Below are 72,089 nucleotides of genomic sequence, written 5' to 3'. Positions count from 1 at the left end.
TCTCGATAAACAAGTCGACATGTTTGACTATTAATCGACACTCGTAAGCCCGATAAAGCTTGTCCACGTAATAAATAACATGGTATGAATCATGTCAAGCGACCCGAGTAAAGTTGTCCGCATGATCCAGTCATGATTAGATTAAGACGTGCCCAGGACCGAGCACGTGCGACCGCGGGGGTAATAGCTATTTATAGAGCACCCAGGATCCTGGGTAGTAGGTACTGAAAAAATGTTGATAGAACTTTGCAATGTAGGGACGATCGTAAAACAAACTACTAAACTACCAACGGAAGCAGAGACGGTACGGGCACGTAGATACCTATTTATTGGTGATGTGGTAGTAACAGTTACGTTACGTAGTTGTGGAAGGGTAAGATCCTTCTCGCCCCATTAGATATTTAGTAGGGCGTTCACAAGTTGATAGTGAAATATTTATGGGACAGAAAATGAGCTAAGAGATCTAACTAATTCAATGCAAGAAGCAGACTAATCGTAAATAAGACGTAAGATTCTGTTATGAAAAAAATACTTTTTTCTGTCTGGCAAAGGGCAGGGTCAAAAATAACAGGTAAAAACAAACGAATGTTGAGTAAGCTATAGCTTAACACGAGTTCATGAATAAGGGGGTTTAACTTTACCTTTGATGCGCCATTTTGCCTCGTAAACAGGGCTGAAATCTTATTGGATTGGGGAGCTTACAGGCACCTTTAAACTTAATCCTCGTCGTTAAAGAAGCCTTAGATTTCGCACTAGGTATGGAAAGTCCCGGAACAATATGTGATGCAGAATAGGTTACAGCGAGCAGAAAGCATGCACTCGATGCTGGGTGCAACGTCCTGCATGCACCATTAACTCAGCTCCACGCTGCGACCATCTGCCAACGTTACTCGTAAACAGATAATTGCGTAGATTTTTTCACGGCAGAATATTCATACATTCTTATAACAATAAAAAAATGTATTCGATATCTTTACCGCCATAACATAAAAATGGGTTACAGCATTTATTAAAGTAACATTTGCACTTATCATCTAACCAATCCGGTGCCCTAGGTCAGGTTGCAAAATAAGATAGTCTCGTCTGTAAGCGGACTCATACATGTAGGCAATAGAAAACAATTAAACCCTTTGTATCTGATCTGACTGTACCACCTACACATTACATTCACGATACGCCATTTAATTCTGACAATGCTGCATTAATATTCCTCTGCAGTTTAGTTTAGGTGCCAAGTGCCAATTCGACTGAATGGGTAACTTGTTGGTTGCAGTTACTTCGTCGTCTGTGTCAGGTACACTAGTTGGCAAAACGGAAACATTGTCTGAAATGAAATGTAATGAAATTATTTATTTCGCAGGAAATAAAGGTTTATTTATTTCTGTTACTGTGATACTTCGACTCGGCAAGTAGTGCGCTCGGTATTGGAAATATCCTTGTCAGAAATCCCACTGTGACAATATTTATTGAAATTCACTGAAGCTGCCTTTATAAGGTATCATTTCTCCTCATGTATTTGAATGCGTGTATACTTTAATAATTTGAACAAAGATTCAAATACGAGCCAAGAAAGCTTCCATACTAAACGTTTCCAAAATGTTATGACAAAGAAACCAAACAAACTGAGGTTACTCAATATGTAACTAAGGAGGGAGTGAGATACACAAACAGTGGATAGAGCCGGCAACATCATTATGTCAGATGAAAACATTAATTTTAATCAGGCCCTGTCCATCCTGAGCCGAGATTTTTTTATGGCGGCTTATGATAAATTTATGCGCAATCATGAACTCGGGTCCGTCAGATTATTGTAAGAGAATTCGTGTTTTAATAAGACACTAATTATTTAGGGGTTTTGTATTAAAACGACAAAAGCTTCTCGAGAAGCTGGCCTGCCTGTGACAGCGTAGTATAATTAAATTACGGCCTTATAATACCAGCATTTTAGAAATCTTCACGAACTTTTAGATAAAGGGCTTTGTTAAGATTACAACTGAGCATTATAACTATAAAGCATACTAAAACCATTTTAACAGGACATATATGAGTTGTACCAATTATGGATACCGAAAATGTGTTCACAATGAACGACGGCGGCTATGATCCTGCCTGGTGAACCTTTTATGACACAACTTTATATAGCGAGTTACCGCGCAAGCCATTCATATGAGCAACAATTTGATGAGGCATGTTGCACCTGCCAAGCTGCTGTTTCATGCAATGCGGTAAAGCAGCTGCTAGCCAAAAACCAGTCTGTTTTTTTTTTTTGAAATATAACATGTGCGCGTACTCTATTTATATCTGGCATTTAAAGCACAAAGAAGTTGCGAAAACAGGTGGTGTTAATGTTAACTTCACGACGTCTTGACGTGAACTTCTTAACTCAGTTGTCGATATGTTTCGATAGCTGACAACTCCTATTCAGTGACTTAACTCTATTTATGTTCATTACAAAGTTGAGATCGCAGTTGTGCAAAGGTGAGTTTGTTTACGAGAGTTTAGACGGCCAAGGATTTGGGATTTCGTTCACATTCTTTATTTATTTTGTAGGTACTTCTTTTTCAGCACGCTTTAATTTTGAAGTATTTATCGTGAAACTCGTTGTTCTTTAGCTGCTTTTCAATTTTAATTTGGCACAGAAGCACATGAGACTAGCATTCAAAGCGACGGTTTGTAATCGGGATAACAGGCGAAAATCTAGCGGCCTTACAAATTTATAGATCGACTAGCTGTAATTAAGTTGATATTACAGTTGGTATAGCACTACCACAGCTACGTAATATGGTCTGGTGGGACGATCACGTTGCGAAACCAGGCGCAATGCGTCCGATTGTGTCGCAGAGGATCCTACTCAACGCTGAATAGTTAAACCGGCCTTTTTCTATTATTGAAGATGTTTATTACAATTCCGTGGGATATATTTGCATGAGGAAAATAAACGGCAATTGTATGTTTACGCGACTATTTGATACCTACTGCGGTGATACAGGCATTTCTTTGAATGACGCAATTAGATTATTATTTTCAGCCAGTTCCGGTAGCAACTTTTTATGTTAATGTAGTGAATAGTGTTTTATAAGAGCTGTAATTATGCACGTTCACCTAGTTGCGTTAATGACGTAAAAAGGTGATTTAAGTAATGTTCGGTGGTAAATTTAACCACGCGTGTATTTAATTGGCTTATAAGCACTTATAAATTTGAATCCTGACCTATCTTTTCATGAAAAAGACTCAGAATTTACATAATAGCTTTACGATAGCTAAGTTGTTAATCGTATTTATTTTTAGATATTGCAGGCACGTTCATTAAAAGTTAGTCAACAATTATAAGTGGCACGGATCGTATCGCATTGTCAAAACATTGATAATTACGAGCATTGATGAAGTGTTTATTGAATACATCGTTTTAATTAAAAGTAGAAGTATTTACGATTAATTACCTTTTTTTTTTTTTTATTCAACTGGATGGCAAACGAGCAAGTGGGTCTCCTGATGATAAGAGATCACCACCGCCCATAGACACCTGCAACACCAGGGGGATTGCAGATGCGTTGCCAACCTAGAGGCCTAAGATGGGATATCTCAAGTGCCAGTAATTTCACCGGCTGTCTTACTCTCCACGCCGAAACACAACAGTGCAAGCACTGCTGTTTCACGGCAGGATTAGCGAGCAAGATGGTGGTAGCAATCCGGGCGGACCTTGCACAAGGTCCTACCACCTGTATACCTACCTACGGTATGCATGTGTGTACAATAAAACTGGTAAGAAATGGTAACACAGTTTTCCAATTTTCCAAAAAACACTGTGGAAGATGTAATGTCCCTGGCACAACAGATTCAATAAATGTTTATGAGGCACGAACTACGGTAAAGGCAAGAGCCAAACGCAGCTATTGTGTTAAAATTGAAACATCCTGCTGCTACAGTGACGGGAAGGAAACGCTGCACTTGGTGGAACTCCATCAATAATATACATATTAAATACGAGGGAAATGTTTATTATTATGAATGATTACTAATTGCACCTAAATATCGCGTATATTTTATTTTGCTACTCCGCAATCAAACGCGTATAGGTATAATTATCTTTATGCCACTTGATGCCATATATTATTATAAGAGTTCTGTTATGTTTTGCATTATCTACATCATCGGCCTTACACTACCTATTGCTAATCACAGGCTTCCTTTCAGATAGAAAGAACTTGGGCTGTAATTGCCACGCGACCCAGTGTGGATTGGACATTTCACACACTCCATTAAATTCGAAATTCCATGACGACATTATTATATCTGTCGCAAATGATAAGTTTCAAAATTATCGCGTTAAACGTAAAAAAAAATCACCAAAAACATTCTGTAAAAAACTAGCCAAGTCTCGATGGAGCTGCTTGTTTATCTCTAAAAAGTAATGAAATCTAGACAAAGTCGTGCCAAGTCTAAGGTTCCTTACTGCGATTTCTTTATTATTATAGTTAATGTTGTGTGACTTGGCCGTTGACTTTGTCTAGATTTCATTACTTTTTAGAGATAAACAAGCAGCTCCATCGAGATTTGGCTAGTTTTTTACAAATGTTTTTGGTGGGATTTCACTTCTTTTTGTAGAAACGTGGGCTTATTGATTTATTTTATTAGATTTTCTTATTTGACACAGTTTTTTTGGTTGAACTCTTGTGTTTTCTAATCAGGGTCATCATGTACTCCAGATCTTCGATTATCCTAGTTTTTATAGTTTTCCCTTTATGTGGCCATTAAATCCTAACTCTGTACCAAATTTCAGCTCTCTGAGTTTATGGGAAGTACTAGTTCTATTTTGATGATCATGAGTGAGTGAGTGTCATAAATGCAAAACTTTGCTTTCGCTTAACTTCGGAACTAAATGAGCTACAGACTTGAAATTTTGGATTTTAAGTATGCGATTATAGCTTACTGGATGACGAAAATTTCTGCGTTCTGGTCTTATCCAGAGGTTCTCAAATAGGGGCCTGAAAATGCGGCGAAATGGTTTCAGTAAAGGATGGTACGGCAGTGTTTGCTTCGCGCTCGACTTGGCGGGGGCTCTACCGTGCCCCCAGATAAAGTACCTAGATACCTCCATAAATTTCAACTGATTGAGCATTAGGGAAAACTAAGTCATTTAGTCACTTGAATTAACTGAAATGTATCCTAAAGTAGTCCCATGTGGAAAATTCTGTATCGCCGCTAATACCAAATACTATCTGATACATTACTACATCAAATTACATACGGTTAAATGACAAAGTGAGGAAGTAACAAGTAAGAGCCGCAAATCTGAACGGAAGAGTTGATTGCGCAGACTCGATAACAAAATAATTGTTTCAATAATTCTGATATCATTCAATAAACAAATTGATGGTTCCGTTGCCCCCAAAGGATGCGGTATACGTCATATAAATAGGTCTCACGCGAGTTCTATGTGACTTGTGATTATTTTATTGGATGATTGTCACATGTAAGCATGTATCGTATAAAATAAGCGAGAGTAGTGTTGCTCAATTTTATGAGTGCAGTTGTGGGGTTACTAAGGTTTCTCGCAAACTGATTACGCGTCGGAATTGTGCTGAGATCGAGTTTCCCTTGATTGAATTGTTAGACAAAATTGTTATTGGATGGGTGAATACATGGAATCGAATTTAATTAATGGATTCCATTAAATCCGTTTATTATTTTGTGACCGTCGTTGTCAAAATGGTGGATAAATGTCTTTTTTAAAATAGTTGTTCTAGTGAGTTGCAGATGGTTTTGAGAGCTAACTATATTTTAACAAACAGAAGGCTGTATAGTAATAACGGCGTTCAGAAATAGGGTAGTACGAGTATTATACACTTACGTAATATTTATTTGCATGCGAGATAAATTATTGAACTGATTAAAAGAAAAAGATTAATAGAAAGCTACAATATTTTAGATTAACATAGGCCACTTTTTTCCTGGGAAAGTGTCAATTTCTCGCGACACACAGACTAAGTTGCGGGTTACAGCTAGTTCATAATATATATAAATACGTATCCGTTGCCCCCGACGCCAATATTTACATTCGATAGTGATAATAGCACTCAATTTATAAAACTTCTCTCACTATTTATTAATTTAAAAAAATATATATACCACGCGCCACATCTGCCTAAAGCATTTTTGAGATACATTTTTTATGCGACGTCTTTACGTTACTCCCGGATTGTGTTCGAATCGCTTAACGGTATAGTGCCTATTCAATTATTGGAATTATACCTTTATAGTTTTTGTGGTACTAGTCGTGGCAAATGAACTTTTAGGCAAAGTTAGGCGGCGGAAGGTATAAGTGTTGCCATCAACTGTGACCTTCAAAGTTCAGCCCATCCCTATGTGATCGATAGGTCAATAGGACCTATTTTAAACCTGTACCAAGGCCTCTGCCGACCGGCGAGCGAGCCTTTTCACGGTGGGATACACACCTACGCAAGACTAAGCTTTCTGCTATTAATAATTAATTAAATACCACACCTAGATACCTACCTACCTAACCAGAGGTATGCGCGAAGCGTAAACGATGTGGTAGGTACTTCAACTCTCGTGGCACTATCTAAATAGTATAGTCCTATAGTCCATGATTTACTTGTTTTTGTATCGTATTTTAGTCTTCTTAATGGGTTACAGATCCCGAATATAGGACTAGAGTATAACGTGACTTGCTGCAAGTACTTCGCTTTGTGCCTTTCTAATTCAGTAGAAAAGTTTTCTTATACTTTCTTGAATGGGCTAAGTTACTTAGTTGCAGATGCTTGAAGGGCTTTGAGGGTACGACGAGTTAGTGGCATGATGGGCAATCACCGAAGGGTAGGTTTACTTAGCATGATTAGGGGTGTCCCTATTGAGCCAGGCCCTGTACTACGAAATGCGAAATTCGAACGTCGTATCTTGCAGTCTCGCTGACGCTTATGTTATTTATACGAGAGTGAGAGGGACGGTACGCTACGAACTTCCATTTTGAATTTCGTAGTAGCCCCTCAGACTTGGACTTACATACGATGCAAGGGAGGTGGGACGGAAAAGAAACACAGTGACAGCTCAGATAACCCTTTTTCAGGCCTCGCCAATTTATGCCCGGTTTACATTATTCCAGTAGCATGACACTGCGGTGCTCATTGTGACCCGCAATGTATCGCCACTGGCACGATTTTACTGGAATAATGTGAACCCGGCATTAGACACGCTACTAAATAGAAAATAAATCAAAGTTTTATATTGTTTAACTATGATAGATTAATTTAAAAACGAATTACATTTTTAACAACTCCAATTGATTTTGTACTCTCAAGGACTTTAATTCATGAGCCACAATGGTACCATTTCACAGTAAACGATGCACAGTGCCGAAGAATTGCGAAACTGAAGTAGCAGTGGGCGGGGCACATTGCTCGCAGGACTGATGGCCGATGGGGTCAAAAGGTTCTCGAATGGCGTCCGCGGACCGGGAGACGGGCTGTCGGTAGGCCTCCAACAAGATGGAGCGACGACCTGGTTAAGATAGCGGGATCGCGGTGGATGCGAAAAGCACAAGAACGGTCTGAGTGGAGAGCCTTGGGGGAGGCCTATGTCCAGCAGTGGACATCTTTCGGCTGACATGATGATGCATAGTGATATCGCATTAATTAATAAGAAAAATCGTAATGACTTTTCGTTTGAAAAGGTTCCATGGTGGCTCAAGAATTACCCCCTTATTCATAAAACTTAACAAGCCTATGTTAACTAACAAATGCTTTGTCCCTTTCTAACAAATACAAATGTCGAAGTGACAGATAAGGACAAACGAATTTTAGCGGCATTTTAACTAAAATAGGTTTGATTGTCGTTTATGAATAAGGGGGTTAGTCTTTGACCGTACCATATCTTTTATATTTAGCAAGATCGAACATTTGTGTTATGTGAGTGAGTGATATACGCACTATGCCTGGAAAAGGGATGTTTAGTAGGCTAGCCACTCTGATTTCTTCATGGACCATTTAAAAATGTTGGATTTTATTTTAGGGAAGAGTTACGAAGCGGGTTAAATCATCGTTTGATTGATCTTGAATTACTACAAATGCGTAAACCATTTGGTGGCACTGGTGGCGGTCATACGCGTAAGCGCTGCATTACACAATGTTAACAGCGTTGGGGTTTTCACGAGTACGAAAGACACGAAAATCAACAGCGTAAATTGTAGTACCACTACCCCCACCATAATCATAGTAAAAGAGAACAAAGTATGCACACTCCGACCCTTTAGGAGACTTAACTGCCTACTCCGGCGCGGACGCTTAGGGTTGTCGATGTCTATTTAAGATTAATTAATTACCTACCGGCAAATAATTTTAGTATAAAAGTTAACTTAAAATTGTCTAATATCTGTGTCTAGAGAACCAAGATTCTTTGCCGCTCTATTATTATTATACTAAATTTAAAAATATTATTTATAAATTCGCCGAAGTAGTGATGGCGATTGTGTACATACTACACATGTTTCCTACACATAATACTATAACTATATTGTCTATAGGTAGGTAGGTATCTATTATTTTTTTATGTGTCCTTGCACGAAACTATCACACTACACTTATATAAGTACTACTAATTTACAACAACACATAATACAAAAAATACATAAGTACGAGTACGCGAACGTAAAAGGTGATCATCTGCCGTAAGTTTCGATTTTGGCAAGACGAGCGAGCTAAAATAGAAACGTACGGCACCGACGGCAGCGCAGCCTTGACTAAAGAAAGAAAACTTAATCCTCCTTAAATTATCACTGTGTGCGTGCGGCGGGTGCGTGCGTACCGGCGCTAACCGGCGCGCACACATTTAAGCCGCGCGATGTACTTTTGTTCGTAGTGAACCTACTTGGTCTCTTTTACTATGCCATAATTGTCATTATTATGCTCGCGGATTTAACGTAAATACGCTAACGCAAACATATGAATGTGTTTTTTTTTTAAATGTGAATCATACAAAACAAGAATTATAGATCATACATAAGCGACTACGGCTCGATCAGAATGAGAACAATAAGATTAATTCGATTGTTTTTATTCCGCTTCTATACATAATTTGATAATTATATCAAAGTTATAGATTGACGACATAATAGGGACCAAGAGGGGATTTTTTAAAGCTAAAATTGTACTAAATAACATTTTATGAATTAAATTAGTAATAACCACAATAGTCTAAAATATTGTGTTAAATAACATTTCTGTACAACTTTAACTAATGACAATTATAATAATGATGAGGAACAATTATAGGATTTAAATTATCTAAATATTAAAGATATTGTTTGTCATTTTTATTATGATAGGTACTAATTAAAGTTTTATATGGGTATTTTGGAATTACAAATGCAAATACAATTTAATGATTGAATTAATGTTTTTAGTCTGGTTTGTTATCAATCAATGATGAAACAGATGTTTGTGCGGCTATCATCATTACACAAAACATAAAAATAATAATAAAAGTTATAATATATCTCTTCACTATTTTGAAAAAAGCTAGTACCTCAAAATTGATACTTTTCTAAGTGAACTTTATGAACATTAATTCAAAGGTCAATTTTATTGACATTGATTCAAATCAATAAGAGATTTTTAAAAAGTAGTGAACATTGCCTATTAAAACTTAAAATAATACTTAGCCTTATATCTTTCAAGTACATTAAAATTAATAAATATTGATGTATAAACATATCCTGTTTCTACCTAGCCTTCACATACTTGATATAAAGAGTATAATGCTTGCATTAAGACTTGTTTAGTTTGCACTATCTCTTGTGCCCCTTATCACCTGACATGTAATCACAACTGATAAGCACTCTCCTGATAATGCTCCATCAAAAGGAAACAGTGGCTTGAGACTATGATATTTATATATTTTACTTAGTATTATCACAATTAAAAGAATTATGATAAATATTTACTTCTCATACATTCTCTTACCATCAGGGACCCACTTGCTTGTTTGCCATCCAGTCGAATTAAAAAATAAAACATGATAATCATAGGTTAGTTACCTATTTGCTAATTGATTTCAATAGACCATTTTATGAAGGAATTTAAAGTTTTCTGATGATAAATGGTTTCCTAACGTGTGCTTGGTTTAAAAATTACAACAACAGTTAAAATAAATGTTTGAACTGAACATGTTTATAGAATGAAATAGGTAAGAGATAAGAGAATAGAGAAGAGACCAATCTTCATGAACTTTAAAAGGTGATAGTGAACATATTGAGGAAGATATATCTACTAGATGGATGTACTAACTTTATACTTCAGAAAAATTGTTCTTGCAGGATAATAATAACAAAATCCTATACAGGCAAAGTTTTGTCTCTAGGTAACCATGTTTTAACAGTCAGATTGATTTGTCATCAATGATTGATCAAAGCGCAATGTTCCCAAAAGATGGGACAAAGAAATTTTACACAAAGTGGGCAACAAGTAAGTAGTAAAGTAACAAGGTACTACACTTGTTCAGAATTAAACACCTTTTATAAACAAAAAACCACAACATAAAGTAAAAACTAGCACCAATGAACCATAATAATTGTAATACTTTTAAATTTGAGATATATTTTTTTATTTGACTACTTTGTTTTACAAAGTTAATAATTGGTACTTTTTATTCAAGTTAATTTTAACACATAATAGGTGAACCCTTGTGTTTTTGCCGACTATTGCAGTCTTTAAATAATTATTGCTCAGCTAGATTACTCACCCGTTGCAGCTCTAGCGAATGGTTGTAGCAGCGCAGAAGTTTGTCGACCAGCGGTTTGACGGCGCGCCAGGCTCGCTCCTGGGATATTCGTGACGGGTCCGCTATAGCTTCCCGGATCTCCTTGCCTGCCCCTTTATAACACTGTATCTCTTCCAGTATCACCTCCGATTCCAACAACACCCGTTGCACTTCCTCATACACTTCCTTCTCTGTTTCCGTTGGCGCCGCGTTCTCAAAATCCAAAAAGATATCGTATCGAGGCGATGAACAACAATTCGAATCGTCCCGGGCCAAAAGACTCAATAATTTACCCATTTTCGTGTATATAAATTCACTTTACCATTAAATATTACTCATCGGCGATACCATTGCCTATAAGTCCGTTAATAGTTCTAGAAGAGCACTTCTGTTGCTGAATGAAACACTTGTTCGCTGTGTTCGACTGTTACGTTTTAATATAAAATTTGATATTATTCGATTTATGTTAAAAGAACATACGCCCAGATACAAAGCGGTGACCACCGACTACGACCCAGCCCAGCTCACTCACTGCGACAATCGCTCGCTCGCTCTCATCTCAACTCAAAAAAGTGTCATGTCAAGTCAACTGTCAAGCAGACATTTGAAAGAAAGGAAGTTCTGCACGTGCAGTGTGTCGATATTAAGATAAAGAAGTAAAAACATAGTAATTGTTAGCTGCGGTTGGTCAGAAAAATAATTCGCTTTATTAAAAATCATTCAGATGTATTGTCGTCTATTCTGATGAAATTTTATAAAAACAATTTGATAAGAATTAAAATAATGCCTTCGTTTATGTCGATATATGTCACCTAAGCTGCGCATCACTAGCTCCAATGCTACCAACCTAACATTCATCTCTGAGGTGTTGCCAAGACAAAAAATGAAGAGACGTTTTTAAAACCAAACCGCGTACGATGCTTGCGTGAGCTCACGCCACGCTATCTAGAATAAAACTGGTATAATAATTATACGTTTATATTTTATACTAGCCCCCCGCTCCAGCTCCGCACGGGTACGATATTCAAAATAATCCTCCTTTGGACAGTCGGGTAAAAAGGTCTCCGTGCCGGCAGCCCGTAGTTTGCACGGGTAAAATTTTCAAAAAGTGGCCAAGTGCGAGTTGGACTCGCGGACGAAGGGTTTCGTACCGTTGTCTGTACAACATTAGATATTAACAAAAAAACGGCAAAAAACGTTTGTTGTATGAGATTAAATATTTATTTAATTTTAATTTAATTATCTATTACTTAAATATTTATTTAATTTTAATTTAATCATCTATTTTTATAGTGAATATCAACTAAATATTCTGTGAATATTTCAAGTGTCTACAATCACGTGTGTTGTATGGAGCCCCACTTAAAATATATATTTTATTCTGTTTTTAATATTTACTCTTATAGGGATACGATAATCACGGTTCATGAGATCCAGCTTGGTGACAGACGGACTTTTTTTACCTCAGAACTCCGTCATTTATGAACATTTGATTTTTTTTTTCCTTTGTCTAGGAATGCTTTAATCAGGATTTGATGATTGGATCCTAAAGAAATCGAGGAAACTCTTCAAATATTGTAGGAACGCCTATGGTAATTTCGATATTTAGGAGTGACTCGTGCATGTGCTCTTGAAAATCATCATTTGGTGAAGTGGAACTGATGATGAAGACCAAATTTGGCCAATGGAGCGACTACTCAATAACAAGTACTTCACGGGTTCATCATGCCAGCCGAAAGACGTCCACTGCTGGACATAGGCCTCCCCCAAAATAACGGGTTTGCATTTCAATAAATAAATTTCATTTTATAAATAAATTTTTTACTCGCACTCGCAGAAAATGTATGAACTTGCTCCGTATGACAAAACAAGCGCGGGTGATCTGACCTTAAAATGTGACACCAAGGCACATGTGTGATGATTGCTAGCCAACCAACGTACACTTCACCGAAAACTAACCCGTTCAAATCAGAGTTACGTTACCTAAGAGTGAAATAATAAATTAAGTACTTAAATACCTACACAGAAATAGTACATTACTGTAGAGGCCGGGAAGTAGGGGGTTGCCGGCCGAGCCGAGCGTAGCGAGGCCGGATAGGGATGCGAAGCCGGCAACCCCAGGTTCCGGCCGAGGCTTGTATAGTGCTTTTCTCAAACATTACATGAAATAAAATAAAAAAAACGACGCTAGTCTGGTCGCCCTGTTGTGTGCGCGCGTGTCGCTGCTGGCGGGCGGCGGGCGGTGTTGCAGGGCGTGGGCCGCGTGCGTGTCGCAGAGCGCGCGTTGAAACAAAAGACGGTCGCATTGCCGGCCAGCGGCCTGCAAGGTTGTATGAACATCTCTTTGCAGGCCGCTAGAGTAACCGCGCGCAGGCTGCCGAGTCACAGCGATAAAAATATATTTTTGAGAAAAATAACATTGCCTTTGCCATCACAACACAACTAGAGTAAAAGTGGTTACGTATTTGAATATCGAAAATTAAAATACCTACGGTTAAAATATCGATGTTCAAAATATCGAAAATTATAATTTCGAGTGTATAGAAAAATCGTAGGTAAATGAAAATATCGAAAGTTTATACTGTCGAATGGTAAGACTACCTACGTCCAATATATCGAAAATCTAATTATCTACAAAAGTGTCATCAAAAGATATAAATATCGAAGTACTAGGTATCGAATATCCTAGGTGTGAATTATCCCGTGACAACCCTGTCACGCTTCGCGGAGCTCCTTTTCCGCCCAGTTGAGGCGCTTTTCGCGCCTTGACGCAATATTAACCTAACCTAACCTATTGAACATTAAAGACATTTCGGTAAAATGATGAATTACCAAATATATTTGGTTCGGTTAGGTTAGAACTGTGACCACAACAACGCACGAGCCGAGCGAGCGAAGCGAGCGTGCCGCGGCAGCGGCCAGCGAGTGCTTAAAATGACTAGATTGTGTAAAATAAATGCTATTAAGAGAAAGGAGCAATCAATAAAGCAGATTTGTATGTACGATATTTTAATTTTTGACATTAAAATATGTTGACATTTATAACTTAGATATATTGGTTATCGTCATTTTTACTCATTCGATATTTCAATCAATCGACATTTCAATCTAAGACATTTTAACCATAGGTATAACAACTTTCGATGTTGTGATACAAACGATATTTTAATTTTCGATATTTTGAACATCGACATTTTAACCGTAGGTATTTTAATTTTCGATATTCAAATATGTAACCGTAAAAGTTCAATATCTCAAAAACGTCTCAACCGATTTTGATAAAACATGTCTAAGAACCATCGCTAGAAAATCCGCTTTCAAATAAAAAAAAACCTCATTAAAATCGGTCCACCCGTTTCAGAGCTACGGCGCCACAGACAGACAGACAGACACACAGACACATAGCGGTCAAACTTATAACACCCCCCTTTTGCGTCGGGGGATAAAAAAAATTAAAACATTTCTACTACTTACTTCAAACATTCAAATCTGACTTCTGTGTCTAATAGGCGGAGGGGACACTATTTACCGGCACGGATAATACCGACATGGAAAAACCGACCCGATATTTAGTGTACACGCCCATACAAACTGGTGTCAAACTGTCAAGAGTTTCTATGGGCGTGTACACAAAATATCATGTCGGTATTGTATTGTAGCCGGTAAATAGTGTCACCCTAGGCGGACACCTAGGTATTTGCAAGGTATTTCGGTAAAACAACAATTATAGGCATTACCATCTTTATTTATCATCATAAGTGTATTACATCGACACATTGCCATTAAACATACGAATTTAATTTACAAATAAGATTTCCTCTTCTACATACTTAATATTTACAGTACAGAGCTCTCACCATTTTACACATACAGCTACACAGATTCCAGTATTCAAGCAAGTCCAGTCCAACGTCCGTGAGCAAAATTGAGGTATATTACTTAATGCTACCCTCGTGTAATGTACCTACGTCACATTAATCATTGGAATAATATGCGCTTCATAAAAGTTACATTAGAAAATTAAGAAGGTTAAGTTGGTATGCGGTAGGTATGGGCAAAAAGTTGGCGCGTTTTGTTCGCGTCATGTGAAAGTGAAGTTTCACCCAGCCTTCTTAATTTTATTGAATTGCATCAATTTATAGTCGAATGCAACCTAGAGTTTATCTCTGTTAAGTAGACTAATATAAAGATATAGCATAGGCATCTCTTTATTCCAACCAATATCCCTGTGTATAAAAAGGGTGGATATTTTTGTTTTACGTTCACAATAAGAGCTTTTGTTTGGCAGAATCGCATAATATTCCAATTCCCTGAAAAAACATGAATTAAGAAAAAAGTGGACAGAGCAAGATATCATGATATATCAACTATCAGGTTCGTAAAATAATATTCTACTCACAAAATAAAATAGTCTATGAAACTTATTGATATCTTATTGACCGTATATTTTTAAAGATCAGTCTAACATTCGATAAAAATTTACAACTTTAATTTCTAACGTGTAATATATTTATTAAGGCTATGGCCTGTTTTCTAGGCCTCGTTAATTATTTCTGCATAAACTCATGTTGTTGATTAGGGTTCATAAACTATACGTCCGATGAAGTGAGATATACCTAGATTTACTTGTTAATGACTCGGGCACCGTGATTAGCTGATATAGCCCGTTTAAGCCAAACTACTGTATCTCAAGATACGTGAGTTTGGCAGCATTATACCTTATGCCATTATCGAGCAGAATCATTATTACTTTGACATCAACTCACTTTTTAATGAGATAAGGCGAAGGTGTGCGCCTACGCAAACTAAAGCTTCCTTTTATTATGAGATAGGATGTATTTCGCGGTTTTTTCTGATGCATGATAATATCGCATGTATCGGATTGATTGAATCAGTAACGTAATTGATTCAAACTATTAAAACATGATATTATTAGACATAAGATAAATATAGAGCGTGCATAAAAGATAAATTCCTAAAACACATTACGACAAAAGTGACAGGAAGATTATTTTGAAATATGCAATGTAATAGGATAAGTCACAATCCTTTTTAGTTACTTTTTTGAAAATAGTGTAAGATTCTACAGTCAGTCGGATTTTTAATTCTACTAATTTTTATTTAATCTGTCACCGACCACACTATTTGCAACGATTCCGAAACTTTTTTCGAGGGCGTTCAGTCAGCCACTGTTTTAATGAACTACTTAGGTACATGACCTGTACTTAGGCCAGAATTGAAATAGTTTTTGAAATGTAAGTAAATATACTTTTGAAATTCACTTTTTCTTACGTATGACTTTTTTAAATGATTTTTAGTGTGAAATTATAATAAATTTATGAAATAATTTCAAAAGTTAGCAGAGCTATTATAGGGTAAACCATACAGTAATTGGCCATGTTACAGTAATTGCCCACTTGAATTAAATCAAAAATTTACAAAGAAAAGTGGTGATAAATCATAACAAATATCGTGCTAATTATAATAATCTATATAGTCGCATTTATCATTAAATTATTTGTATTATTGTTGTTTCATATAAAAAAATCAAGTGGGCAATTGCTGTTACGTGGCCAATTACTGTATGGTTTACCCTACATAGAACGTAAGATAGAAAAAATAATGTTTAATTTGTAAGTACCTAGATACAGATTTTAAGTCGGTAGGGATACCTACGAGTCAACGAAACTTAACCTCTTGCGTGAATGCTAGTGTATTGCAAATAAATACATGACTTAATTAATTTAGAAAATTCCCCAGTGACATTTTATAAAAAAACTTAATTGTTGACTATTCACGCAAAAGTTAAGCTTCATCTCAGTAATTAATTAGGCTTACAAACATGATAATTATAGTTACATATGCCGCTCATATACACAACAATATATAGAATACAAATAACATCTATAATATCTACAGATATCTAAATTATAGTCTTAACTTATTTGGTGTAAAGATCCGTCTTAGCTCTAGTAAAAATTGTTGCTTCATTGTTTATTCAAAAATCACACGCCATCAGTAGGACTCTAATAGAATTATCAATTTATCACACTTGCGAGAAGTTTGAATTGAAATTAACGAGCAGTTAATTTGGCAGATATAACAATATACTTTAGGTAGTAGATCAATTCCTAACAAAAATCAATCTTATTGAATTTGATAACTCATTCCTGTCAGTTCTTCTCAGTGAACGCACTCGAGTGGTCACTTTCTGCGTCCCGTGACAGGCAAATCGAAAGAGGACAGCTTATTGATGTATAAAAATGACTACTTAATTCTTATTTATTTCTTTATAACCGACTATTGTTAAATTTGTTCTAACCTGCCGGCAACTGTTGAAATTTGAATTGCAGCCTGAGATGAATTAAAACTTCCAGTATAGAAGTTCCAAGATGCAAGTGGTTTTTTTTCAAGGAATACTTTGATTTATACATTCATGCCGTATTAATGTGTATGAAATGGTACAAAGGATACCCAAATTATTTGTGCTGCGATTGTGTAGAATCCGAGCACATCTACTCTACCTATAACCACTGTCGATTCTTCAGACGCAAGTGTAGCTCGTCCATGAATGACAGCAATTTTTTGATGTCTTTTTATATAATAATATGAGGGCTGCCTAACTATCTAGAAAAGTAATCTTTAAGTAGAAATAGTTTATTAACGGTTAGCTGGACGTTTATTTGAAATAAGTAGTTTTTCTTGAAAAAACAAAGAATGCACCTACTGAAATGGTTTTATCATTAATTTTTAACAACAATCCCTGTAGCAGAGGCTTCCAAAGTACACGTCGCAGCGACCTTGTAGTCGTTAAGGAGCCCCTGCCCTAATATCTACTACAAAAAGTGAAAAATCCGAATCACACCGCTCTGTGCTTGTCTTACTACTTATTCTATCAATATACAAATCCTTGGTGTTTCGTGATGTAAACCTATCTACAATATTACAATTCTTACCACACGTTCAAGCTCATCTTATACTCGCAAGATTAAATCAAAATCATATACCGGGTGGGCCCTGTAACAGCAGCAAAAAATTAAAACATAGGTTATGCTACTCAAATAACTACTTTAGTTCTGCAACTTGCAAAAATTAATAAATCAGACGAACTTACCCTAAGTGATGTCTGATGATAATTTTGTGAACGTTTCATCCGAAGATAATTTTATCATTATGTTTATTTTAAACCAATTAAATAGTATTTTCAATGCACGGCATCCAATAGCCTACATAACTTCGCCCGTCACGTAACAAAATGACGGATTTCGCAATACATTTTACTTTAAATTAATTTTATTAAACTTTAAATTAATAATAAAAAACATAATACAAGTTTTTTTTCAAAAGTTATAGAACTAAATTAGCTCAAGATGAAGAGTGGAAGCTGTGGTTTAATTTTTTGCTCTTGTTACAGGCCCCTCCTTGTAAATGGCCATCGTTTTTGAATAAGATATTAAATTACGAACGGGTTACCTTTTTTGTTAAACTGAGTTACGGAACCCCAAAAATGCAGCTTCTGGAGAAAATGCACTATAAAATGCTATATAGGTAAATATTGTATATGTTTTATGCTGCATGTACGTATATGTATCCATTGATTGTTTTTTTTACCATTTAACATGTTTCAGCCAGTTAATAATGTAAACTTTTAGAAATGCAATTTAAACGCAGATTATTCTTCACGTTCTCAAACACTAAAAATCATTGGGAAAAAATCCTCGACAGAATCCTCGACAGAAGCGGCGTAACGATTTTAATGCTGCAGGTAGAGTTCGGCATTTTACAGAAAAAGCAAAAACTCGTAATGAAAAAGTCGAATCTAATAATTTCACTGAAATTAGCCATTCTGGATCACGGCGGCGCAATACAAAATGCAAAAAAAAAACAAAAAAAGCAAAAAAAACCTTCTGGCCCTATGATATATAATATATATCTATACCCATTTATGTCGAGTAGGTACTTCCCAGCAGATGCAGCATGAAATTCTGAATGCAAATTTCGTTCACACTTCTATTTTTGGCTACGTTATGAAGATTGAATGATGTTCTATCGGAAATACTTCATCGCGGACACAAGTAGGAACTTCTCGATGAAGAGATCAGAGTCTAGTGCGGCGATGTGCGCAGCGCGACCGACGAGGGCGCTGGCGGTGTGCGGCAATGCGTGCTGGACGTCATAGCGCACGACGGACACGGATGACGCACGCGCTGCTAGTGGAGACACCATGTTGTGCACCTGGAAAGATACCAGAAGAAGGTATAGACAGATCATTTGCGTGCTGGTCCGCGTAACGCCATCTATAGTATTATTTTAGTACTTCTCGCTCAAGGTTCTATATTATTATCTCATAGTGTAAAAGGTTCCGTTTGACGACCTGTGACGCCTAGGATTCAAAATGAGGATTGTAAAAAGTCATCTTCGAATAAACCCATGAACAAGCCAAGATCGTTGCCTGAGTTACTCCATCTTTTCCCTTTATCCAATAAATATAAAAGACCAAGATCCAACAAAGAGTGAAGAGTTTTTGAACATGAATTGAGTGATATAGTGGTGGTTTTGAACATGGTGTAAGTACAGCTCAGTATAATAAATAAATAAATAATGCAAGTGAGTGTGAATTTCAATTCTTTACCATTTCCCGATAGGCCTGTCCATGTAACGACGTGTCCTTGGCTGCAGCTTTGCACAGCTCGAGTCGAGCCGAGTGGAGCGGCACGTATCGGTCCTGGCCTGACCCGCAGAGCAGGATGTGCTTGAACTGGTGAAGCTGACTGCGCTCGCTCAGCCGATACAGGAAAGAACGTCTGGGGTCTGATGCGTCCCGCAGTGAGAGCTGCAGAAGCGAGCCGGATTTCTTCCACTTTTGCATGAACCACATTCCTGGAATAATTTATATGCAAAGATATTTAAGCTTTCTTAATCCTTATACTAATATTAAAAATCCGAAAGTAGCATTGTTATCCCTTCACGCTTAAATTACTGAACCGGTTAAGACGACATTTGGTATGGAGATAGTTTGAGACCCTGGGAAGGACATAGAATAATTTTTGCCGCAATAAATTGCACAGTTACCCCAGGATAGCGTTAAACGAATTCTTCGCAGAAAGAATCGCGGCAACAGTTTGTTGATAAAATAGGCGCCGAGAGACTAACACTCAAAATATTTGACTAAGTATAAATATTAATACGTCCAGTGACCGGTCTAATCCAATCGACATTTAAAAAAACTTTTTTCGTCTTCATGACAACTCGTGTCCTTAATTTAAACAGCACTATGAAATTAACAAAGTATAACTCACCAGCATTGACTAATCCACTGGAATTATAAAGGGTCCCAAGATGAGGTCCACTTAGGGAAAGGAATGTATGGAGTTTCCCTAGAAAAGGTTTCATTTGAGGTCTAGCCAGCGCCGATCTGATGATGATAGTTCCAAGCGAGTGACCTACAAAGCTTATTCGCGCTGGATCGTTTGAATTCTGAATGTGGGCCAGAATTTCTTGGACAAGCCTGAAAATAGCAAAATGCAAATTGGTTAAATTTTAGAGGCATTTTCATTTCAATATTTAAATTGTGTTGAAGACATAAATTTGTATACCTGTCTGTCATGGTATCGAAGTCGGAGAATGTGTCGCCTTGATTTCGTTCTGACATGAGGAAATCTAGTCTAGCTCCGGGTAACCCTAGTTCTAGATACGTTTTCACCAAGCGTAGATCTGCCGCGTTGCCGTCTAAGCCGTGTACGCAGATAATGAGATGGAGTCCTAGAAAATACGAAAAAGTTACCGTAGAATCAATTTTTTCAATTAAATGTATGCACATTCTCTTGAAAATTATCCCGGCCGCCTAAAAGTTTTTGACGTTAGCGTTTGGAAAGAGCGGTCGTGTAAAACTGACAAAAAAATTAGCGACACTTTTTTTTCTTCGTTCAAATCAATAGTACTCGTGATTCTGAGTAAGGGGAATCCAGAATTACCTAATTCTGAAAAAAAAAGTTACTTATGTTGCGTCATTTAAAGTAAAAATGCCCCTTTTACCTTCAGGGTTAAACATTCTGTATTCGTCGCTGATGTGGAAATATGGCAAAGAGTTCTCCACTGGAGGGAAGTCCGAGTAAATAGCACCTGGATACTTCACGCTCTGTCGGAACTCTTCTCTACACTTCACGAACAGTCGCTCAGACTCGGCTAGTCCGAAAATACTGACAAGATTGCTCTCGCGTTGCTCTGTGAAAATTAAAATTAGCAATGATAAAAAAGCAAAAAGTTCTAGTTACTATGGTGTGCATACATCCAAAAAAATATTTATTGACAAATTGAAATGCCATCTTCGTGTCTCATATCATAAGTAGTAAATAAAATAGTCTAATAGTAAATCATTAAGGCAGTGCATATTATGTGTCATAAAAATATAGTTACCTATACCTTCCGCCGTCTAATTTTGCCTAAAAGTTCATTGCCACGACTGGTACCACAAAAACTATAAAGGTATAATTCCAATAATTTAATAGGCACTATACCGTTAAGCGATTCGAACACAATCCGGGAGTAACGTAAAGACGTCGCATAAAAAATGTATCTCAAAAATGCGTCAAAACTGTGCATTAAATAATGAACTTTTAGGCCGATTTATATGGCGCGTGGTATAGCAAGTATTCAAACGGTTTGGGAAGCGGTAAAAAAGAGAGTGTTTTTTTGGTGATGGGAAAATATCAGAAGATGTTGGCAGGGCTGCTTAAAAGCTAAAAAAATGGGTAATGTTGAGCAGAAGTTAGTGCAAATTTAGTTAGAATACAATTTAGTAATTACCATTTTCGTTTCTAGTAGCTAACTCTCCGGTACTCTGGCTCTTGTTTAGTGTTCCGCTCATAAGTCCGGAGTTCGAGTTGACTGACTGGTGGGGCCTCAATTTTCTTCTCTCCCTAATACCTGATGCGAAGCCGAAATGGTTAGAAATTGGCAGAAGCATATTAAGCACACACTTTTACAGAAATATTGATATTATATTCGTACCTTCGCAAACATGGTATAACGGATTGTCCAGTTCTAGAGTCGATGGCTGTACTGATTGCTTGCGAGGTGTTTTAGAAGGTGTTGAGGCCTTACTGCTTTGTCTACTCAGCTTTGGTGATTTCGACGGTGGGTCCTGTAAAAATATTTAGGTATCTCATTGAAGGGTACACACGCTTTTTCGTGATTATGAACGAGCCGCACTTCAAAATTATTGCACACACGCGGGAATACAGTAATTGAAAAATAAGTTTAATAATTAATTACAAAGTAGCACAGCGTCCTTTACATTTTTCTTACCTTAAATTCATCTGGAGGCGGTGGAGCGTCTCTAAACTGTTGCGGCGGAGGTAGATGCTCATACTCATTTTCAGCAGCGAAATGCGCTAAATCGATTTCAGACCTAGCTTTGTTGTGATACTTTTGCACAGCAGCTGCCGGACCAGAAGGCTTGTGACTTTTACAATGACGATCTACTGTTAAACTTCTTATTTCTGCTGCTATTAATTTTTCCGTATAATCTATTCGATCTTTTAACACTTTTTTGACCACAGGTTTTGATTTCAAAGCGTCTTGTGGCGATTTTGGGGAAATCTCTTTACGTAATAATGGATGTAAATTATCACTTACTGTTTGTGATTTCTTAACTGTTCCCTCATTGGTTATTTTAGGGGTAGAGTTATAAGATTTTCCTTGAATAGCGCTAAACGAATTATGCCTTTGATTAATTTTAGAGACATTACCAGAAAATTGTTGAAAGCAGCTAGCCGTACACGTGTCTGAATTGCAACCAGCGTCTATTCCATTATTATGCATGAGTTTATTGTATTCACACTGACTATCAGTGCAAATAGAGTCGCTACAAATTGTACATTCTTCACATACTTCTTTATCACAGCATTCTATTTTCTCGTTTGGATTACTTTGAGCGACTTTAACGGCTAATTTTAGTAAACGCTCTCTAAGCTGATCGCCATTAAGAACTGTTCTTTTGAAATCATTAATCTTGTCACCTTCCACTTTTTCTTTTTTACTTTCAGCTTCATCGTTTGAAAGTTTAGAGCCAGTGGAACTCACAGGAGGAGGGAAATTTTGATTTAATTGACAACTGGCATTATCTGGGGTCGATGGACCAGAACTACGCCCACTAGATACCCAACCACTCTGTTCACTTAAGCTTGAAGTTGAATTACTTCTACTCCTTTTTTCTTCTTTGTTAGAAAAGTTTTCAGGTGGTAATATTTTGAAATCTTTGTCAGCTATATCAAGTGGTGGTGATTCAAATGCTGGAGGTGGAGCTAAATTGGGTAACGATTCAGATCCAAACGTATTGTTAATATTCGGTTCTTCTAATACTGAAGCGGCGCTTCTGCAGTGTCGCAATAGTTCTGGACCTTGATCCAAACTATAAGGTACACTTGCCGATGATTCCAATCTTCTAAGTTCAAATGGTATGCTGTCACTGCTGGAAGATGACGCTGCTTCGGACATGAGTTGTGACATTTTCTCTGAAGGTTTGTGCTTGGAGCGTTTCTCTGGTTTACCGCTAGATCTGCCGCTTTTTGGTGTAGCTAAACCTGATTTAGGTGTAACTCTGCCTGATTTTGGCGTAACTAAGCCTGATCTTGGTGTAATAGCGCCTGACTTCGGAGTGGCTTTACCAGATCGAGATATTCCTCGATCAGATTTCGGTGTACTGCGATCTGATTTAGGTGTGCAACGATCAGACTTACTGTCCCTTGATCTTATGGAATGATGGCTAGTTAACGAATCTCTACTTGAGTTTATTTTGGAGTTCTCTTTTGTAGCGTGATTTAGTTTTGATTCCTTAGATCTACTTTTCTTGTGTCTGACTGAAGGCATTGTTGAATGTGGCGTTGACGGTGGAGTTTTTGAATATGTTGATTTAGAAGTCCCATCACTGCTTCTATCTAATGTCATTACAAATCCACTATCATCACTACTTTTACTCGATTTCTTTTGGTAGTTTTGAATTAAACTCCCAGTATTGAAGTCGTAACTCCAATCACCTTTTTGAAGATAATAGTTTAATTCATGCCTAAGTTGGTTCCGAGCTGCTTCAATATCAATTTGTGGATTTTCCATGTTTGGGTGGAACACGTGAGTAGAATTAGATCTGTGAACGTGTTTGTGTAAAACTACGCTAGCTTGATCAGTCACTTGATTTTTCCCACTAACCGGTGGGTAAGAATTACGAGGAGGCAACATAGGACGGGGCAAATTTACACTATAGCCTCTTTGGAATTCTAAAGGATTGCGAATTACATTATTCACTTGTGGATTACCCTGATTACCGAAAGTATAGCCGTACACTTTATGTCCTACGTTATGAAACACTTCACTGTTTTGGTTTACATTAGGATTAAACGGGTTTTTGTACTTTTCTCTGAATTCACTTATGTTTCTTCTGTAATCATCTCCTTTTGGAGCGCATCTAGTAGTTGTGCTAGTAGGGTAGGCAGTTGTGGTGACACTACGGGGAAGAGTGGTTGGCTTGACTTGCTGCGGCGGTATAAAAGTGTTTGGAGGATAATTCACTGAGGTATTAGAGTTATTTCGCACGTTTTTCGACAGCATTTGCTTTGAATTGTTCATAGGCGTCATTTGTGCTATTCTTAGTTGATCGAGTGACTTACTGTGTCTGGCAGGTAGGGTGCTGACACCACTGATTACTTCGTGCTTTTGATGGAATACTTCGTTTGTGTCAGAAGAATCTTTTCCCTGTCTAGACATGTGATTGTCCTTTGTCGCGTTGATATCAAGAAGTGTAGAAGCTGAATATCGGGATAATTGCTGTCCCTGTTGAATGGAACACGAGGCGAAAGCGTTATTAGGTGGCAGTTGGATCTCACTGATTTGATTATTTTGTACAATATATCTATTTCTACCCGTTAGCTCCAATTGTTTTTTTGTGGCTTTACCCACGTTCATTTCGACTACGTTTTGTTTGACAAGAGTTCTTTTAGGGGACCCACTGGCCGATTTTTGGGGAGCGAGGGTTAGTGTGGCTTGAACCATGCCAGCTGTTGACTTAGGTGACTTAAACTGTGGTTCTAGAACATCGATGATCGCTTTAGGTAACGTCAGAGTAACTCTGGAAGCCTCTGATGAAGGTCTTCGTGAATCCATTAGTGAGCTTACGCTACAACCGCAGTCTTCGCTAAGAGTCTCCGTGCATAAGAAAGGATCTGAAACAAATATCAAATTTAAGTTACACCCTATGAGGAGATCTTTAATTTTGTTAGTGATTAAACTTACCACTACCAGATTTATTTGCATTCGAATTCAAAAACGAACGTCGTCGTGCGAACTCAGCGGTATCTTGATATCTGAAACAGAAGGTTACATTTTAAATTGAGAACTTAGGACAAATTCTCTATTATATCTCAATGTTTGTTAATTGTGTTTGTTTATTTATTTTGTACAATAAAGAGTTTACAATACATACCTACATACTTATACCTTATACGAGTATTTATGTCAAAATGCAGCAGTGTTTTGACTAAGTATTGGATGAAAATATTAAAAATGACATCAAGTACACATGACATCATTCGGGATGCACGTTATCCAGATAAGTTTTTCAACTCACCGGTCCTCAAATATGATGGGCATGATGTGAGGATCGCCGTCAAGTGCAATGCAGTGAACAGGCAGTGGGGGCAGTAGCGCCAGGTATCTTGAGCGACGTGCTGCCTCGCCCACACTTTGGTAAGACTGGTAGTTGCTGTCGTAGCAACCCGCCAGCGAGTGACGCGGGTTGTCCAGCACGAAGAAGCATTCCGCAAAGCGTTTGATACTGTAAAGAAGGAAGATCAGATTATTTGATATATGTAGTTAACGGTAGGGATATAGGGTAAAATGCCACGATTACTGGATTGTGAAAAAATGCACTAGAGATATATGAGTTAGGTATAGTAGGAAACCGATGTGAACTCGTTTAGGAAAGTCCCGAAGTTTCACGGGATTATGAACGAAGATAATAGAGACAAAATTAAGCTATTTATGGAAAAAGTGAAGGCAAGTCTGTTTCTTTTTGTACAACCTTTTATTTAACTTACGTTGTTCGTTCGTTGTGTTTGTGTTCGTAAGTTTGTAACCTATACTTATACCTAAGTCGTGGTTTCGAAATCGGCAAACCATTTTTCGCCCTTTTCCTGGTACCCGATTGAGCGGAAATTCGCTATACCTTACCTAATTAGGTGTGTGTATCTGGTGACAATACAATAATCTGGTAGTAAAATTCTGCTACCCGGGCCGAGATCGTCAATGACAAACTTGAAGCTTGGTACGGTTGTGTAGTCTGGAGGAATGTCATTAAAGTTAACAAAAAGTATAATCAACAATAAAAACTTGTATTGAAAAGTAAATTATTTGCAAAAAGTTGTTTGAAATAAAGCGCTGATGCGATAAGGCCGCCTGCTTCTTACCTTGGAAAATATCTATGTATCTGTGGTATCTGTGCTGCTTAATGCTTAGGTACTATCTTATGGTTTAGACGACCAGATGGCCTAGTGGTTAGAGAACCTGACTACGAAGCTTGAGGTCCCGGGTTCGATTCCCGTGTCGGGGCAGATATTTGTATGAGAAATACGAATGTTTGTTCTCGGGTCTTGGGTGTTTACTATGTATTTAAGTATGTATCTATCTATATAATTATATTTATCCGTTGCTTAGTACCCATAACACAAGCTTTGCTAAGCTTACTTTGGGACTAGGTCAATTGGTCCGTGATATTTATTTATTTATTTTATTTATTGTGTTCAATATAAAATGTTCATTGTATTGTATACCGTAGCGCGTGATGCCTCGCGGCGAGCGCATGGTGCACGTGCGGGCGATCTGACGTGTGGTGCAGGAAGGCGCGCCAGCGCAGCGTCACCTCTGCGCAAAGCCTTGCGATGTCGTGCGCCGCGCCCATCGCCCACTCTTCTTCCTCGCCCGCCTCTGACTTCTGAAAATATAGGAGCATCTCGGTAGGCGTGCGTGGCTGCATGGTCCAACCTGATATCCAAGTAGATTTATTTTGTAGGAATTTTAAATTTACATGTTTTACATAGTGATCTTTTTCAACAGTCTTTTTCAGTATATCGGGTTTGACCACATACCCCTCTGTTAATCTAAGGTAGAACGACCGTTAAGTAAAACGTGTCATCGTCTAATTCTTGAAGATAATATAATTATAACTAAAAGTACCTTTTGATTTCTGCTACGCAGAGAGCGTTACATTACAGCTAAGGCATGTAATTAATTGTGAAAATATCTTCCTTCTATTCAACTCAGCCTAGGTCTATGTGTACCTACTCGTAACAGTGACGTAGAGTTATCATCAGGCAACTCGGAGAGTGTCAGAATCGTGAGTTATGTATGTTTGATGGCATCTCGCGAAACCCCATTTTGGGGCAATGCAAAGGGTACTTTTATAGGTTCGGAACCAACGAGTTATTGAGTATTCGCTAAAAGTTAACGCCATCCCTTTCTCTATCTGTAGTACCTTGCCAGTGTCGCTGAGGTCTTTTATTCGCTGTGCCACTTCGCCAACGATGGAGTTGGTAGAGGACTCCTCCGGAGTCAGCTGGGCGCCAGTGGAGCCGCAGATGGCCAGAGCATTCTGCAGCCCCTCCAGAGATCCCAGGAGTATACCACAGACTTCAGCATGCACTTGTCTGTAAAGAAATGGAGATATTATAGTTAAATATTTGTATTTCAATTCCTATCATACCAAAAAAAACGGAACTACTTATATTATTATGAGATGACTCGTGTGTCTGATCCAATATTACAGCCAATTTGATTCAAATCCACGTTATTGAATTGAAATTTTTAATTGAAAGGTTGAAAACTCTAATCCTCGGGCATTGCAAGATATTGGACTTCACGAAGTTTCCTGAACGCTGCGCATGCGACCTGCCTAACTGGACAATTGCTCCAAGGTCAGGTCAAAAATAACTTTATATAAGGTGACAAATGGTTTCTTAGACAGGTTATAGAGGGCTCACCTGGCATGTGCAATTTTGCTGGAGTTGCCACCTGTGCACTTAGCGGAGGAGCCAAACAGGATGTTTTCCAAGCTCCCCGAGGAACTGAAGTTGGTGCCCGCATTCTTCATCAGCTTACCCCATTGTTTACTTGAGCGAGGGGTGCTACAATGAAGAACATTGTTTTAAATATTTATGGATAGTGTATGCAATAGTAGATTGACAACAAAGTAAAAGTAAGAGGAATAGAAATCTCAAGTGAGCTAAGAGCACGATACTCCCGGAAAAAGCCACATATTATGATGTTCTCAGCTCATTCTGTAATGAATCAATTGCTCAAATAATAGTTTATTTCAAAGACTGTGTAACCGATTACATTTCATTTGTGTGCATTAATACTCGATAAGATACGAGTATGTTTCCTCATATTTTTAGTTCCGCGGTATACGGTAAGGATGTCTTACCAGCTTTGTACATAATGCATGATGCTTTTCCTTGGCAAGCAGACACAAAAAAACAAGTTATCAATAACCTGATTCAAATCAACTATTTTAAAAACATACGATACTAATTTAAACATTCTAGGGTATGGAAAAAACGGACCCTGATAGGATCACTTTGTTGTCCGTCTGTCTGTCCATCTGTCTGTCCGTCTGTTAAGTTAAAACCCTTTTCTCAGGAACACGTGAACGTATCAACTTGAAATTAACAACCAATACTCTTGTAGCCCAATACTCTGGCTCTGGTAGTATGAGTCTGGTCTGGTAGCTCTTGAAACAGTGTTAAAATCGAACTTCTAAGTCAACGGAATCTAAAGATGCAGTCATTAAAAAGGTGTTTTCATACAAATATGTTGTAACTAATAATCCTATAGAGTACTTTCGTTTGCCTTAGAAACTTGAAATTTGGTATGAATGAAGCTAGCACTTATAGCACAATGTATAAGAAAGTCTGAATTTTTTTTGTGTCTTTCTGTCTTGCTTTTTGCTTAGGAGAGGGGCTATGGTAACACTGGATATTCATAGACACCAAAGTACAAATTTGTACGAAACTTTGGTTTTAAAATATCAAACTCACTTGATATAAGGCTGATGCAAAGCGACCAAGCTAGTGTGTATAGTGATAGAGACGGCGGAGAGGTGGAAGTAGTCGAACAGCACGGGCAGGTGGTAATGCAGTCCCTGCGCGGGCTGGAAGTGCAGCTTCAGCACGCGGCAGGAGACTGGAGCCAGGTTGCTGGACTGGGCGCCTTCGCCGCACCATAGTTCTACGCCGAGACTCCACTCTGCCCGCTCCAAGGACTCTTTTAGGTTGCGGCTGTCAACTGCAATCACGTAATATTTTATTAAGTATTAATTACTTAGGTAAGGCGAAGAATTATGCGTAAAGTTTGAACCATTAGGTGGCAGTGGAATTGAAGTCCTAATGTTTTACTGAAATTTCATGGAACTTCTTCTATGTATATAGAGGTCGATCATAATTTACACTGTACCTAAGGAGAACAACTGTGCACAATTTTATGTCTCTAGACTTAAGTCATGGTTTAGATTTCGGATTTTTCATGCGGAATCAGGATTCCGTGGAAATAATGCAATATAAAGTAGCCTTAGCCCAAGATCCAGCTACCATCGTTTTACATACAATACTATTTTTTTAAAATCTAAAGTGCACGAGGTCACGTTGCGGACCTCGTCCAGTTTTATTACTCCGCCAATCAGCGGTTCGAATGGAACCCACCTTTCTGCCTAAGCCAAGTAATCCAAACTCTTACTATAGGCAGGTAGGCACTCACCAAGAAAATGAGCTCTAAAATGCACGATGTCCCGCAACGTGATCTCTCCCAGTTTTACTACTCTGCCGATCAGCGGTTCGAATAGAAGCCACCTTTCTGTCTAAACCAAGTAATCCTAACTCTTACTAGGTATATAGGTAGGCACTCACCAAGCAAATGAGCTCTAAAATGCACGATGTCCCGCAACGTGGTTTTACTACGCCGATCAGTGGTTCGAACGAAAGCCACCTTTCTGCCTAAACCAAGTAATCCTAAATCTTACTATGTAGGCACTCACCAAGCAGATGAGCTCTAAAATGTACGATGTCCCGCAACGTGACCTCTTCATTCCGGTACATGATCTGGAAGGCCCGACTGGCCGCCAGCCCTCCGACCAGCGACGCGTTGGCCGCGGGCCGACCCGTGCGCGCCGCGCCGTTCCCGCTCGACACCGATGCTTCGATGTGGACGGGGACCTTGGGTGAGACGCGCAGACCCACGCGGACTTGGTACAGCCTGGAAACATCAGAATCATCATCAATCACAATATATCTGAAAATCAGGACTCCCGAATCAGTGAAGCGTGGTGAAGCGGAATGCATAGATAACAAAACACGATCAAAACATGATTTAACGGACAAACAAACGATAAAGCAAATCATAAAGGATCGCCACAATTTGATTGAATGTCATTAGTGATGAATGCAGAAAGCGTTTGCAGCCTCACTCATTCTGGTACCTAGCTCTGATTTAAGTCTTAATTGTAAAGTTATACGTCTATGTTCAGTAGGGACGTTCCCAGCCAAAATTTTAAGGGTACCTATTCAAAAGATGTACTTTTTAATAAAAGGTGATGAACAACGGTGTGGCGAATTCCTAAGGCTGCGCTTATTGGTACAGAGTTTAGCTCACAATCATGCAGCGGTTACGCTTTAAGCGTTTTGGCTTGGAACGACTTTTTGTTGTATTTAGTCTGTTCTATGGAACTATGTATGTCTCCAAGGTTTTACACAAATCGGTCGCGTGTGCCATCCAGTGGCTTATCGCGACCTTCCCACGCTTCGTCTGCGTTCGTACCTGTACCATAGAACACGATTATTTCACTATACTTTGATAGGTATGTATCCATACTAAATATTTTGGCATGAATTCCTTTGTAATATCATTCTTTTTAATATCATTTGGATAGGTACGTCGAAATATTGGGAGCGCAGGCGATCGCGGTCTAAGTATGGATATACTAGTAGAAGTTGTTTTTTTTAACCGACTTCAAAAAAGGAGGAGGTTCTATGTTCCAATGTTTGTATTTTTCTTTTTATTCGACTGGATGGCAAACGAGTAAGTGGGTCTCCTGATGGTAAGAGATCACCACCGCCCATAGACACCTGCAACACCAGGGGTATTGCAGATGCGTTGCCAACCTAGACGCCTAAGATGGGATACCTCAAGTGCCAGTAATTTCACCGGCTGTCTTAGTCTCCTCGCCGAAACACAACAGTGCAAGCACTGCTGCTTCACGGCAGGATTAGCGAGCGAGATGGTTAAAAATTCATCCCAAAAACCAGACAGATAACACTAATTGATAAGAGGCTCTCGGGAAATCAGGCACAGCAGTTGCAGTGCGGACTGCAGCGATGAAATGCGCCTGGCATAATTTATTATTGCAGATATGCTGCACTTCACTATGATGGATATTTGAATTGAAGTTTCAGCTTCGTGCATTTTTGACCAGAGATAAAATAATGATTAATTTGATTTCAACACTTATGTTTAAAATGTTAAACTATTTAAGTAACTTAATAACAAAGGAATATAGTTTGCGGTTTGGATAATAGGGCGTTAACGGTCCAGATAAATTATAACGTACGCGAGATAGTTAAGGGCAAAAGTTTTAATGACACGGACACGTAAGAGTGTCATAAGAGTCACCATTAAGTTTGGACAATGTCTACTTATTCACTTCACTCAAGGAATCTCGAATGTCACTTTGTGCTACAGTGACTACGAACAACTTGACCAACTAACTTGGCGATAGTTTTGCGTTCCGGAACACAAGTAAGTTCATGACAATGTTATATAGATATGCCGCTGATAGTACTTACCAGTCTACACCCTATTTGTAAATCTTACCCCCTGTTTCACCATCCATTGATTAAATTTATTTGACGGATAAATGTCTGTTTATTTTGTTCGAATAGACGGAGAGAGCATCACATTTTTCCGTCAAAAAAAAATTAATCAATGCGTGGTGAAACAGCCCCTTAGTATTTAATAATTTATCTACCACGAGACCAGTTTTTAGACGACCAGATGGCCTAGTGGTTAGAGAACCTGACTACGAAGCTTGAGGTCCCGGGTTCGATTCCCGTGTCGGGGCCGATATTTGTATGAAAAATACGAATGTTTGTTCTCGGGTCTTGGGTGTTTACTATGTATTAAGTATGTATCTATCTATATAATTATATTTATCCGTTGCTTAGTACCCATAACACAAGCTTTGCTAAGCTTACTTTGGGACTAGGTCAATTGGTGTGAATTGTACCGTGATATTTATTATTACTTATTTTATTTATTAATTATTTATCTATCGATTTGTAATAACTACCTACAGTCAGATTAACGATTTGAGTGCTTTGAATGCTTTAAAACTTCATAGATTTTAAAAACTTCGCGCTGTGTCTTGATCGCTTTTTTCATATACATAACATTGCTGTATTACTAAGAACAACTGTGAACGCTTATTATATCTCCTACATAGATAACAATCTAAGTATACTTTATTTAAGGCATTGAGTGACAATAAGGTGAACGCTTATTCAGAAACACGTTGATTGCATTAACGACAAACTTAAATACATTAACATTATTTAAATTTACCGGTGACGATGATGCATGCGACTGCGTCGAAATAATATCGGGAGTTTATTAAAGGTAAATCATGGTCTACATCCCGTAGCAAATATATCGAAAGATTATTACTAGCTGACTGGACAATCCCAAGGAAAGGCACCATAACAATAAAAAACCGGCCAAGGCCAAGGACTCGCGCACCGAGGGTTCCGTACAAACCTGTAAACTTTAAAATTATCAAAAATATTTTTATTATTATGATGTAACTAAAAATGTACGGTTTTCGCAATTTTTCCTTTATCCGTGCTATAAGACGTTGCTTGGTACCAAATTTCAAGATTCTGAGTTCACGGGAAGTACCCTGTAGGTTTTGATTCCCTTGCGAGTTTCGAAAATTTGCGGAAATTTGCGGCATAAACTGCTGTATCTTTTGATTGCGTTGGCTTAAAAGTTTGATTTTTTCACAGATCCAAGGGACAGTAGACCTGAGTATTTGATATAAATTTCAGCTTAATAACTCCACGCGTGCCTGAGAAAAAGGGTCTTGACAGTCGAACGGACGGACAACAAAGTGATCCTACAAGGGTTCCGTTTTTCCTTACGGTACGGAACCCTAAAAATAGTACAAAGGTATCTAAAAATCATTGACATCTATGTACTAGACTGCATGTTTATTATATCAAAACGGCGCACAAACACAGTTCACAGCGCGGTTTTGTGAACAGTTCACTATAGTTTGTTGACGTCCGTGACAGGGGTTGTGTCAAAGTAATATTGATGATTGATGCGCCGCGCGCTTTGTTCCAAAAAGGCCAGTCTAGTGTCGTAAGGTACCTTCATAAATGTCGATGCTAAAAAAATGTTTGAAAGTGGTTAGTCGGAGAGTGTCTCTATCTAATAGTACAATAAAGAGTCATAGTATTCTATTGTATTGATTAGTGGCCCTCCCAAGAACTAATAATGCTCGTTAAACTTCAAAACTGATAAAAAAATCTAGTCTAAATCTAGTCCCGTTCCTACCTACCCAATAATTAAACAAAAAGCCTCATAAGGTATATTCAGTACGAAAATAAATTAATAAAAGGAGCCTTGTTCCATAAATCTGAAATAGAATCCTTAAACACTTTTCCCAATAAATTTATTTTTAGATTAAGAAAACAAGAATTGCGAAACCAAAAATAACGCTGACATTTTCTTTGTTCAACTCGGTCAAAAATTTTGGGTGACGCTGGCTCCAAAAATAAATCTAGAAGTAGGTAGGTACTTACCTGATCAATGTTTTTCTTACATTCATAAAATCAAAAACACATCCTTCCCATAAATTCATTAAGTGGCTACTTGAGAATTTCTAAAGCTGAAGCTTTTCAGCGGAGATTAAGTCCATTGAGATATTTTGGGCACGAGATAGTAGGTAATTATTAATTTAGCCGACAAATGAATAAGCGGATTACGTGCGTAATTAGTTGTACATTTTAAAACAGACGAAGTCAAATAACTAACAGCTCTGAACGATTACAATAAAAATACCGTCCAAGTTCGTATCGGTCCACTCCACACGCTGTACCATGTGGCAATTATTAAATCCTATACTAATATTTAAATGTGAAAGTTTGTGAGTGAGTGAGTTGGTGAGTAAGTGAGTATGTTTGTTACTTCTTCACGCTGAAACGGCGGATTTGGATGAAATTTGGCAAAAATTTAGTTTATAACCTGGATTAAATCAAAGGATACTTTTTATCCCGATATTCCCACGGGATAGGGATAAAATCTTGAAATAACAATCGCTGGGCTTAGACTCATGTGGTATGTAGATAGCTGGACATCTGAAATAACACCTAGGCTACTTTTTATCCCAATATTCCCACGGAATAGGGATAAAATCTCGAAATAATAACCGCTGGCTTAGAGTCATGCATCATTTGGCTGATGGTTGTATAATGCTAACAAATGAAAACCACCCGATGTAATTGAAGGAAATTCCCACGAGAAATTAATAAATCCCGCTAATTTCAATTCAACTCTGATTTACGCGTGCGAAGCCGCGGGTAAACGCTAGTATATATAATCTTTTATCGACTGCTGTAACTTTTTTGAGATTTAGATGTCTTTGAGATTTTTCAAGCCAAGTTTAACTTGTGGAGGGCGCGGGGAGGGGACACTAAGCTATAACAAAAATTTGCGATATAAAGTCTATTATTTTGCAAACAGACACCTAAATCGAAAAATTATAGTTAAGTACAAACTTGGAATGTTTTCGAAACCTAACCAAAGGTATCCCACACACGTTTAGACGACAAAAAAAATGTAATTTTACTTAGTTAACATAATACACTCACGCAAAAATTAGAACTTTATACCAATAACTGTCTATAAACTAAGCAGCGGACGGACGGACGGATATGGCGAAACTACAAGGTTTGTTGTAGAGCTACGAAACGGTTTAAAACGCTGAGAGGCTTTTTACTCTAGGGTCATAGCCACAGGGGACTATAGGGGAAAACAATCACATGCCTGTAGCTCTTACATTTTCGTGCAAGTAGCTGGCATGCTTGTGTCATATTTGTATGAAGATTGACATACGAGTGCCAGCTACTTGTATGAAAATGTACGAGCTACAGGCGTGTATATGTATTTCCAACCATAGTGCCGTATCTATATACGCCTGGAACTGGACCCTGAACTGCCCACTGTATCAAGCTTTAAAGATTCCAAAAGTCGTTATTTTACTCCAATTCCCCAGTGTTTGAATAAATGGTTACAGAAATCGATTTGATTCGAATGTATATGTGGAGCATGACAACGCGGCACGCGACACATCTCATGATATGATGTCAACTTCAATCCATGCTACCTACACGTCTGTGACGACTCGCAATATCGATCGTTTATGGTTTAGCATACCGTAAACCGTAACTAAGTACGTCAGACGGAAAGAATGCAAATAATTTATTGAATCAGGCGTTACTATGCGGAGGTCCATATATGACTAACAATTTAGTTTACCTATAGAAAGTTTTTTTTTTTATTTGACTGGATGGCAAGCAAGTGGGTCTCCTGATGGTAAGAGATCACCACCGCCCATAAACATCTGCAACACCAGGGGTATTGCAGATGCGTTGCCAACCTAGAGGCCTAAGATGGGATACCTCAAGTGCCAGTAATTTCACCGGCTGTCTTACTCTCCACGCCGAAACACAACAGTGCAAGCACTGCTGCTTCACGGCAGGATTAGCGAGCAAGATGGTGGTAGCAATCCGGGCGGACCTTGCACTAGGTCCTACCACCTAGGAAAGAATGTAGTTGTAGAAATTATTTTTTTAGCCCAGTGTGAATTGAAAACTTCAGACACACTACTGATTTTTCGTTGCTGTGTGCAGATTTCCCCGCGATGATTTCTTTCAACGTAAATTACAAATGTAATACAATTTTACACATAACATAAGTAAATTCCGAAAAAGTCAGATAGGCGAGCCCAGACTCAAACCCAGTCACATCGCGAAATATTGCTAGATGGCGTTTTAGTACCGAGAGGCCCTTTTAACGTTAGGCTCCATTCGCACGAGTTTGTATTGTAGCAGCGTTGCGTTATAAAACCGGCGTTACATTCGATTCGACTTACCGCCCACCGCTCAACGTCAAAAATTCAACATAGTTCGACCAAATGCGCCGCGTTTTAAAAGCGCTGACGTGTGAACTACTTGGGAATTTATTTGTTCTATTTAAACGCTTGTTCGCTTCCGTTAAGACGTTAAAAAAGCTCTCGTGCGAATGAGGCTTTACAGTTTTGCTCGCGATTGTTTTGTTTGGTTATTTATCCAATCACAAATGTGATGCAAATGTGGAAGTTCTCAAACGGACCTGATGATGTTAGGGCGCCTAGCCTGTACAGAAAAGGGAAAAGGGAAAAGGAGGGCCTTAGAGCGTTTTCAGACTATCTAGGCTAACTGTCCTTTAATGATGTAGGTAGTTAATTTGGAACAAAACATACTGTGATATTGAATATCCATTGATATTTGAAATCCGATCGCTTTCGTCACATCTACAGTATTCACAATATAATTAAGATCTATTAAAGGACACACGTGTGTGTGTGGGCGTATCAGTAAATGGGCTCTGAAATAGCTAAGTCTTCTTATCTATGTACCTTTGAGATTTTGTAGCTACCAATATGTAGATAGAATGCGAGATTCTGACACTCGCGATCACTATCAAAATAAATGACAGTTTTTGTACGCGAAAACTGTTATTTGATTCCGATCGCGAGCGTTAGAAGCGTTACCCAATAAAGCCTAAGAGATGTGTCAGGCTGTGAACTGAATGCAAGCGGGCAGAGGCGGGGTGAGAGTTTCTAGGGTCATCATTAGGGCCGAATTTTGCGTGCGGCTATTGACAGATTGTAGGGAGAGAGCACCGCTTTTTATCGATGTTATCGACAAATCGATAGGTTTTTTTAATTTTTGTTGTATTGTATAAAACCTCAAACTTTCCGATGATACGTATTTTCAGCGGTCAATGACGAAAAAAGATAAAAATATTGGAAAGTTTAATCTATTTAAATTGTTTTATTGAAATCACTATAATAACGAATACCTTTATAATTTATAACTTGAGAAAAGATCCCTCTGAAACCACTTAACGTTAACCTTTGATAAAATAAGAGAAAATATTATTTTATATCCCTTCAGTTCTTACCGCGAATATAAAGTATTTATAATAATATTCCAAGCAAAAATATATTTACAATTATGTATTAAAATTACAAAACTTAATTTAAAGTTGTCGATTTCGTATTCAAAGTCATTGTTAATTTCAGCAGGCTACTATGAAACTCGAAACTCGAAGTTCGTNTTGCTTGATACCAAATTTCAAGATTCTGAGTTTCACGGGAAGTAGGTATCCTGTAGGTTTTGATTCCCTTGCGAGTTTCGAAAATTTGCGGAAAATTTGCGGCATAAACTGCTGTATCTTTTGATTGCGTTGGCTTAAAAGTTTGTTTTTTTCACAGATCCAAGAAACAGTAGACTTGAGTATTTGATATAAATTTCAGCTTAATAACTCCACGCGTGCCTGAGAAAAAGGGTCTTGACAGTCGAACGGACGGACAACAAAGTGATCCTACAAGGGTTCCGTTTTTTCCTTCCGAGGTACGGAACCCTAAAAATAGTACAAAGGTATCTAGAAATCATTGACATCTATGTACTAGACTGCATGTTTATTATATCAAAACGGCGCACAAACACAGTTCACAGCGCGGTTTTGTGAACAGTTCACTATAGTTTGTTGACGTCCGTGACAGGGGTTGTGTCAAAGTAATATTGATGATTGATGCGCCGCGCGCTTTGTTCCAAAAAGGCCAGTCTAGTGTCGTAAGGTACCTTCATAAATGTCGATGCTAAAAAAATGTTTGAAAGTGGTTAGTCGGAGAGTGTCTCTATCTAATAGTACAATAAAGAGTCATAGTATTCTATTGTATTGATTGGTGGCCCTCCCAAGAACTAATAATGCTCGTTAAACTTCAAAACTGATAAAAAAATCTAGTCTAAATCTAGTCCCGTTCCTACCTACCCAATAATTAAACAAAAAGCCTCACAAGGTAATAATATATATTCAGTACGAAAATAAATTCATAAAAGGAGCCTTGTTCCACAAATCTGAAATAGAATCCTTAAACACTTTTCCAAGTAAATTTATTTTTGGATTAAGAAAACAAGAATTGCGAAACCAAAAATAACGCTGACATTTTCTTTGTTCCACTCGGTCGAAAGTTTTGGGTGACGCTGGCTTAATGACCCAAAAATAGATCTAGAAGTAGGTAGGTACTTACCTGATCAATGTTTTTCTTACATTCATAAACTCAAAAACACATCCTTCCCATAATTCATTAAGTGGCTACTTGAGAATTTCTAAAGCTGAAGCTTTTCAGCGGAGATTAAGTCCATTGAGATATTTTGGGCACGAGATAGTAGGTAATTATTAATTTAGCCGACAAATGAATAAGCGGATTACGTGCGTAATTAGTTGTACATTTCAAAACAGACGAAGAGAAATAAATAACAGCTCTGAACGATTACAATAAAAATACCGTCCAAGTTCGTATCGGTCCACTCCACACGCTGTACCATGTGGCAATTATTAAATCCTATACTAATATTAATAAATGTGAAAGTTTGTGAGTGAGTGAGTTGGTGAGTAAGTGAGTATGTTGTTACTTCTTCACGCTGAAACGGCGGATATTTGGATGTTTTTTTTTCAAAAATTTAGTTTATAACCTGGATTAAATCAAAGGATACTTTTTATCCCGATATTCCCACGGGATAGGGATAAAATCTTGAAATAACAATCGCTGGGCTTAGACTCATGTGGTATGTAGATAGCTGGACATCTGAAATAACACCTAGGCTACTTTTTATCCCAATATTCCCACGGAATAGGATAAAATCTCGAAATAATAACCGCTGGGCTTAGAGTCATGAAATTTGGCATGTTTTTTTTCGACTGGATGGAAAACGAGCAAGTGGGTCTCCTGATGGTAAGAGATCACCACCGCCCATAAACATCTCCAACACCAGGGGTATTGCAGACGGTTGTTATAATATAACGTAAATGAAAACCACCGATGTAATTTTAGGAAATTCCCACGAGAAATTAATAAAATCCCGAATTTCAATTCAACTGCTGATTTACGCGTGCGAAGCCGCGGGTAAACGCTAGTATAATATTATTCTTTTATCGACTGCTGTAACTTTTTTCTGAGATTTTGATGTTTTTGAGATTTTTCAAGCCAAGTTTAACTTGTGGAGGGCGCGGGGAGGGGACACTAAGCTATAACAAAAATTTGCGATATAAAGTCTATTATTTTGCAAACAGACACCTAAATCGAAAAATTATTGTTAGAAACTTGGAATGTTTTCGAAACCTAACCAAAGGTATCCCACACACTATGGGTTTAGACGACAAAAAAAATATAATTTTACTTAGTTAACATAACACTCACGCAAAATTAGAACTTTATACCAATAACTGTCTATAAACTAAGCAGCGGACGGACGGACGGATATGGCGAAACTACAAGGGTTTGTTAGCTACGAAACGGTTAAAACGCTGAGAGGCTTTTGTACTCTAGGGTCATAGACCACAGGGGACTATAGGGAAAACAATCACATGCCTGTAGCTCTTACATTTTCGTGCAAGTAGCTGGCATGCTTGTGTCATATTTGTATGAAGATTGACATACGGGCGCCAGCTATTTGTATGGAAATGTACGAGCTACAGGCGTGTATATTTCCAACCATAGTGCCGTATCTATATACGCCTGGAACTGGACCCTGAACTGCCCACTGTATCAAGCTTTAAAGATTCCAAAAGTCGTTATTTTACTCCAATTCCCCAGTGTTTGAATAAATGGTTACAGAAATCGATTTGATTCGAATGTATATGTGGAGCATGACAACGCGGCACGCGACACATCTCGTGATATGATGTCAACTTCAATCCATGCTACCTACACGTCTGTGACGACTCGCAATATCGATCGTTTATGGTTTAGCATACCGTAAACCGTAACTAAGTACGTCAGACGGAAAGAATGTAAATAATTTATTGAATCAGGCGTTACTATGCGGAGGTCCATATATGACTAACAATTTAGTTTACCTATAGAAAGATTTTTTTTTTCATTTGACTGGATGGCAAACGAGCAAGTGGGTCTCCTGATGGTAAGAGATCACCACCGCCCATAAACATCTGCAACACCAGGGGTATTACAGATGCGTTGCCAACCTAGAGGCCTAAGATGGGATACCTCAAGTGCCAGTAATTTCACCGGCTGTCTTACTCTCCACGCCGAAACACAACAGTGCAAGCACTGCTGCTTCACGGCAGATTAGCGAGCAAGATGGTGGTAGCAATCCGGGCGGACCTTGCACAAGGTCCTACCACCTAGGAAAGAATGTAGTTGTAGAAAAATTATTTTTTTAGCCCAGTGTGAATTGAAAACTTCAGACACACTACTGATTTTTCGTTGCTGTGTGCAGATTTCCCCGCGATGATTTCTTTCATCGTAAAGGTTGTGGTGAATTACAAATGTAATAAAATTTTACACATAACATAAGTAAATTCCGAAAAAGTCAGATAGGCGAGCCCAGACTCAAACCCAGTCACATCGCGAAATATTGCTAGATGGCGTTTTAGTACCGAGAGGCCCTTTTAACGTTAGGCTCCATTCGCACGAGTTTGTATTGTAGCAGCGTTGCGTTATAAAACCGGCGTTACATTCGATTCGACTTACCGCCCACCGCTCAACGTCAAAAATTCAACATTGTTCGACAAAATGCGCCGCGTTTTAAAAGCGCTGACGTGTGAACTACTTGGGAATTTATTTGTTCTATTTAAACGCTTGTTCGCTTCCGTTAAGACGTTAAAAAAGCTCTCGTGCGAATGAGGCTTTACAGTTTTGCTCGCGATTGTTTTGTTTGGTTATTTATCCAATCACAAATGTGATGCAAATGTGGAAGTTCTCAAACGGACCTGATGATGTTAGGGCGCCTAGCCTGTACAGAAAAGGGAAAAGGGAAAAGGAGGGCCTTAGAGCGTTTTCAGACTATCTAGGCTAACTGTCCTTTAATGATGTAGGTAGTTAATTTGGAACAAAACATACTGTGATATTGAATATCCATTGATATTTGAAATCCGATCGCTTTCGTCACATCTACAGTATTCACAATATAATTAAGATCTATTAAAGGACACACGTGGGTGTGTGTGGGCGTATCAGTAAATGGGCTCTGAAATAGCTAAGTCTTCTTATCTATGTACCTTTGAGATTTTGTAGCTACCAATATGTAGATAGAATGCGAGATTTTGACACTCGCGATCACTATCAAAATAAATGACAGTTTTTGTACGCGAAAACTGTTATTTGATTCCGATCGCGAGCGTTAGAAGCGTTACCCAATAAACCCTAAGAGATGTGTCAGGCTGTGAACTGAATGCAAGCGGGCAGAGGCGGGGTGAGAGTTTCTAGGGTCATCATTAGGGCCCGGAATTTTGCGTGCGGCTATTGACAGATTGTAGGGAGAGAGCACCGCTTTTTATCGATGTTATCGACAAATCGATAGGTTTTTTTTAATTTTTATTGTATTGTATAAAACCTCAAACTTTCCGATGATACGTATTTTCAGCGGTCAATGACGAAAAAATTAAAAATATTGGAAAGTTTAATCTATTTAAATTGCTTTATTGAAATCACTATAATAACGAATACCTTTATAATTTATAACTTGAGAAAAGATCCCTCTGAGACCACTTAACGTTAACCTTTGATAAAATAAGAGAAAATATTATTTTTTATCCCTTCAGTTCTTACCGCGAATATAAAGTATTTTATAATAATATTCCAAGCAAAAATATATTTACAATTATGTATTAAAATTACAACTTAATTTAAAGTTGTCGATTTCGTATTCAAAGTCATTGTAAATTTCAGCAGGGCTACTATGAAACTCGAAACTCGAAGTTCGTGTCGTACGGTCCCTTTGACACTTATACACTATTTAATACGAGAGCGAGAAGGACGTTACGATACGAACTTCGAGTTTCGTAGTATCTATATCGATAAAAAGGAATGCTCTCTCCCTACAATCTGTCAATAGCCGCACGCAAAATTCCGGGCCTTCATCATTATCATCACCAGCCGGAAGACTTCTACTGTTGAACCTTTATTCAATTTAGGCCATTGCCTTCCCTTAGAACTCCACAATGAACGACAACTCGCCACTTGCGACCGGCTGACCGCAACTCTCACGATGTCGTCTGTCCACCTAGTGTTAGCCTGCCAACGCTTCTTCTTCCTATTCGTGGTCGCCACTCGAAGACTTTTCTCCCACAACGGTTATCTGTTCTTCGAGCGATTTGGCCCGCCCATTCTCACTCTAAATTGCATATTTTTACAGCTACCTATTATATGTCGCTGACTTTTAGGTCTTCGTCGAATTTCCTTATTCCGGATTCTATCGTGTAAAGATACTCCAAGCATAGCTCTCTCCATCCGTAACAAAAATGGAAAAAAGGAATCCTTTTAGGTCTTGCTTTAGCTGGCGCGGCGCGGGTGCACGGAGCGGGCGCACGCCTGCGGGCGTGGGTACAGGCACAAAACAGAGTTTACAGAAATCAATCTACATACAAAGTGCGTTTGAGCAACGCACACATAGACACTGCTCACGGACACGATATGTCGGATCAGTTGGGACCAGTGCCAGCGTGAGTGCCATCCGCTTGAGACACGCGTCAGTGAACTTTTTATGCAAACCGAATTAAAGTGAAAATCAATATAATGTCGCCAGCAATATAATTGTTGACACTCATTATTATATCTATCATTAGAAGTCTGATTTAGGTAATGTTTAATAATTGGACATTGGGTAATTCTACATGATTACAATTTCATCACATCCTGAATCCCCCGTTAAAATTTAGGGAGCACGAACAACCAAATTAATAAAATTATATTTCAACCTTTTTGTGACAATTCTTATATGAAATTTTATTACATTTGACCATTAGCTTTTAGGTGAAAGAACCGTCGCGAGGAAAACAAATTTCCAATCCGCACTGGGCGGGCGTAGGAACTACGACCCCAGGCCCTCTCTTTCTGAGAGGAGATCTGCGCCCTGTGCGACGTATGTATATAGGTTTAAAAGATGATGATGAGACATTTTTTTTTGTGACGACCTTGCTAGAAACAGTCGACATTATAATATGACCCATATAGTGTGATTCACAATGTAAGTAGGCTTACCATTCCTATAGCGTTTTTATTAGAACTACACGGATTAAGGAAGGAATCGTGTCAATTCAATACAGAGATGTCACAATGCAGCCAGCGATCATTGACGCCTATCTGACGTTGTAAAGGTCATAAAACTTTTACTATCAGCACACATCCCCTGAAAATAATCTATTACAGTGTAGGTTAGGTATCGAGTTACACCTGCCGCCCCCTCGACCTAAATCAATTCATAGTCGTGATGTCCAGGCTTAGAGCAACGCGGCAACGACTCTATTGTTAACGGCGTAGAAGCGTGTTCAGAACATATTTTTGATCAAATTTTTGCTCACAAGTTTATGAACTCGACTGTACTACCTACTTTTATTTAACGTGTAGCCGTGGTGGCCTAGTGGTTTGACCTGTCGCCTCTCAAGCAGAGGGTCGTGGGTTCAAACCCCGGCTCGCACCTCTGAGTTTTTCAAACTTCATGTGCGGACTTACATTTGAAATTTACCACGAGATTTGCGGTGAAGGAAACATCGTGAGTAGTGATTGAATGGTGCGTGTGAAGTTCTCAATCCGCACTTGGCCCGCGTGGGAACTATGGCCCAAGCTCTCTTGTTCTGAGAGGAGGCCTGTGCCCAGCAGTGGGACGTATATAGGCTGGGATGATGATGAAACAATCATTCGGCTTGTAAAGAATTAAGTATGAGGAACTAAATTTCGACAAGATTAAAGATACGGTGTAAATAAATTACTTATGCGAAACTTATTTGTTTTCCATTTATGCTGTTTGGATAGTAATGTATGTAAGTACAGTCAATAAAAAGTAAGTTTAAAAAAGCTTATTAAATAAAAAGTTAAGTAAAGTTATTCCAGACACATCCTACTAAAAACTATTTTTAATGAGGGATTTCTCCGAGGCGAAATATCGCTAGATGGCGTTAGTATCGTGAAGACCGTTTTGTTTGCTCGTGATTGGTTGAAAAATTTTTGAGTCACAAGTTTATGAACTCGACTGTACTACCTACTTTTATTTAACGTGTAGGTATGTATGTATGTATGTTCGTTCTGGAATCTTGCAAGTGAATTTTAACCTGGTTCCCCTTGCTTACACATATTATTTTATGTCATAATTCTATTTTATTTACCATTACACACCAATCAAGAAATAGTACTTAATTTATTTTCGGACATAGATTTGGACAGGATTTCGGGCTATCAAAGTTCTGCTAAATTACATATACCTATGCTAAACAATATTATGCATTATAAAATTGGAGCCACGTTATTATTATGCTAATATAAACAATCATTCGGCTTATAAAGAATTAAGTATGAGGAACTAAATCTCGTCAAGTTTAAGATACGGTGTAAATAAATTACTTATGCGAAACTTATTTGTTTTCCATTTTTTTGTGCTAATCTGTTCATATCTATCAAGTAAAAATTTGGAATTGAAATAAAAAATACAAAAAGATTCCAAAAAACCAATCTTAATAATTCTATTCCTCTTCCTCTATTAATAAATGCTATTAGCGTGAGCGGGACGGAATATATCCGATCCGATCCGATGTGATTGAACGAAAGTGAAGTGAGTGCTGAATCGCCGATCGCGAATCGCTCGATCCAATAGAGTTATTAACTCGTAGGAGTCGATAAGATTTGAAAGGAGTCGATAAGGGATACGGATCCGCTTATGGAACTGACTCTTTTGAATCTTCAGATCCGGATTTACCATTTCTCACACACGGACACGCACTCACTCACACACATAAAATTACAAACTTTTGCATTTATTGTACTAGTAGGATTAAGGGCTGTTTTGCTTAGAATACATACGACTTTGATGGACTGAAACAAGCAGGGCTACTACGAAAATCGAAACTCGAAGTTCGTGCCGTGTGATCCCTCTGACACTTATACTGTTTAATACGAGAGCGAGAGCTAGAACGACGAGAGAGAGAACGGTACTATACGAACTTCGAGTTTCGAGTTTCGTAGTAGTCATGAAGGCTTCATATTTGAAAAGCGGAATATAATTTCTCCACGTGTAAAGATTAGATATGGATCATATGGATGCATCTACGAGCACACTTGTTATGTATACACCTAATGTCATGCATAATACATTATATGAATACGGCACAGTTTTCCTTGTTTCATACAAATCGAAAATAACATAAACTAGTTTATTTCGTATAAGATACAGTTTATTTTGGGAAATACATCTGTACTATTTTCGCGCATTGAGATTAATTTGTTTCTTTTTCATGATTTTGTTTTGATATACATGTAAGGTAGGTATCCGTTAGTTTTTTATTCACCCCCGACGCAAAAAGAGGGGTGTTACAAGTTTGGCCGCTATGTGTGTCTGTGTGTTTGTCTGTCTGTCTGTGGCACCGTAGCTCTTAGACGGTTGGACCGATGTGAACGCGGTTTTTTTATTTGAAATCAGGGTTTCTAGCGATGGTTCTTAGACATGGTTCATCAAAATTGGTTTAGCCGTTTTTGTGATATTGTATATTTTGTGTTAAAGCTATATAAGTTAAATAAAATAGCATCTGTGTTGCCATAAAACTTAAACAACTGCCAAACATGGGTTTAACAGATGTAGTTTATAGATAACCTAACCTAACCAACAAAAAGTTGAAAAACCCCGACATTGTCACTTCAAAGTTCCATATCTCAAAAACAGCTTCACCGATTTTGATAAAACATGTCTAAGAACCATCGCTAGAAACCCTGCTTTCAAATAAAAAAAATCCGCATTCAAATCGGTTCACCCGTTTAAGAGCTACGGTGCCACAGACAGACACACAGACACACATAGCGGTCAAACTTATAACACCCCTCTTTTTGCGCCGGGGGTGAAAAAGTGTCATTTAAGGCATTTAATGAAATGACGATGCAGGCACTGTGTCGTATATCGGGAATCGGGAATAATCGGGAGATCATAAAATGTAGCCACTGCCAATAACCTATAAGAAAATAATTAATTAGCCTTTATCTGAGGACTCTCTCGCGTGGAGTTGAAGTTAAACTGAAATTCCAGGATTTATACAATACAACTCATAAACTTTCGAATTTATAATACTTAATACTAGCTGTTGTCCGCGGACCGGTCCGCGTAGAATTCGTTTATCCCGCGAGAACTGTGCAATTTCCGTGATAAAAATTATCTCATGTCCTTCCCCGGGACTCTATCTGTAGGTATACCGATTTTAATTTAGGTAACAAACACACAAACAGTAATGTAAATATATGTGGGAAGATCCACTCCATTAATCCCTAATCCCATGTAACTAAATAGGTACTGCGCTATTTACTTACATTCAACTAAATTCTGGCAACGCGACCGCTCTTTGCTCGTAACTCGAAAAGATCGAAGCATCTAACTCGATTACAATGAATTTCTATTTAAAATTGTGTCACAAAACACTAAATGCGTGGGCTAATTCTCGTTTAATTTGAAAGTGGAGATTTTACTTTATGAACATGTTGAAATACAGTAAACATTGTAAAAATAGCGCGAAGTGACACATCGCTCACGCACTGCGAGAAGGCGAAACAGAATTAGTTCAATAAACTTGCTCGAAACGAGATGAAATGCTTATGAAAATTTAAACGATGACTTGTAATCTTGTAATATCCATATACCACTAATATTAAATTGCGAACGTTTGTGTGTTTGTTTGTTACCGCATCACGTCTAAACCGCTGAATCTGATGAAAATCGTCAGTCGGTATACATATAGCTTGAGTTCCGGGGAAGGTCATAAGATAGTTTTAATCCCGGTTTATTAACCCGGATTTTTAATCCCACGGAAAAAATGTAAACAAAGTTTCGTCATTGTCAGTGACATTTCAGGGGATTTCAAGGTATGGGCCCGCTAGAAATATTATATTAAAGCTCTGTTGTTGCCATGTTTTTTCTATTTTCGATAAAACAGCCGTTTTCACGGGAGACAACTTACAAGTCGTCTTTTGACCGAGAAGTACTCGGACCGGAGTCCATCCTTTCATACAAAAATGAACGAAAAACAACGGAAAACGTAACAAAGAACAACTTAACTACCATAAAAATATAACAACAATATCGACAGTAAAAAAAAAATAACAGAACAAGAGTCACAAAACGATTACGAATTCAGTCTTGAATGTTAGTGCATTGAGTGACGTCTCGCGTCAAGCGGCCCACAGCTTAAAAACCCGGGTGTAATACCAGGACAATAAATAAACCTTTGTTTACATTTTTTCCGTGTGATTAAAAATCCGAGTTTATAGTTCCCGCGGGATAGCGATTAATAAATTCTACACAGACGGAGTCGCGGGCAAAAGGCTAGTAATTTATTAAATTAATTTTATTTGGACTCCGTGCATTATACGTAAGCTGTGGTGGCCTAATTGTTTGACATGGCCTTGCAGAGTATCGTGGGTTCCATCTAATCCAGACTCGCAACACTGACTTTTACAAACGTCATTAAGTGAAATTGCAAATGAAATTTGTCATGAGTTGAACGGTGAAAGAGAACATCGTGAGGAAACTTTCACAAACCTACGAAGCAATTTAATAATAATGTGGAGTGAAACTTCCATCCCCTTATTCTGAGAAGACGCCTTTTCACAGAAAACGTCATATTTATTGAATTGTCTGGCAAAAAAAATCATTATAACACTCACTGAGATACGTTACTGTTCTACCGCGGGCCAGGAATTAAATGGTTCAACTGTATTTATCTAAGTTTTCGATTTTTTTATAAAGTATACGAGTAGATGCTCTACTTTATTTCGTCAATTAAAATCAATCTCATTTTGCTTCTCCCAAATAAATTCTCACATTATCTCTCTGTTTGTTTGTTTCTGCGCACACAGATACATGGTGCACACACAACACCACACAGACTTAAAACCACTTCCTCGGTGGTCTATTATATGGATACGCCACTTGGCTCACGGCGTGGGATTTACGACACGAACCATGCTTTTACGATAATACTTTATGGGTTATGTTTTTTTAGCCAAATGGTTCGATCGAAGAAGCACGACAATAGAGAGTAGAAATTAAAGGAGGGCACCATTTTCTTAGCCGACATTTTGACATAAAAGTCTACATTAGAAAAAAGGTCCTTTTTCATTACTCTATTTCCTTGTTGTCATTTTTTCGCAAGAGTTTCCCACGCGATCAAATTAAAAAAAAATCAAATTCAAATTCAAAATTCAAATCGTATATTATTAGTAAATAGGCCGCAATGGACAATTGGTATTGTTTTTAAACTACCAGCGCTTTTGGAAAGAACATCATTGGAAAGAAGAATGCGCCGCAAGAAACTTGGCAGAAAGTCATTTTTTCAACATAAAATAATTACAAATAAAATACTTAAAAACTACAGTAAGTATACAATTAAATAAAAAAATACAAAATAATAATAATAATAATACAGGGATGTATGGGGTCCCTTAGTTACAAAACTAAACAGTAATATCAATCGATACTATCGATATTATTGCGTCAAAAAAGTCGATGCTATCGAATGCTATCGATTGATGAAAAATAAGTAATACTATTGCTAAAGATCAATATAGTATCGACTTTTATTTGACGCGATTCTATCGGTTATGTCGATGGTATTGACCAAGTTCAATAGTATCGCCTTATTTTCACTATCAATACTATCGGTAGTATCGAAAGTATTGTCAAATATTAATAGAATCGATAGTATCGTCCTATATGTTTTATGGTGATTTATATTGTTTAATTTACCCTGGCGTACAAGTATTGCATTCATTTCCAGACATTTAAAACGTAAGTGAATTGGTAGAAAGAACGAGATGACAGAAACAAAATGCAAATAACAGCATTTTGAATAGTGTAACACTTCCTTATGAAAGAAAAGAAAGAAAGAAAGAAAATACATTTATTCGGAACAGTGACAGAATAATTACATAAAAGAAAGAGAAAAAAAACAGTGTTACTGTTCACGAAACGGACCCACCTCAGCATAATGCCGGCTCAAGAGCTGGCGCTGGTCTTCCGGTGGGACCGTGAGGACGTCATTGCACGCTATGAGTACTAATTATATTTATTTCCATATAAAAAGATTATCTATATGATGAAAATATTGGAAATTTAATTATATTAAATTCATCCCTTTTCTTCACCATGTACTTTTTACAAAGTTTCGTCGTTTTTTGTCCGCTCGTTATCTTTCACTGCACAATGGGACTGAAGTATGGATATATGTATGTTTTTTAGTATATTATACTTATACCTACGATTTAACTTCGCAAAAAATGAAAGAAAGTTCCCTATCCCGCGAGCAATTAGAAAACCGGCCAAGAGCGTGTCGGATACGCTCAAAATAGGGTTCCGTAGCCATTACGATAAAATCAAGTAATATTTTCTGAGGATTTCGTATTTTATACGGAATCTTCCAAGTTTAGGTATATTTTATACCTTAGGCTGCTATTTACTCATAAACAAACCCCTTATGGTTTTAAAAGACCTATCCAACGATACCCCACACTATAGAGTTGGATGAGAAAAAAATCACCCCCACTTTACGTCTATGGGAGGTACCATAAATTTTTTTTTTGAATTTTTTGTTGTACCATTTTGTCGGCATAGTTTACATATATATCCGTGCAAAATTACAGCTTTCTAGCATTGATAGTCCCTGAGCAAAGCCGCGGACGGACGGACGGACAGACAGACAGACAGACATGGCGAAACTATAAGGGTTCCGTTTTTGCCATTTTGTTCACCTTGATACTCAATATATTATCTTACACATTTGCCTCAGTTTCTAGCTTCAATGGCTTATTCTATGAGTGTGTTCCATCATATTTTACTATTTTTAGTACAAAATAAAATATAACATTTTAATTAAAAACGTCGTCAGCATCGGATCTTGAAATGCCGTTAAAAGACTTTAACGAAACAATAAGCAAGGTTTCCATACATGGGATCTACGATGCATGTAGCATGTAACATGCAATCGCAATTACCTTTCTACCGATTTAAGGCATCAGAGCCTTCTAAACTGGATTAGATTTTTCAAGAACGTATAGTATAAGAGTATAGTAACTATAATAGTATAAGAGCCGTCATCGTAGCACCTATAAAGCGTAGCCATAATTTGCGCAGAAGGTACCTACGCCGTAGATACCGCTACAAATAATTATAGTAAGAAAATAAGGAGGTGAACTTTGTTTGAGTGTCTATTTGTATGTAACGGCTAATTTCTGGAACTACTGAACTGAATTTGAAAACTATTTAACTAATATAGAGCTACGTTAATCCCAGATTACTAAGTTCCCTCGGGATGCAACTAAATACCGGGCAACATTTAGTTAATACAATACAAACATTAATACAATAACTTAGTAACCGCCCATTCTAATCTAAATGAATTATTAAAATTATTAAAATCATGTAGAGTAATATTTGATACTGGCTTTTTATTTTTTGTTAATTCACTGTGTTGATTTGTGGTGTTCAATAAATATTGTATTGTATTTTATCTATAGTACAGCTGAAACAAATAGAATAGACTGTTATATATAACTTTTAATATTACACATGATTTCAAATTGTACCTACACGAACACGGTTTCAAACTGTAACATTTCTCATTCTATCCTTGCTTTTATGTAGGTCTGTCTAATCAATTTCAGCAAGTTTCATTTTATCCATAAACTCAAAGGGATTGTATTCCTTTCGAACAAGAGTTAAAATAATTAATAAGCTTGCGAACTTCGCAAATCCTATTTGGAGTTAGAAAGACAAGCCAAGCGACAGACGTGAAGTATCCCAACTCGTAAACACAATTTCCTTTGGCCCCTCGCTCCTACACAACTCGCTAACTAGTTGGGACAGTTCGATGGCACAATAACACACCTCGGCTGCAACGCAACCCAACACCCCGTATTGTTTATTAGTGCTTATGTAACTGGTGAACTAGGTTACCAGATAATGTGGTCCCAGTCTACGCAGTTTACGCGGCGCCCCGATTCGCGAGGCTTAGTAATGTTTTTGAATGCGAGCGGTATCGATTCGGCTAATGTTTAATTAGTCAACACTGTCAAGGTATCCGATGAATATTGAACACGGTAAGCTGTTGCTTCTCAGTTTATTAGCGGCTTATTAAGCTGTTAGACAACTGTCAGAGAATTGAATATTTTGGATGGTGAAAAACGCAAGTGTCGTATGATCGTGTGAAAAGCTTTTCACCGCGACTCCATTTAATACAATAAAGGTTCATAATTAATTGAATGTGAACTACGTGCGCCCCGGAATGATGGATCGCTCTGATTTGCTTGTTAAGTCGCGCTTTAACAAACGAGCTCTAGAATGTTCTTTATAGGCTCGGGCTGCGTCTCACCCTCTTTGGAATAGGTCGACATTGTAGAACTTGTAGAGTTCCACGGAGAACTCAAATGTGGCCTGCAGGTCGCTCATGGTGGGAGAGAGGAGAGGGCGCGGGCGCGGGCGGCGCGGCGCGCCATGCCGCGGCCGCTAACGGGCCGCGCGCGGCATCCGGCCCGGCCACCGCTGCGGCACCCTCCGCACGCTCGCCGCACGCACTGAGCTCACTCGCGACGGGCGCGGCCCGGCCTCACGCGAAAATAACAAGCGCGAGCCGGCTGCGACGACTGAACGGCACACAGTGCGGGAGCCAGGAATTCATTTTTAATAGTGGGCAGCACGCATGCGCGCGGCGTGGAGACCGCGCCGCCGCGCCGGGCCGGCTGCAGTGCGCGCCGCCGCCGCCGGACGCCGCCGGTTGCGAGCGCGCGCTCCGGTCCGACCTGTCGCGGCGATGCGCCGCTCTTCCCGAGGGACCCGGCTTAAAGGCCAGGCCACCCCCCGCTATGTAACCTTTACCTGTCGATCGGCTACGATGACGCCATTTTATGAATGCCTGTAACGAGGGTGCTATTTGGGAAGACCTTTATTGGAGTGAGCTTTGATGTTTTAGGGCGCCGCAAAAAGCCGGTGTCAACGGGCCGAATTTGCCCGCACCGGTGCGGTTGCGTATATTTTCAGCGTGTTTCCACGTGTTGGGATATTTTTAGCTCTAACACTTTCGCGCCCACATAGTTTAGTTTAAATCGAATGTTTAGTCATTCCTAGTCGCGGATACTTACGGGAATGTTCTGAGATAAAAATTCCCTTACCTTACCCACTTCATACGTCATTTGAATTAACTAATAGTTCTCAGTTTATAGGTGTGTCCCTAGCACGTAGGTGGGGTGAAGGTATTTACTTATTCTCGGAATAAGTTTGCGAAGGAGTGAGAGTCACTTGGACCGTAATGGTGAAAGTCCGTAGCCCCACGAGGCGACCCCAATCGTGGGACCAAAGGGTGTAAATGTTAGCTGTGTGAGTGTATGGATGTTTGTAGGTAGTTTGACGATACATTTACGTGTTACATGAAAAAAATAGAATGCAAAAAAGCATGGACTCTCAAAACTTCTCATTCAAACAATGGCGTAAAAACTGCATTTATTTATTTAACGACGTCTGGATTATTAGGAACATTATACAAGTGGACAAAATACTATTTTAATTCTAAACTCCAGAAGTATAGGCAATAGCTGTTGGATAATGTGTTGGGTCTTTTCAACTTTTAAATTGTTGATAACTGCTTTACTGGAAAGTATTATAAATGCGAAAGTGCACGCCTATAGTTGTTAAAACCATTGCCATGAAAATTTTGCATACATCATACATAACTTAATACCTGTAAAACGAAAGTAAATAATAGGATATCTTTTATCCCGAAATCATTAGAACCTAGTTCCCGAGGGCGCGTACGGAACAGCTAAGTAGTATTGAAATAATTAAAACGATTTTAATAGACGTTTAGATACACAGTCTAGACGGTATTTTTTCAAATCTTATATTTTAACGAGGCTTTAGTGTACTTAACACCAAATGTGACTATGTCAGCCTCTAGACGATATTTACCGTAAGCTGATTCCCTGGCAATATGTGATATATTTACGTACGTGTAGTTAGCGTTCGCTCACTGCTTAAGGGTCTAACCGGCAAACAAGATCCAATATTAATATATCCTGTAATTTTGGGTGGTTCGTCATATTTCTAAATTGTACCCTGCCACGTACCACGAAATGCTTCCGGAATATTTCGTTTACTGGGAACAAGTGACTAATAAATATATTTTGCCATAGAAATAATAGATTAACGACACAGATATTCATCTAATCCTAATTTACTGAAGATATGAAAGTTCGTTCATTCATCTTTCTTTGCAAAATTGGCTGTGTGGGTCCTACAAGTAATTTTTTGCACAGAGATAGTTTCAAGGTCGGACTGGTGACAAATGATATTGGCAAAATAAAAAATCACTGATACAAATCTCAATTTACGAATCGCCCAGTTAATTCATTCGATGCCAATTTTAATGCATACAAAAGTAGGTACCTCAGTATTTTAAAACATAATTGGGTTGTCTGCTAAGAATGAAAATTTCAACGCCGCAAGTTCGCGAAAGGTCATAGTTCAAGTTTCGATTGGTCGATAGCAGGTCGACGTCAGAATAGTGCCGGCGGCTTGTAAGCTCGGCGAGGTCCTTGACTCAATGTTTGATTACGCGTCTCTATTCTGAAGCTTTTTTGTGTAGTATTATCTATTCTGTGGTAGTGCCGAATTGGAAAAGACTGCGCTTGAATTTGACATTTGACTATGAAGGTCATGGATGATTTTGGGAATGAAAATGTATAATCGAGAACGGCTTTATTAATTGGTATGATATACATAATATGGGTTGTGTCAGGACAAAGTCAAAAGTTTGTTTAATTATTCTTTGCAATGTTTACTGTATGTACTTAAGTATTTTTTAATGTATTCTCATCAAATCTAGGAATTATATTATAATGATTGAGAATGATTGACTTTTTATCAGTTATAAGTAAGAATTACGGCGTAGTTCGATAGTTTTCATTTTATTGGTAGGTAGTTGGTAAAATGAAAATATAAATGAAAACTTATTACATTATTCAAAATAACATTTTATTCATACAATATCTAGGTACATTACTAGAAATAAAAGTATAATATACTATACTTTAAAATTTAAAGGCTCCAAAAAGTTTTGCAATTTAGCACAACACAAGACGAGGTAGAATTTTTGTTGCATGCATGCTTTCAAGCAAAAACAAAAACGATTTTTTTATTTTCATTAAAAATGAGCCATTATTATCCTTGGACTATTTATTTTGTATCAATAACTAAAATTTCACCAAGCCCTATGCTTTATTTACAGAACTCTACGTGGTACCCCGTACAAACGCAAAGTAAGAAAGCAAAACAAGTGACAATAGCGGGAGGAGTGCGAGTCTCCACTCAGCATATTGCTGCGGCAAAAGAACAATATATTCTCGCCGAACATCATTTATACATGTAGCACTATGATACTATGCTTCATATTCTGCAACAGTACTTAGTAGTACATAAAAAGTTAGCGAGTACCTAGGAGTGCAACGTGAAATTGGACGTATTGGACATATTAAATGCGTTCTAGGAAAGAAGAAGCTGATGGCACAAACTTGTCTATAAGACATTTAAGTACTTAATATCAATATTCTTTGCTGTAAACTAGTCCTTCCTTCTTTCTGTAAAAAGTTTGCCTGGAAGAGATCGCTCTTAAGCGATAAGGCCGTCTATTGATTACCTTGTATTTTTCTCTCTGTGTACATGTTTTCTGTATAGCTTACGTATTTCTGGTCTTTGTATTGTATTGTATTCTTGTGTCGGCGATTTGATTTATTTGACGTCAAGCATACTATGTGTGTGTATGTATTAAAGTGTAACAAAAATACGTACTTAACTAAAAATAAAAAATGAACTAAAGTGGCTAATGACGGAGTTTGAGGGAAGTATCATACATATTTTTATTTACTGACTACTTCCTTGCAATACGACTAATAACTAATAATGTAAGTTAGTCTGTCTGTAATCCTTTCACGTCAAACCGCTGAACCGATTTCAATGAAATTGGGTACGAATATAGTTCGGAACATTGGAATGGACATAAGTAGGATGATATTTATCTTTGAAAATTGCATAGTATACCCGCGGGATAGCGATAAACGAATATTTTGCAGACGTAGTCGCGGACAAAAGCTAGTAAGACAATAAATATTTGAAGCTAACATAATAAAAAACCATCCTTTTAGTTTAAGCTAAATCGGGTTATTTACCTCGAAGTTAACTATTGTTTTGCAAATACGACACTTTCTTTGTTTAGTTTATAACAGAGCATTCGCGCTTCCGTCGTGGTGCCGGAACACCATCGTTCATAAACAGCAAGAATGAATATTTAACAGTAGCGCGAATCATGGCGGTGCAAGTTTGCACTCAAATAAAGGATGTAAATAAGAAAAATGCAACCGTATTTAGATTTTAAATTATAGAGGACCTTTTCGTGCCGTGAAGTTCAATTTATTTAATAATTGTTATATAATATTTGTTATTTGTTTAATTAAAGAATAATAAGCAGGATTTTGCGTAGCGTTTGGAGCGTTTCAACCGCTTTAATTTTTGTGCTTCGTAACGTAGCTTTCACATCCTCGCAGCATTCCACATCTCTGATGGAAAGGCCCCTAACGCTGCATGTTCTTACAATATATTTCAGTTAAAGTTTTTTTTTTCAGCAGCCAGACTCCCTCTTTGTCGGGTACATTCTGTCCGTATTAAACTTAAGTTGTCTGTTAAATCTACTCGGTCATAAAGCAAGATAAGCTGAAACAGGAAGAGCGCTTTGGCCGGCTCATTCGTGAGTCGGCAGAAAAATTCATTTCGCCTTTATGCTTCTTGTACGTAAGGCCACTGTTGCTTGATACGATTAAAGGATTCTAGCATTACACCGTGTCATACCATGACCGTAAGAGCAACGTGTCCGGTAAAAATGGCTTACCCTTGAAATGTCGACAAACTTTTAATCGAATATTAGTTAAAAGTCAACGTTTCCCATTTTTTCATTTCATCGAATATTCATTGCCTGGAATGATTTAAGTAAGTATTTTTAAATCACCGATTTTTAATTTCTGGAAATATTATTTAATAGATAGTATATTTGGCAGAACTTCATTTCATATTTTATTATTTCATACTTTTTCAATGAAATTTATTTATTTATTTAGTTTTGTAGCGATTTGTTTTAGTTGGGGTCACAGTGCAAACCTAACCTAACCTACTTTTCTGGTAGGGATTTATTTTGGTTGGGGTCGCAGTTCTAACCTAACCTAATTTACTGGTAGCGATTTATTTTTGATGGGGTCGCAGTTCTAACCTAACCTAACCCACTTTTTTGGTAGTGATTTATTTTTGTTGTAAAAATATATTCTTTGTATCGAAAAGCATGAGACTAGGTATGCCCACTAGCACGTTCCGTAAGGCTAGGTTCACACGGTGACTTTCGATTCGATATTTTCTCGCATACGGTTTTACCGTATACGAGACGGCCGTTCACACGGTGCGAGGTCCATTCAGTTTTTTCACGTTTGCTCCCCCGTTTACATTTACTTGCCCGAATTTCATTTGCCCAAATTTTACTTGCCATACCAACGTTTGCCATAAAATATGTAGAACCGCGCTGTTTTCAGGATTTTTTTAAATGTCATCATATAGAAAAAAAAAACTTTATTTTCAACTTTTGTTTTAAAAACTAGTGTTGAATCCTCCTTTTAAGTGAAGCACTTGTATTAGGAGGGATTCGCTCTTTCATACAAGTTGTTACAAAGTCAAAGAATAGAATGCAGTAGGTTAGGTTAGGTTAGTTTAATATCATCTCTGAAGAAATTACTATTTCAGAAATAAATGACTTTATGTCAAATGAAAATTCCAGAAAACGATACATTCGGGCACATGAAATTTGGGCAAACGATAGAGAACCATGTGGGAAAATTTCGTATTTAAGAATATTTTTTACCCTATGCCGTAGGGTATTGCCACCGAGAATGCGAGATTCTCGAAACGATTTTATCGAATGCGATGCTCATGTCTCAGTGAATGCGTTGAGCATCGCATTCGATAAAATCGTTCGAGAATCTCCATGGCCATACCCTACGGCATAGGGACGCACATGGGTTTGTCAGAATAAGCGCATCGTTTCGAGGCGCGGGGCGCGCAGGTTCTCATTCGATCGATTCAATCGCATTCGATAAAATCGTTTCGAGAATCTCGCGCTCTCGGTGTCAAGACCCTACGGCATAGGGTAAAAAATATTCTCGAATACGAGATTTTCCCGCATAGATGCCGTGTAAACGATTTTTAAAGTTGCCATACAAATTTTGTTGGCACTACGATATTCGAAAAAAACTTGTGTACGGGAATAATTGCACCGTGTGAACCTAGCCTAACCAACCGTCGCCGTCGCGTGTCATGTATGCGTTTGACATTCCGTTATTGACACGGTCCTATTACGGTCATGGCATGATACTGATACGGTATAGTGGGTATGGGTACAGAAACCTTTTTAACGAGTCTGGAAAATCATGTCCATAAGTAATACCTACTCGTAATTTTATAGATGATACGTGAGTTCAAATTAAAAGGTCGTGACGGCTTAGTTGTTTGACCTATGGCCTCTCAAGCAGAGGGTCGTGGATTCATACCCGAGCTCGCATCTTTGAGTTTTTAGCTCATAGCTTTACGGGGAATGAACATTGTAAGGAAACTTGCACAAACATGCAAAGCAATTCAATGGTGTGTGTGAAGCTCACAAACCTCATTCTGAGAGAAGGCCTGTGCCCAGCGGTGGGACGAACATAGGCTGGCATGATGATGAGTTCAAATTACGAAGGATGAATATATGACAAACATTTTCAGCAAAGATTTTGAATCCCACTTCTATCTATATTCCAGTGCCATAAATATCCACTTAACCCATAGTGCGCCATGCCTTGCACTTTCAAAGGGATTATGGATCCAACAACGCGTGGCGTAGCGTGTTGGCAGGGCCAGCAGGGCAGTTCGTGTCGTGCGGTCCCTCTGACACTTATTCTATTTAATACGAGAGCGAGAGGGACGGTACGATACGAACTTCGAGTTTCGAGTTTCGTAGTAGCCCTGCAGCCTTAGTCATTCAGGCGCCATTTGGCATTTGGCGCTCTTTTAAATGCGACAAGCGACAAAATGACAGGTCGTGTTTGTTAGATATAGAAAACTCACACTCCTACGTGATAGATAAGTTAAAAGTTAACCCACTGAGTCTATTAAAAAGAAGTATTTCAATAAAGTAGTTAAGTTGAGCTGGCGCGCACGGCGCCCTGTACCTGCCCCCCCCCCTAAAGTCGGCACTGTGTTCAGGTATGATGTAGTGTTGTACCGTGACGTAAGGGTGTCATTAGAACCGAGCGTGGTCATTTATAACAATCGACGACTTGTTCCTTTACGACTAGGGCAGGAAAATTTATCATAAAAAGCAAATTATGCTCGGAATAAATTTTGTTTTTATGACTCTGCGGCCGGCCAATGACGGTCGTTACTTGAATTCCAGTGAGAGGCGGATCCACGGTATACAGGAGTCTTCAAATTCTTTAAACGAACCTGTAAAAGTTTTTCATTGCATCGAAAATACAAACTGAAATATAGATGCATAGAAAAACCAGAAAAATAAGACCAGCGCTGGGAATCGAACCCAGGTCCTCGGCATTCCGTGCCGCGTGCTATACCGCTACACCACCGCTGGACAGTGATACAGACACGAATTTCTCCTATGCACCACATATCTCAGCTTGTTTGTTTTCTTATTTAGTCACTTAAGCAGCGACACTAGCGACATCAATGCTGTAGCCCTCATCGAGAAACTTTCAGCACCCCATTGGAACTAACCGCTCACCCGGACAAGAGATGTCGTTATTAAGCAATCAAATTAAGATTGGTTTTTTGGAATTATTATGAATTATCTAAAATGAAATTTTATTATTGCTTTAATTAGATTTGTGATTTTATTTTGTCGAATTGTAATTTAATTTAATTTAGGACCAACGTCTCAACGTCTGGATAATGATCCAGGAACTCAACATCAAAAAACGTCTTTCTTCCACATACAGGGCCGTATTCTCTCTTTCTTCGGACACGTCTCGCGTCGAGATGATACATCTGTGGAGCGACTGGTGGTACAGGGTAAAGTTGAGGGCACAAGAGCATGAGGCAGATCGCCTATGCGCTGGACCGACCAAATAAAGGCAGCACTTGGCAGTTCGCTGCATGAATGCACTAGGAAGGCAACAGTGAGAGAGGAATGGCGACGGGTAGTGCGTCGTACCACCACCCCGGATTTGACGACCTCTACCACTCTGTCAAGAGTGTAACGACTAGGAAGGAAGGAATTTAATTTAATTTGTGTTCTATATATGTTGTAATTTATTTTAATGTAATATGTGTTTTCTGATAAGACTGTCTGACATTTAAGTTTTATTCGAAACATCGCACTTGCTGACGTACCTAACAGCTGTCAAAGATCCGCTTCTTCCTCGTATCAAATTAATGCACAGACCTACGCAATACGTTGCTGCTCGAATGAACTGAAAAATTAAATTCAACGTGGCAGTTAATGTCAGACTTTTTTTTTTGCAATTTCGATTAACACCACTAAAACCAACTTTCGGTTACTTTTCGCGTTTGTAAAAAATACACCCCGTAGTATTCTGTATGAAGCTAATTATCAAAATTTGTGAAGGCAGACTTAAGTCCACACTTATCTTCACATGGTTTGATAATCATGATACTGAAACCTGCATAATCTTCCATTATTGCCCATTGAAATTACAGAACAGGTAAATCACCGCGCTATAGGTATCGCTTAAACGTTTCCCGAACAGAGAGCTCAGTTTCCTGTTTTTAGGTCGAGCAGGTAAGTATCTAGGTACCTAGATACTAATGGTTCATGCTTTCCCCTCAAGCGTAGGCGTACGTGTGAAATAATCGTTCAGTTGAATGGGTCGTCTGTTGCGACGCAAACTCTACTCACTCACTCACTCGACTCTGACAAGAGTAAAATACCTTTGATGATGGGAACATTTAAAACTACTTTAATAAGGTTGTTTTTAAAATTATAATTAATCACAAATATTTTAGCAGATGTTTGCATTGGGCGTGGGCATGTAAGCATTGGGCGAGAAGAATACACCCAATGGGAAAGCTGCGTTGAGAAAAACTTCACTTGATGCATTTATTATTAGAGTTTACAAAATGGGTAGTTTTACGAGCTTTTCAACCGCTATCAGTCTCCTGTCCTTATACCGAAGAAAAGAGTCAGGTAGAATACGAGTAGAAGGATTTCATAAAACGATATGGTGTGCATACGGTACAATTACTCGTATAGGTAGAGTCACGATGACGCGTGCCTTGGTTCTTATTGCAATGTCATCCCCAATGAAAACTACATGGGATCCCCATCCCATGCCCCAATGACCTTCGATCTGAATTCCTTAGTTTTCTAATGTTTTTTGTTGCTTATTATATTAACAACAACGGCTTTAAGCAATATAGTATCCCATATTTAATTCAAAGTTCATTGTCTTCGAGATATTTGGCATCAAAGTTGAACAATATTAGGCCAAAAACTGGTTTTCTGGCCATTATTTTTGTGTTAATTAGTTTCAAATGAAAACCCTCGACCAGTTTTTAGAGACGTCAAAGACGAATCCAAATATATAGATTATTCGTATATGCTAGATCTTTCACGTCAATAGAGATACGAAATAAGTGTTTTTTCAATGTTTAAAAAAATCATACAAAATTAAGTATTAATTTTTTTCAAAATCCGGTAGACAAAAATGGAGATAAAAGATTGGAGAATTGATAGCCGTTTGACTTATAATTCTATCTGTAGTGCAAAAGTAGGAGATACGATTCAAAACTTGTCAAAAATCGATGAAACCTCGGGTAGCCCCTTAATGTCTAATTTTAACAAAATCACGCGTCTTCGTGGATGGCACTAGGTATACCATTAATATTTTTTTTTGCTTACGGTATCTTATTTCTTCAATATATGCGACAGGAGAATGATAGCGGTTGAAAAGCTTGTAGAACTACCCAAATAGAGCATCCACTGCTACCGGTAGCACTTTCTTTAACGCATTTACTGCCACCGACGCACATATGCGTTTTCGGAACTACACCCAGTGCCGCTCTCATAATTATTCATACATTTTGAACGCACAGGTGCGTCGGTGGCACCTGTGGAAGTCAAGGCAGTGAATGCGTGAAAGCCACATTTATTCCGAGTATGAATCACGTCATAATTAGAACTCCAAGAATTATCATTTAAATGCCATGCAAATACCCTCGGAACCTGAAAAGGCAAAATAAAAGTAACAAGTGGAAATTATGGTCCGCAAAGGGCGGCTGTTTATAAGCTATTTGTCGACTCCATGTTTTATTCAGTTGAGGAGTAATGCGGGAGTAAATCTCCCCACGACTGCATACGATTAGGCACGGGGTAGGTTCACACAGGACAATGTTTGCAAACGAATCAGAGTCCGAGACATAGGCAGAAATGATGATGACCGGATGGCCAAGTGGTTAGAGAACCTGACTACGAAGCTTGAGGTCCCAGGTTCGATTCCCGGTCGGGGCAGATATTTGTATGAATAATACCAAGGATAATACGAATGTCTGTTCTTGGGTCTTGGATGTTTAATACGTATTTAGTGTTTATCTACTATATAAGTATGTTTATTATTGTTTATCCGTTACCTAGTATCCATAGTACAAGCTTTGCTTAGTTTGGGACTAGCTCAATTGGTGTCAAGTGTCCCATGATATTTCTTTATTTATTTCTAATGTTTTTTACATGTTTTGCCGCCAAACTGTCATATTAAGTCCTACTTTACCTGTACTACCTATCTGGGTCTTGGATGAATAATATGTATTTAAGTATATTTTCACCTCAGCACCTCAAACAGGCAGGTTTTGCTATGAGAAATCAGTGATCAAAATCGCATTTTGCTCACTCCGTGAGTCAAAGTAACTTTTTTTTAATGCTAAGTGCAGTGTTGGGTCTACTTACTAAATTCCAAATATTTAAACTTTACTTTGATTTGTTCTGTCATTTCACTTCAACACGAAAAAAGCGAGAGATAGGATCAAATGTGTTGATTAGGTACAATCTTAAATTAAATTTATGGTATTAAAAATATATCGATACCTATGTAACAAATTACATGACAACGAAATATTTCCAAAATGTAAATTTTCCCGATCTTTTAATAAAGTATGCAACCTCGTTGCATGATAGCCGCTTCTCTTGTTTTTTTTTTTATAAAATAATTCCGTATACTGCTTCTACAGTTGGAATAAATATTTGTTAAATTGAATGAATTTGTAACAAATCTGTAATAGAAATCTTAATAAAATCATATTTAAAGTTTTAACAACATTTATGATAAATTATACGCTTATTGTTCAAACTTTTTAATGACTCCAAGATGAGGTTTTTTGCAGTATTAAAAAATAAGTACTTATGACATATTCTACAAGTAGTTCTAAGTTCAAATTACAATGCATGTTATGAGTATGAGTTTTGTATTGTACCTACCGGACACTTTTTTATGGTTTAAAATGTTATTATTATATTTGTTTCTTAATAATCAGATTATATTAAAAATGATATTTATTTAAATCAAACATTTTGAATATTTTTCACGAAATGCGGTCAAACTCTCTAAAAAGGTTAAAATGGGACTTATTGCCTCATGTTCTTTCATGATTTTCCCTCAACTTATTGTACTACACTCGAATCGTATCTGTCTCTTCTCTGCATACTACCAAAGAAGGTTCATGGTAACTCTGAATACCTTTTATTCATGGGCATAGAATAACAGCTTGGCATTATTCGCCATTAACAGTCACGTCAAAACGGGGATCATAAAGTTTAGGTACAGTCAACGTCATAAATAACTGATCACTTTTGTACCTTGTCTTGTCGCTTTCAATCGTCAAACATGAGGTTAAAGTGACAAGATACAAAAGTGATTACTTATTTATGACGTTGACTGTACAAACACAACTTAACCAACATAAAAAAGTTAAATACTCCCGATATTGGCATTTCAAAGTTCAATATCTCAAAACTGGCTCGATTGTTTTTTTTAACCCCCGACGCTAGAAGAGGGGTGTTATAAATTTGACCGCTATGTGTGTCTGTCTGTCTGTTTGTGACATCGTAGCTCTTAAACGGGTGGACCGATTTGAATGCGGTTTTTTTTTATTTGATAGCAGGTTTTCTAGCGATGGTTCTTAGACATGTTTTATCAAAATCGGTTCAGCCGTTTTTGAGATATTCAACTTTGAAGTGACAAAGTCGGGGGTTTTCCTTTTGGGGGGTTTTCTTTTTGTTGGGTAGGTTATTTCTAACATAGCTAAGAACCATTGCAAGGAAACTCGCTTTTACGTTTAAAAAAGCCGCATTTTGAAATTGTTTCATCCGTTTGAGAGCTACGATGCTACAGATAGGACAGACATTGGCGTCAAACGCATAACACCCCTCTTTTTGCGTCGGGGGTTACAATTATCCTCCTACGCAAAACCTTTCATAAAATCTGTGTCACATCTAAGCATGTGTGTCGTCACTTAGGTAAGTACGCCGTTTTATAATTTGCTGGAAACTTAACCTGCTCGTATCATTTTAATACCGGACGAGTGTAAACCCGTCCTTAACCTACTTGCGATGAATCAGGGCTACTTCCTGCATAAGTATCACGCTCAGGGCGCGGCAAAGTGCCGTTTTCCAGCTCACTGTTAGCTAAATTGGGATAAGCCATTTTTAATACTTTTGGGTTTACTTCCTTCTTTTTTATTTTTAAAGGGGGCTGTTTCACCATCCATTGATTAATTTTAATTGACGGATAAATGTGATGCCGTCTCCAACTATTCCAACAAGATTCCAACAAAACAAACAGAGACGGCATCACGTCTATCTTCGTATATCCGTCAAATAATTGGAAAACAATAATGTAAGACTCGGAATGTACGCGCAATAATGTCCGACGTGATAATCCGAAGCATTATTGCTTCCGATCATCATGCCATAGGTACAATATCATGGTCGCATGGTCGCACATTATCAGGGCGTACAGAATATTACGCGCGAGTGATAATGTACGACGTGATAATCTGAATCCAATCGATCCGAATTACGAAATATGGCAATGGCAGCAAGCGAGCGAGCGAAGCGAACGAGCATGATGGGACAGAGTAGAAATGACTCGGTTAGGTTAGGTTCTTCGCTCCCGCCTTGGCCTTCGGTGTTAGACTTTTCTTGTATTAGCAGGTCGTACAATAACAGGTCGAGCCCGTGCCCGTGCTAGTAGTTCGGTACGGGGTGATAATGCACGGCATGATAATCCGTGTACACAAGCACGGATTATCAGGCCGTGCAATATTTGAGCGTGCATTAAGAAGTCGTACATTAAGTAGGTCGTACATTAAATATATACTTAAATACATATTAACGTCCAAGACCAGAGAAGCCGTATCAATGCCCTAAATTTTTTTACTGGCATATTTTCATACATATTATTTACACCGTGAGTCACTACAGTGTTCAAATTAAGTTGTACCTATTGTACTTATACACCTAGTAGAGGGATGGAAATGAGAGGTCGGGGCATCTGGAAAATTGAGAAATTACGCGTCTCTGATGGGATTTTTAACGAGCGGAAAACGAATAGCTTTTCCGTAATTGGTTGAGAGGGCGAAAACTGATTTAGTGCACTCCACCGTAACATTTGACCAATTTAAATATCGTTCGAGTAAAATTTTGTGATAAAAATCCTGATATTATAAATGTAAAAGTTTGCGTGTTGAAGCCGTGGTGGCCTAGTGGTTTGACCTATCACCTCTCAAGCAGAGGTTCGTGGGTTCAATTTTTTTTCGAAATTCATGTGCGAAATTACATTTGAAATTTACCACGAGCTTTAGATATCGGGGCAAGTAAAATGTATAAAATATGATCCGATATCGGATCGGAAAATCTGAACGACAGGTAGGTACATATTTTCATACCTTTTACTTGCCCCGATCGCCAATGGAACCCTATTACTGAGACTCCACTGTCTGTCTGTCTGTCTGTCGGTCTGTCCGTCTGTCTGACACAGGGCTCTACCTCTTGAGCCGTAATAGTTAGACACTTCAACTTTTCTCAGATTATGTACTACTGTGGCCGCTATAACAGCAAATACTAAAAACAGAATTAAATAAATATTTAAGTGGGGCTCCCATAAAACAAACGTGATTTTTTACCGTTTTTTACTTGATATTAATAACGGCATCAGGTAGACGCTTGAAATATTCACAGAATATTTACTTGTATAATCACTAATGATTAATTTAAAATAAAATAAATATTTAAGGGGGTTCCCATACAACAAACTTCATTTTTTGCCGTTTATTTTGCTGTCTAATGTAGTATGGATAATGGTACGGAACCCTTCGTGTGCGAGTCCGACTCGCACTTGGCTGGTTTTTTATTTATCTCAATATTTCTGCGGAATCGGGATAAAATCTCATAATGTCAACGGCTAGGTTCACATCAAAAAAAGTCTTGGGATACTCGTGTTATCTCTAGACAAATCTAATGTTTTGACTCAGTAGTAACTAATAAGTATTGCCTATATTTAAATGTTCATCAAAACTGTTTAGGAACAATACCACTCCTTGCAGTCGGGTAATAAAAGTATCCCAAAGGTACTTTTGACGAATACCGGGTGTGGCCTCTAATATGAGCAAATAATTAAAACATAGATCATACTCCTCAAACTGAACAACAGCGACTTAAAAAAAAATAGTTTTTAATTTTTATTACACTTTTAAATTTATTCGAAGAAGGAATGTACAGCAAAATGTTTGATGTGACAGGCGACATCAGTTGTCTTCTAGGATGGTGTACATTGATAGCAGTATTTAATTTGTATAAAAAAAGGAAAATTCAGACTCCATTATTTTTAAAGTCGCTGAACTAATGTTGTTTAGTTTGACGAGGGCGATCTATGTTTTAATTTTTGACTCGTATTACAGGCCACATCCGGTAAACACACATCTGAATATCAACGTTAAAAATATTACCTTGAATCAACGTAGCAAAGCAACTGGCAATAAAGAATCAAAAGATCCGAAAATCGGCGGCCAGCATCAAAAGGTATACTCGTATACTCAGGGACATGCTCGAACACGTTTAGTATTAGGGCGGCTTAGGCGGATCAGCGCCGCGCTTGGGAAATGAACGACGCATTGCTACTTTATTGCGTTTGCTAAAGGGTTTCAAAGCATGTATTAAGGTAAAACGCGGGGCTTATGGGACCACCGTTCTGTTTACTTTTATTTTTGGGACGCCTTCAAAAGCGCTGTGGTTCAGAACCACAACTTTGCTAATGGGGCTCAAGCCCTGTTTTCATATCGAATTGTTTATTAATGTTTATCTTTAACCGATTTGGTATTACTCACAATTATTTCTGGCGAGAGTGGACAAAGTAGCTTTTAAAATATCGCATTAATATAGCTTTATAAGCTCTATTCTTACTTGCAAGGTGATAAAGTGACGTAGGTATAAGTAGGGAAAAGAAAATATTCCTCTTATTACAAAAGATCACATATTTATAGGTATATGTATTTAGATAGCGTATACATATAAGTAGTATATATAAAGTTAAAAAAAGTTAAAAAGGTCAAGCAAACTTTGATTCTTGTTTTTCTCTCTATTAGTTAATCTTTAGGGTGAAGCCACACGAGCGTAATTTTGTAAGTTGTGAGTCGCGTATTTTCGTTCGCGTAATTTTTGTTTCATACAATTTGTACTTACAACTCATTTTTCAAAATACGCTCGTCTGGCTTCACCCTAAAGATTAATAAACAGAGAGAAAAACAAGAATCAAAATTCGCTTGACCTTTTTAATTCAATTTTGAAAACAAACAAATCTGCAGGCAACAAAAACATTTGTGAAAGGTATTATTGAAATAAAATACTACCTGCAATGGCCTAAACGACTACATTTTGTACTGTCTCCGTTTCAATTGCGTTTTTTTTTTGTTTTGAGTCGCGTATTTTCGGTCGCGAAATTTCTGCCGCATTCGGTTTTATACAAAACTCCAGTTCGTGCTACACGGCGACTCAAAATGAGCTGTACGCATTGTATGAAGCAAAAATTACGCGACTGACAACACACAAAATTACGCTCGTCTGGCTTCACCCTAAAGATTAACAAACAGAGAGAAAAAACAAGAATCAAAATTCGCTTGACCTTTTTAACTTATTTAAACTTTATACTACACTCAATTTTGAAAACAAAAAAACTGCAGACAACAAAAATATTTGTGAAAGGTATTATTGAAATAAAAATGCTACCTACAATGGCCTAAACGACTACATTTGTAGTCTCCGTTTCAATTGCGATTCTTGCCTTCCTACACGCGGAGCCATTGGAGCGCCTCATGGAAATTTCATGCCGCCACGGCCAGGTGTAAATTTGCAGCCTAAAATTGCCCGGGGCACGCAAGGAATGTTTTCCGTGTATCTATTCAACATTTATAGGCCAAAGCTAGAATTTTTCAAGCGATATCTACACATGCTACAACATGCACATTTTTAATTTAAGTATCTAACATGGTGTCTTCACACGTCCAAGTGTGCTTCCATTGAGCAGAGTTTGAAGTTGGTGTACCCAATGTAAGCATTGTGGCAAGTTGTCGTTCATTGTGGCGTTCTAAGGGGGAGGCCTTTGTCCAGCAGTGGACGTCTTCGGGCTGATGATGATGATGATGATGATGTACCCATTGTAAAACCAGACTCTTGGAGAAAAGCTTCAGGACTCCATATTGGGAGCACCCGGACAGGGAAGGTGTTAAAATTAACTCGGAATGGCTGGTGGTTGGGTCAGTTTGACTGTAAGTACCATCAGCCAAATATGTGGTCTACCACCCTAAAGTTGATTGTATGTCATAAATAGGGCCCGGAATTTTGGAATTGACAGATTGTAGGGAGAGAGCACCGCTTTTTATCGATGTTATCGACAAATCGACAGTTTTTTTATTTATGTTTCTGTTAAATAAAACCTCAAACTTTCCGATGATACGTACATTCGAACAAATTGAAGACCCAGGCTACAAATATCATGTTGACATCTCATACGTTCATACTTAAATATACTATACATACATACATACATACATACATACATACATACATACATAGAGGTACATACATACGCTCGAAAAACATAACCCTCCTTCGGGCAATCGGGTAAAAATCACCCCCACTATACGTCTATGGGAGGTACCCTAAAAGAATTTTTTTTACGGTTTTACCCGACTGCCCGAAGGATATGTATGTATGTAAGTATGTATGCATGTATATATGTATGTATGTATGTGGGTATGTAATGTATGTCCATTTCTTTGGTCCTCGCTGCAGCCTAAACGGCTGGACGGATTGTAACATATGAGGTATCATTGGATTCGTCCATAACTGTTGGAGTGAAATAGGGTATATAATATTTCAATAAGGCGTCTGCGAAAAAAAAATATGGCGAAGGAATAAAAAAATATATTTTGTATTGTAACAATATGGGAATCAAATGAAAGCTAATAATTAGCCGATTCAAAATAATACTTTTAATCTACTATTTTCACTTAATTTTCACTTTCATTTAAGGTTCAATAGTCGGGACTCATTCAAATCGTAACCAGCTCAAAAAATCTTGGTAATGGGTCCCGACTGTTGAACCTTAAATGAGTTTCTTGACAGAGTTCTAGACCACTAGACTTATTTTCTTCCTTTTAGTTTTTAAGGCAGTCGGGTTTTTTGATTTTTTTAATTTAATGTTTTTTATTTATTATACCACTTTGTCAGCGTGACTGATATGTATATTCATGTCAAAGTACAGCTTTCTAGTACTAACGGTCTTTGAGCTTACCCGTGGACAGACAGACGGACAGACATTGAGAAACTATAAGGGTTCCTAGTTGACTACGGAACCCTAAAAATGGACTTTGTAGGTATATATGTGTCGTGTCTTCTTTACTTATTGTAATGTAAAAGTAAAACTTTCTTTGTTTATTTGTACCTATAAGGGAATGATTTCTCGAAGAATTGACCAGATTTCAAAAATTCTTTAGCTATATACTTACTCGGAATAGGAAGCTTACGAGTATTTCAAGTATCATAGTATCATTTTCAGCGGGGCAAGAGCTAAGCTACAACTATTTAAAAAAATAAGAAGTAGTCGATGTACTTAAAATATTTATTTTCACTTATATCTATTTATACATTTAACGCTATGGTAACTTACTATCACTATTAAGTACCTAAGTTTGACTATGGACTCGAGGTCCCATTGTCCCGAGGCCTATTCCGAACTCATCAACCAGTTACTATAAACTACAGGTTAGGTTAAGTACCTACTATATAAAAAAAACCTTTAATGTAAAATTCGTTATCTCAGTAGCTTTTTTCTTAGCTTATTTAAGGATGAAGCTCAAATAGCTTGAGGGTGCGGTTAATGTACGTTCTGGCATATACGGTTTGGGATGTACGACCCAATAATAATCGCCACGATAATTCATGTACTATACACGAATGAAACTGGGGCGTACACTATTAGGTCGTACATTCGGGGGCAATTATTATTTTAGTGCACTGCAAAAGGATAGGGATATAGCTTGGAATTAGTGAGTTCGAGATAGACCGTGGTATACAGGATCATGTGGCAGTGATCATTTTATATTTCGTCTGCTTGGAGAAAAAAGTCACTGTCTGTCTAAGTAAGTACTAAATATAAACACACACAGTGAATTCCCCTCTCTGTAAGACATTTTAGTACGTACACAACATTAATAAATAACATAAAAAGAATCACGATTTTCATACTTATTTGACTAAGACTGACCGAACTAAATTTATCCTGAGGCTAAACATGTACAGTACCTATTACGGTTCTGATGTCGCACCGTCTCCCGGAAAGTCATCCGGGGTCAAACCGGTTTATTACCGGACCGGCGAACCGATGCATCCGACGGCGTATTAAGTAGAAATTTAAATCGAAAATCAGCCAAAACTTGAACATTTTTAAGCTCCGTCAAATACTTGATGTGTGCTTTTTTAGTAATTGTGCATCTGGTTACATGATATTGAATAAGTTCCTGTTGAATGATTTATAATTTTCTATTATGATATACTATAAACTATACGTCTAAATGGACACTGAATAAATTTTAATAAATTTCGTTGTTTTATATGGTGGGTAAATGGTAGTTATACCTACTGGAGTTTCAACCGCTATCAGTAGGTATCTTGTTGAAACGCCAGCGGAACTACGCATATTTCTACCACAATGTGCTAGCTAACTTTGATGCAGCGTTAACTTAAACAAAGTGGTATACCTAATAGCACTTAACGTATTCTTAAGTGGTAACTTCTTTCATCTACATCAGCTGAAGTTAAAGGTAAAGAATAAGTTATATTTTTTTCCTTTGTACATGAAACTTCAATACATACATAAATAAGCATACAATACATATTATTGTGATGATTACCTGATCAACTGGTTTAATAGCAGTCACTGTTTTTTGCCATTAATAAAAAAATTGAGTAATTAGCATTCATTCTGAATTACTAACATTACAATCTAAAATCTGGAAGACGCTTTGCTCACCAAACTTTGTATTTTTTCCCCTTATTTGCTGTAGCGTAGCCATCAGATTTTTAGTGCAACAACCAGTTATTGTGCTCCAACAAGAATATATTTGGTAGTTTCGAAGAAAATGTAACAATCATGTAAGTATGCTATCAGAGGGAAAGCTTTATCAACAAAATGATTGCACATCCCCCGGCACACTCTAAGTAATTCTACGAATCGTTAAATCTGAACTGATTATTAATCAATACTGGAACACCGCCTTGGGTTTAAAACTCATCACGACTGGGTCAAGTTCATGCTAATCATAGAGTCTGTCTCCTTTATAATCTAAAAATTAAAAATAGAGACAGCGATACGTTCATGGTGCGTTCATGATTCAATTTATTAATCTTAATCCGTTCGGACTTCGCAAATGAAGAATGTCTCGAATGAGCACGGAGAATCGTTCCATTTCAGTCCTTTGTCGTCTCTGTTCCACAGCTCTAAACAATTCTCTTCCTCTCCATTCTCGTATCGGAAGTTGTTGGGTTCTCCGGCATTCCAGTTCACGAAGGTGAGCGGACGCCCGTTTGCCATCCAGAAGAAGTTGCCTTCCTCGGCCAAGTCTGTGCCTGACGTCCAGAAGTGTTCCCGACCGTAACCTGAAACGTATGAAAGTGATTAATAATGAGCATGTACGAAGACCACGTAGAGTTATCAGAGTAACACAGAAAGAAATACACATCTAGTTTTCTCAAAATGCCAATGTGCAAGGTTACAGTAGTAGGTATTTGTAATCTCTCTATTTGTCGATCTACTTAATTTAATGCTCCTCTCCACCACTCAAGGGTTGACTGGCGGAGATCCCCTCAAGGATAACTCCGTCTTTGCATTCTGTACTTTCTGTTTATTTTCGGCATTTTATTTTTTTGCAATAATGAGTCTTATTATTATTATTATTAGTAGGTATGAGTGAACACAGATCAGTAGGTACAGATGCAAAAATCAATTTCCTTATTTAAATAAAAGATGCATTCAAAAATAGGTTCAAAAGTGTATATTCTCCAATTTAGGCTTGAATGCAAGTCGAAAGTTGCATCTATAATGTGTACTATGCACAGCAAAATATTATAGTGCCTGGATTGTATTTATTAAAAATATTTACCTGAGTCTTTCACGTATTTTTCCAGCTGGTCATTTTCCTGCTGCGACGCGATGGACGCCAGATGCATCCCGTGGAACCGACAATACTGTTGAGCTTTGAACCAGTTCGCCTGTA

The 72,089-nt window shown here is 38.0% G+C and overlaps 3 protein-coding genes across 12 annotated transcripts in view; all 3 read right to left on the bottom strand.

Annotated features, from left to right (window-relative positions):
• Positions 1-11,334, bottom strand: part of LOC141430241 (CYFIP-related Rac1 interactor B) — a 31,707-nt gene extending 20,373 nt beyond the window's left edge. The window contains exon 1 of the mRNA XM_074090846.1: positions 10,756-11,334. Coding sequence (XP_073946947.1) covers positions 10,756-11,070 — 315 coding nt within the window. The 5' untranslated portion in view covers positions 11,071-11,334. The remainder of the gene's footprint in view (positions 1-10,755) is intronic.
• Positions 11,335-14,497: 3,163 nt separating this feature from the next.
• LOC141430238 (protein FAM135A) lies at positions 14,498-51,852 on the bottom strand. 3 transcript variants are annotated; one of them, XM_074090841.1, is made up of 17 exons: positions 51,550-51,852; positions 29,849-30,066; positions 28,857-29,103; positions 28,244-28,273; positions 27,801-27,944; positions 27,296-27,467; positions 26,595-26,755; positions 25,394-25,600; positions 25,060-25,130; positions 22,081-24,989; positions 21,784-21,916; positions 21,580-21,699; positions 20,809-20,997; positions 20,370-20,535; positions 20,073-20,281; positions 19,406-19,653; positions 14,498-19,008 (listed from the first exon to the last, which is right to left on the bottom strand). In XM_074090841.1, the coding sequence occupies exons 1-17, from the start codon at positions 51,624-51,626 to the stop codon at positions 18,820-18,822; spliced, it is 5,490 nt and encodes a 1,829-aa protein (XP_073946942.1). In that variant the 5' UTR covers positions 51,627-51,852; the 3' UTR covers positions 14,498-18,819. The 3 variants fall into 3 exon arrangements, with proteins under 3 accessions (XP_073946942.1, XP_073946944.1, XP_073946943.1); XM_074090843.1 differs by lacking the exon at positions 21,580-21,699; XM_074090842.1 differs by lacking the exon at positions 28,244-28,273.
• Positions 51,853-69,418: 17,566 nt separating this feature from the next.
• The window catches only part of LOC141430235 (C-type lectin mosGCTL-1-like), a 95,482-nt gene continuing 92,811 nt past the window's right edge, over positions 69,419-72,089 (bottom strand). For all 8 annotated transcript variants that reach the window (XM_074090839.1, XM_074090832.1, XM_074090838.1 and 5 more), the window contains 2 exons: positions 71,976-72,084; positions 69,419-71,472 (listed from right to left, as the gene is read on the bottom strand). In XM_074090839.1, the coding sequence (XP_073946940.1) occupies positions 71,222-71,472; positions 71,976-72,084 (360 nt within the window). In that variant the 3' untranslated portion in view covers positions 69,419-71,221. The remainder of the gene's footprint in view (positions 71,473-71,975; positions 72,085-72,089) is intronic.

Source organism: Choristoneura fumiferana, chromosome 8 (genome assembly GCF_025370935.1).
Source record: "Choristoneura fumiferana chromosome 8, NRCan_CFum_1, whole genome shotgun sequence".
In the NCBI taxonomy this organism is placed as follows: Eukaryota; Metazoa; Arthropoda; class Insecta; order Lepidoptera; family Tortricidae; genus Choristoneura; species Choristoneura fumiferana.
The sequence above is the reverse complement of the archived record's forward strand: the minus strand, read 5'-3'. Positions and strand labels throughout refer to the sequence as shown.

Coding starts and splice junctions, on each gene's coding strand:
- LOC141430238 (XM_074090841.1), bottom strand. CDS start 51,626: ATGAGCGACCTGCAGGCCACATTTGAGTTCTCCGTGGAACTCTACAAG. Junction 25,131..25,393: donor CCCATCATATTTGAGGACCG/GTGAGTTGAAAA, acceptor CTTCTGTTTCAG/ATATCAAGATACCGCTGAGT. Junction 20,536..20,808: donor CAGAATGTTTAACCCTGAAG/GTAAAAGGGGCA, acceptor CGTATTTTCTAG/GACTCCATCTCATTATCTGC.